We start from the raw sequence: 60,948 nt of genomic DNA on the forward strand, positions 1-60,948 counted from the left end.
TTGTTGGAGTGGGTGTGGCCTTGTTGGAGTGGGTGTGGCCTTATTGGAGTGGGTGTGGCCTTGTTGGAATAGGTGTGGGCCCTGTTAGAGTAGGTGTGTTACTGTGGGTGTGAGCTTTAAGACCCTCATCCTAGCTGCCTAGAAGCCAGTCTTCTCCTAGTGGCCCTCAGCTCTTCCTGTACCATGCCTGCCTGGATGCTGCCATGCTCCTGCCTTGATGATAATGGGCTGAACCTCTGAGCCTGTAAGCCAGCCCCAATGAAATGTTGTCCTTTGTAAGAATTGCCTTGGTCATGGTGTCTGTTCACAGCAGTAAAATCCTAACAAGACACCAATTCACAGTAGGGTTTAAAAATGAAGGCCATCAATGGCTTTAGCGTCAATGTGCCTCAGTGACCTCATCTGTGAAACAGAAACAAATACTCACCCCAAGGATGGAAGAGAGGGTTGTAACTCGGGGTTACAACTAAGGTGGCCAATGCACCCCGAGCAATGCCCATTCCTTCTTCTCAGGGGAATCAAGTCTGGGAGGAATCTCCCTTGCTTTCCCCATCATTGTTACCACTGTAGACATCTAGATCGTCACCGAGCCTTGGCTGTACGAGCTTGGCTGTCCTCCAGGACTTCTAGCAGACCCCAATCTCCATGCACAGGGCAGAGGTTATAGGACGCCATCCTACCAAATTCTCCCATTGCCCTAAAAACTTGCAGCCTGCTGTCTACCACACTCTGAAACACAGAGAACAGTCACATCTGTTTAATCAAAATTGAACAGCTCTTTGATCCTGTAGTGAAACCACTGCCTCTAAAGCGTTTCTCTGAAAGGCTCTGCTGGCCAGAGAAGTGATGGTTTGGGGTAAGTACAGACAGATTGAATTTTCTCTAGTTAAAACTCTTCAGGCCAAAGCTTTAGAGTTCTTGTGTTTATGTTCTCTAAGAGAATGTCATTAATAAATCAATTTGTCTGTGGAAAGAAACTGTCCCATACTCCTTTGACAGAGGCAGATGCAATAAAATTGGGTAGTACTAACAGCTAGAAAAAGAATTTTCCTGAGAATGGAAAAATAGACTAAAAGTAGCAACCCTTAGGACACGTAAAAATTAGATTATAACAGAACGTATCATGAGGTTGGACTGATTTTGAGTCTAGCTGAATTAACTCCCAGAAACTGGCTTGTGGGAAGGAAGAAACTGGGATTGTTTTAAAGCAACTAGTAAGGAGCCGCTGCAGCAGAAACTCGGAGATCCCAAACTTTCCTTCCAGCCCAATTTTGCTGCATTCAACATTCTTGGCTACTGTACCAGTGAACCAGTTGTCAACTGAGCTATGCAGGCTGGAAGGGCGGAATGATCTAAAGTATCAATGGTATCCTGCTTAGATTTATTTACCTATTATTTTATTTCCAGGGTCACCTGGGAAAAGGAAACCTGAACTGAGAAAAATGCCCCGCTAGCCAGCACATCATCAAGTCTATAAGGGATTCTCTGTGAGAGGGCCCAGCTCTCTTCCGGCAGTGTTATCCCTGGCTGGGCAGGTGGCCCCCTGTTGCATAAGAAAGCAGGCTGAGTTCACCACAGGAACAAGCTGGTAAGCCGCATCTCTCCGTGGCTTGTGTTTCAATTTCTGCCCTGAGTGGACTGTGACCTGGGATGTGTCACCTAAAATAAACCCTTTCCTCGCCAACCTGCTTTTAGTTACAGCGTTTACCACAGCAACGGAAAACAAACTAGGACAGACTGTCTTTAGGAATTTCATATTCTTGCAATGTTATACATAGAGCAAACGAGAAATTCTACAAATTCTTCTTTCTTCCTAAAACAAATGTCAATGTTTTGTTTAGAACAATAACAACAAACCAACCCCTTCCCCAACACACCCCAAACTCAACTCCCAACTAAGTCAGAGGTTTTTTTTTCTCAATGAGGTGTGAAGGTATTCTCCTCAACTTGGAAGATGTCCTCTGTGAACAAAAATAACATTAACCCAGGAAGCAGAAACGTGTTTGAAACTTTTTATTAAACAGGCAATGCATTTTGCAATGGTTCGGGACACAGGTGCCTAGTGGAAAAGTTTAAAAATTATTTTTGGAAACAGTCTATGAATTGACAAACCCTGCCACGTCCCTTCCTCTCCTTCTCGGGGTGGGTTTCTTCAGGAAACTGGATGGTTAGGTAGCTGCTCTTGTAAAAGGGCATCCCTGCTTTACCATAAACATCATGCTTATTAGTAAACACAAAACGGTGGTCCACGGCAAGACGGTGGCCAGAAGCACTGGCTGATGGCAAGAGGCAGCGTAGACCGGGGACTCGTAGGCTCAGGCTGACAACTCAGCTCAGGAATGGTGCCCCTGGACTTTGCAACATTCTTGCCATGGATGGCGCCCCTGGTCTTTGCAACATTCTTGCCACAGCCCCTCTGGCTCCGGCACTGAGGCTGTCTGCTGGTCTTCTTTGTTCCCCCTGGTTCCTCTCTCTTCTCCGAGCTGCTCGCAACCCGTTGACAAAAATCAATCGTAAGTTTCACAGTCTGCCTGCCATGATTTATTGGCAGTTTAAAACTAAGCGGCTCGTCGATACAGTGGACATCCTTCATCAGCAGGCTGCCAATCTATTTTATGATTTGGGGCATGTCGCTCCAGGCTTGAGATTTCTTTCTGGCGAGTTCCATCCAGGATGGCTGATCGGAACTAGCGTAGCTGGCTCTCTTCAGCTGATGAAGTTCCTTCTCTGTGGTGGCTGCAGCCTGAGCTGCTGGGAGACAAAACAAACACAAGCAAGAGACCCAGGGTGGGTTTTCAGTACATAAAGATGAGAAGACTGAAGTACGAGTGTGGAGTGTATATGATTGGAAGAGTTTCGGGGCAGGCTTAGACCGGTCTGGAGGCAAAGTGAATCTGGAAAGGCTCAGGGTCTAGCTGAGGAACACAGAGGTAGGCTGCAGGTGGGATCCAGCCTAACACCTTCACAGCCACCCACTTAAAGACAGCAAGGGAAGCAAAATCCTCCTGTCTTTTAACTACAATACAAAGTAAGTAAAAATGAAAAAATATTAGGTCCAAAATGTCATTCGATAGCAGAGTATATGATTACTGTGCAGGAGACCCCAGGTTCATTCCCAGGAAACCAGCAAATACCACCTCAGTGAGCTCAGAATTGCATTCAAAAACGGCAGAGATAGGGGCCCATGTTTTATGATTTCACGTTCCCAAAAAAAGGGAAATCTCACAGAGGCACAAAGTAGGTTAGTGGTTACCTACCCCTGGGGAAGGGAATGTGATAAACAGGTTTCATTCCAGCGTGAGGGGGATGTTCTATTCTTAGATCGACACCAGGGTGGCAGGACTCCACAAATATACATAATCTCACCGTTAGAATGAAATGCACACTGAATGTGGGTGGCTGTTATATCACGTGTAAATTCCTTCTCAAAAAGGGGGTGGGCTGCCTTTTAGAAACTCAGCTCAACGTGGCAAAATGATTCAATAATACAAACTCCAATCGGAGAAAGAACTCGGTTATGACGGTACCAAAGTATTCGGAAATACAAGCCAATCTCATACCCAAGTTCTGATGGGACAGCGAGATTCCTCTCTGCAGTCCCTCCTTGAGGCTCAGCTTTGACCCCTGCCTCTGGGTCACAGGGGGCTTTGCAGGGGTCATCAGGAAAGATTTGCTTCGGACGAAGTCACCCTGCTTCACAGACTCCTACGGAGACACAAAATGACACGTGCTGCCCAAGGACGAAGACTGAGAAGGGATAAATACTCCAAGTGACTTAGTTACAAAATGTCTCTGCCAAGATGCAGCCTGCTGCTGGCACTTTCTGGAAAGGGCTCTGTGCACCGGCACGCCCCATCGAAATGCTATGACTTGGGCCAGCTTCTCCTGGCCCACATGTGCACGGTGGCTCCTTCCTTGCCTCTACACAGCCTCAGCCCCAGAGGTATAGAGCAAGGATTCTATGTGAGAGCCACAGGAAACGGTTTCGTGACACATGCTATGGCAACAGCTGAAATGGCTAACATCTTGCTCTGTAATTTCCCTTCCTCTATGCCACATATAGGTCTTCAGCTGTGTAGATACAACTGAGGATTGCACTAGCAGGAAGGGAAGCAGGTCCTACCACAGTGCAGGCTCCCTTTCCCACACAGCAGAACCCCATTTATTGTGCTGGTTGGTGGAAGGCTACAGAAGCTGCATCGTGGCCTGCTTCTAAGCACAGTTGCTGGGGTTGGTGAGAGCTGTTTTCAGTTGAATACCACGTGCAACTCCAGGTTTTGGCTGTGCAGCCCCAGGTGAGAGAAAAGGGAAGCCAGCAGGCTGCAGCAAGAGCAGGATTCATTTATCACCGCACAATGAGCTGAGGTGCAGCTGGTGACAGTGTTGGCGTGTGTCTGAGGGGAGACATTGTTTTAACTGTCTTCAATTTTCCCAGAGGCTGAGCTGCGTTGCCTAGGAGGCCAGAGCAGACTCCGTCTTCACTGCATTTCTACAAGCCCACACAGGCAAAGAAGAGGCAGCTTGCCCCTGCCTTTGCAGCATGTCAGCAGTCATTGATGTTCATGCAGGGCCTCTGTGAGCACAGCGGTACCGGCCCCCACCACACCCTGCCAAGATTACCCCAATGCCACAGAAAGAGTGATTACCTGGACTCTCTCGGCCACCTTGGCTTGCTTTCCAGTTTCTGTCTTCTGGAGCCGTGACCCAGGCTTCTCTTCCTGGTTGACTGGCAGGTCTGGGGCTCCTCTCCGTTTCTGCCGGGCCATGGTGATCCAGGGTGGGGTGGGTTGCCCATCAGCCCCAGGACCTGTAGCCGCAGGAGGCTGACCCTTTTCTGTGATAAAGGCCAAAAGGGAGCAATCTTAGGCAGACAGTCCCACCTTCCCCTTCAGTCCTACCCACAGCGTCTCTTCCATGCAAGGTGTGTTATAATGCTTGGTTTTGGGAGCTTGAGGAGAAGTGGGATTGAAGAGTAGAGTCTCAGAAAGACCCCCAACCCCCAGCCAAAGCCTCTGTGATCATATTATTTCTCTTCCTCGGCAAACTTCAGTTTTTCTAAAGATGCCTCAAATAGAACAGCTCCTCCGGTCCGAGCCACCAAAACCACGAGACACAACTGTCACCCCAACGTGTGCATTTTGAAGCTAATTTCTACCAGGCATTCTCTCCGGGAGAGCTGGAGTGTACAGCACAGATAGGAGGGCTTTGATAACAGTCTACATGTGGGAGCAGTGGCTCGCCCCCATTCCTGATTTACCTGATGTGCTCAACACATTCCTTTTCTGGGACGGGATGCCATTTCTAAAACCATCTGTCTTCACCTGACACGGGAAGTGCTAGGGGCCTGCATGGTTAATGGACTGTAGGTCTCTTCGCCTGCTCCCCACAAAATCTTTAGAAGCTCTCCCTGTTTCGTTTGTTTGTTAAAGGGCCCTCTCATACCATTTCTTCTCCCTAGGGACCAGGAGTCCCTTCTGAACTCTTCCTGTGTGTCCTGTCCTCACCCCATCCCTATCCCAGTGAGCACTGGCCAGAGGCAGCTGCCTGCCTCACTTGGAAAGAGACGGAAATTTTTCTCTGGATTTGAACTTTATTCTCTCAGCCAATGACATATTCTGATAAGACTGAATTTACAAACCCAGGAACTTGCCTTTCCAGTTTTAAATCAGAGCAGAGAGGTAGCTTGTTGAGGGCCAGGCCAGCCTCAGCAGGTGTGGGATGTTCATGGTCTCGCACTGCCTCAACACCCAGTGTTGGGTAGCTCGCACGCTGCCACCTCTTAGCCCAAAGGCGCAAGACGTACGTAGTTCAGGTAAATTCTTGATACCCTGCACTCGGATAACTTCACCTGAGCTAAAAGATACATTTTCAAACTGAGCATAAGGAGGGCTGGGAGGATACGCAGGGAAGAGCACCGGCTGCTCTGTCTGAGGACCGGAGTTTGAGTCCCAGCACCCACATGTGGCCCACAACCATCTGTAACTCCAGCTCTGAGGGTTACGCTATCTTCTTTGGCCTCTGTAGGTACGCACACAGTGCACAGACATGTAAACAAAACACTTGTACATGTAGAGTTTAAAACCTTAAAAGAAACAAGCGGGAAGGTTATGTGGGACTGCCTGTAAGGGGGAGTTGGTGAGAAGGGGATGCGAGGGAGGGCGGGGCTTGGGGCTTGATGGAAAGAAGGGGCCACGAGGGAGGGCGGGGCTTGGGGCTTGATGGAAAGAGGGGGCCATGAAGGAAGGCGGGGCTTGGGGCTTGATGGAAAGAAGGGGCCACGAGGGAGGGCGGGGCTTGGGGCTTGATGGAAAGAAGGGGCCACGAGGGAGGGCGGGGCTTGGGGCTGGGTCACCTGGCATGTTTCCAACTGCACTGGTGTGTGTCCATGTATCAACATTCACACGCTGACCCACGGGAGTGGGTGAACCCTGCAGCTGCACTAGGCTGTGCCAGGATTTGATCTATAGGCAGCTCCACTCAGCACTGACTTGAGGGAGCGGAGGTCACTGAGCAAGGTCTCTCAGCAGCCATTTCCTTCCTGTTTGGTTCCTGTATTTCTCCAGACTTGGACACTTCCCACAAGACCAAGCCTTAGAGACGTCCCAAGTAAGTATGGGCAGGGCCAGGTGACAGCCATTTTGTCTGTGACACAGGCCTGAGTGGCCTCCATGACCTGCATTCACCTTACTTATCTTCTGTCACGTTGGAACCCAGGGCTCTGGGTCTGTGATCCACCTGGGTTGGGGAGGGCTAGAGAGAGAAATGAAGACAGGCAGTGGGCAGTCTATGGCAGCCTTCCAGGGCCAAAAAGCTTGTCAGTGACCCTTGAAAGCATTAACTCGCAGGGCTGAGGTTTGCAGCATAAAGTTTCTGTGATTAGATCTGCTCAAAAGGTCAGCTCCAGGACACTGCAGATGTGTCAGCTCAAATAAAGCCACAGGCAAACCCTCCTTTGTTTATCTTCCTGCCTCAACAGACAGACCTGAGTCTCCTGGGGATTTGGTTTAAAGAGGCTGACATCTCAGCTCCTCCTCCCCAAATAATAAGGGCTTCAGAGTTGTCAAGTGTGCCCAGGTCTGCAGCCAACACCTGCAGAGCCTAGCATTTCTCTCGGACAGCAGAAGCCACGTGCTGGAATGTACACGATCCCTTTGCGGAGGGTCTGAGAGAGGCTGACTCCCCACACAGCTGCCAGGGAAGGGGGCAATCTAATCTGCCTTAGAACAAACACAGACTAACACTTCCAGATGGCAAATGTCTCAGGTGAGGGGATCTGGAGAGCCACACGGTTTGGCCCAAACAACCCCACTGCACAAGCAGTCAGCTTCAGATCAGCGGAAAACTATCACTTCGTTATTTAAGGAGAGGAGTCCATCAAAGGAACAGTTGGTAAAATTCCTCCCTTCTTAGTAACAGAGTCTCTTCCCTCGAGTTCTATTAGGGAAAATGCTGTAAAGCGCCAGTCTTCGACACAGTCTGTAAGGCCTCAGACTAGCAGTGTGCTCTTGGACGGACTGACGCCCTTAGAGCCGGTATAAGTGTAGGTGTAAAAAAATCCCGCAAGGTGACCTGCTATCTATGCCACTTTTTGTAAAGATTCAGTGACATCATCCTCCCCCTCCCCCAAGCCTTAGCACAGTGCCTGTCCGCTTTCCCGTTTACCGTGTGTGCAGGTGGCCACTGGCTGCTGCCTCAGCTGCCACCACTGCTACTCTGTTGTTTGCTGGTAAATGAAATAAGTGTAACACAACCATCTTGGGGATTCCCGTTTTCTAATCTCTTTCAAAAGATGGGGAAACTAAGGCAGTGGGCTTATGAAGTTAGCCTGTGGGCTTATGTGACTTAGCTATATATGTATTTAGAAGACAGACTGCACTCCCCACATCCTACCCCAAGTCCTAACCACTCACCCGGTCCTGGGATGCTCGACCTACAGGTGGCAAACACTTTCCATCGCTTGGCATTACCCCTTTTGTTTGGTTTTGCTGCCTATTAAAATTCAATCGTGAGGTACTGGCTTTTGTTTGCTTGCTTGCTTGTTTTGTTTTCCCAGAAAGAATCCTAGAAGTGACCAGCCTGACTCTGGGCACAAAGGTCAGCCAGAAGCTTTGAGCTGTCCCGTTGGGGGAGGGGGCGGTGAGCAGGAGGAGGTGAACTTCAGGAGCTGAGAGATTAAAGCAGGTGCTCTGGTCTGATAGCATGCTGCTGTGTTTTCTGTCCTTCCTGAAGAAGAAAGTGTGCACCAGTGCGTGTGTGTGTGTGTGTGTGTGTGTGTGTGTGTGTGTGTGTGTGTGTGTGTTTGTACACATGTGCATATTCGTGGGGGGGCCTGCACATGCTCATGGGTACATACATGAGTTTATGGGCATGTTTTGCATATGAAGACCAGAGGTTGACACCAAGCGTCTTCCCTAATCTCTATGAATCTTTATCTTTGAGACTGGGTCACTCACCTGACCTGGAGCTCACTGGTACTGCTAGACTGGCTGGCCAATAAGCCCCAGGGGGACTCCTTTCTGCCCCACCGCCACCCCCGCACCACCGTCCCCAGTGCTGGGGTGACAGGAAACTGGGTGCTGGGGAGTCAGCTTGAGTCCTCATGGTTGTGCCTCGAATGCTTTAACTGAACCCATCTTTGTAGCCCCTGAACCATCGTCGTAAAAATGCATATCCAGAGCTCATTTCCAGAAATTAAAGCCTTCTCCGGGGAAGGAGAGGCCCAAGTCTGCTCAATAAGATGTCTGATCTAAAGAGGATGTATTAACAACCGTGTCTCTCAAGTGGCTGAAGCCAGAATAGCGCTCTGTCCTGTCTGCTTGAACTTTAGGCCTCCGGCTACAGTCCTGACACCCATGGGCAAGGCAGACAGGCGTTAAGGGAGCCTCTAGGGCAGACACGGACCTTGTATCCTGGGAATACAGAGACTCGAGTTTGCTCCAGGGTTTACGTTGGGCTTTCAGTATATAAGACTTCAGCTCTGTTCCTAAAACATTCATTAATCTGTTATCTGCCCTGGCTCAAAGCCAGCTCCTGGTCAATATCACTTGTGGGTTCCAGTGGCTTTCCACTGGTTCTGTCCAGGAGCCATGGGGCAATCTTAGAACTGGGGCTTGCCGGAGGCTTTAGTTTGAAAGTGGGCAAGGGTTTTCCATTAACGCACCAAATATAGAGCTTGGCGCTGGCTCCAACCCCAAATGAACCCGCTACCCCTTCATTTCCTCATTCAGCAAATAATCAGTGCCCAGTCCTCACTGTTCCCCACTTGGAGGATGCTCTCCCTGCCAGGACGCATCTGCAATCCCTGGTCAGGTGCTTCTGTGGTTACCTGGATATATGTGGTTGGCAGATAGGAGGTGACAGGAGGACTTTCTGCCTTCTGGTTTCAATGCCTGCACTGTACATGTGTTCTCTTTGTGGTCTATTTAGTGGCACGTGTTTGGGCTTTTTTCTTGGTGTTTTCAGTGTTTTAATTTTTGCACAGAGCCTCTCTGTGTAGCCCTGGCTGGCCCAGAACTCACTCTGCAGACCAGACTGGCCTCAAACTCACAGAGATCCACTTGCTGCCTTCCGAGTGCTGGGATTAAAGGCGCACAGCACCACGCCCCGCTGTTCTGAGGGTTTAAGATCACACCAAGAGTAGTGTTGACATGTCATTTAGAGTCCCTCAGTGCAGCATGGTTATGAAATGCCCCACACAAACCATACGTTAGAAAAGTACTTGAGTCAGTCATGAGCCATGATGCCGTTAGCAGAGAGGTCTATGCTAATAGATCAAGGATACATGTTAAATGATATTTCTTTTTGGAAGGGAAACACATAGAGCACACGACAATATCATGGACTGACAAGTTGATTCTGAGACAGCATAGACACAGGGGCTTTGCCTTGTATTTCCCCTAACTTTGAAATTCACTGCTCTGGTCAAATATCACATATGGGTTTTTCCATACCTATATTCTTAAGAAGTACATACAAGTGAGGGGACTGGAGGGGCGACCCAGGAGGTAAGGAAGCTGCCCACTGAGTTCAAACCCCCATTGCCCAAAGCCAGACATGGTGACATGAGCTTTTAACCCTAGTGCTGGACGGGCAGGGAGAGGATGATCCCTGGAGCGTGCTGAACAGCCAGACTTGGCCAACTGGTCAGTTTCAAGTTCAGCGACAGACGCGCGCTCAGAGCAACCGAGGAGACACCCAACATCTACCTCTGGCCTTCGCATGACATGCACACGCGTGCACATACACAGTGATGCAAACACATGCATATGACACAGGAGCACACACAAGGAAATACAAACTAGAACACACGGCTGGATTCAATAGCTGCTGGACACTGGTCAGGAAGAGATGTCTAATGCCCCTGCCCACTCAGGCGCAAAGGCAGGCCTTCAGCTGGGAGCTGTTTCCACAATTCAAGAAGGGCATCACAGGACTCTGGAGGAAGTCTTGGCCTTCACGGGCAGCTCCTTCCCGTTCTCTTTACCCCTCAGCCTCCAAGGTCCCTTGTGGTCTCCTTCCACTTGCCTTTCTGATGGTGCCTCTCCCCACTCCCTAGCTCCCAGGAACACATCCACCACTCCCCAAATTTCTTTCCCAGCCGCATGCAAGGCCAAAAGGACTTCACCCCATGACTTCCTTTCAGGTCAAGCACAGCCAGGGTACGCTCAGCTCAACTCTACTTCTGCCTCAGGCTTCTTGTGGTTTTAATTTCCACCCTCAACCCAGAAACTCACCTCTGCCTGACCTACAGTCTGACCTCTCCCTGACCTCTGCCAAACCCACAAGAAGGGAAGAAGAAAAGATTGTCAAGCCAGCGAGACTGCTCAGTAGGTGAAGGATTGCTGCCAATCTTGAAGACCTTACTTGGGACGTCCCCACCCCCTCCCCCACCCCCAGGACCTAGATCCTGGAAAGGGAGATCTTCCAAAAGTTGTCCTCTGACCCGTACACACGCAGCGGGAGACATCTGCCTGTAAGTGCACACGTCAAACAACTAAAAGGTGATTATCTCTAAAGGGACTGCCACTCCTGTTTAAATTCAGGGATGGTGAGAGCTGTGGGGATCCAGCTGGTTCTCCACGGTTTGCGTCCCGTTGGCAGCTGTAAAGTACTTCGGTACCTCGCGCTTCCTTGTTTGCACAGGGGCACACACCGGTCAGTCAAGCTGCGGGACACTGAAGGACTTTCTGTCTTCAGAGTGGAAGGTCTAAGTTTATGGCTCATTCCTGCCCAGAAGTGGTTACAAAATAAGACATGACTCACATCTGGGTAAGATAGGCGGAGTCAGGCTGGTCACCGGTGTGTAAGCACATCTACTGGGGGCATCCTAAGGGACAGATGTCGCCTCGGGCTCTCTTCCTCAAGCAAGCAGAGCTCGATGCTAAATGCTTGGGCAGGCAAGGTGGGCAGACCCCCCAGACTGGCCTGGCCCAACATCTGTACCTCACGGTGGGAGCCTGGGAGCTAAAGTGTGTGGTCAGTGGGGGGTGCTAGACCCAAAGGACATTACTTTTTTTCTTTATTTTTCATTATTTTTGCCACCGACTATGCAATTAAAACTAGTCTCTCTTGGCAGACAGCAGTGACCCAAGTCTAGCCCTCAGCCTGGAGGCGGCGAGACTATCACCTGCTCAGATGGGACAGTGATCCTGCAGGAACACAGGCTGTGGGGACAGCTATTTGAAAATAATTTCGAGCTGTAGCAGAATAACAGTAAGAAAACTGTCGGGTTGTATGACACCCACTCCACACAACCCACAAGACCCACAAACACCCCTCCACAAAAGTCCTTACATCTGCCCTCAGAGAAGAGCCAGTTAAAGCTGGAAGCCCATGAGAACCGCCTCCAGTGACCGAGGAGTAAGTAGCCACCTGCAGAGATGGATGGCCCTTTTCTGCAGAGTGAAGATCTCCCTTCTATTACACAGCTGGGGCCTCCCTCACCCCGCCTTAGCACGTGGGTAAAGCCTCTCCGCCAGATGTAAGAACCGAATTCCACTCGGTGTTGCTTCTCAGTGCGGCACTCCTAGCCCTGTCACTACAGCAAAGCCCTAGACAGAACCAACTTAAACAGAGGGGGTACTAACTTTGGCTTAAAGTGGCAGGGAGGGTCTCAAAGGCCACGTGGCCCTGTTTCTTTGGGCCAGCAATGGCGAAAGACATGCTAGCAGAAGCAGGTGACAGCCTGTTCACTTCACGGGATCCAGGAAGCAACACGAGGACAGGAAGACTGTGGTCTCAATATTCAGTTCAGAGGCTTACCTAATCTCTTTCCTGGATGCCTGCCTACCACAGGCTCCTTGGTCCCTCTAGGACCAAGTCTTCAACACATGACACATGGGGCTTTGAGGGACATTCAATACCCAAAACTCTAGAAGACATGGCATTCACAAGGACCTTCATTACTCTCCTCAGAGTTTACATTTCAGACCCTCACCAGAGGTTCACAGATCAAAGTCACTTGCCCAGGACAGATGGCTTTAAATGTCAACATGGCATGAGTTAGAATCATCTGAGGGGCCATCCTCAGTTGAGTGATTGTCTATTATCAGGTTGGCCTGTGGGCGAGTTGGTGTGGGATTGTCTTACCGGCCTAAATGGATGTGGGAAGGCCCACCCCAAGTATGGATGGTACCTTCTGGTAGCAGCCCAGACCAGAAGGACACAGAAGTAGGATTATTCCATATACTCCCTGGCCTTACTACCAGGCCCTTCAGATAGGCAGTGCTGAGGTACCTAACCTTGTAGATGGACCAACTGCTGGGTTCATGGCCTCTCTGCGGCGAGACAGCCATGGCTGGGCTACTTTCACTGTGGATGCACCCAGCCTCAGGCGTAAGCAATCCCTAGGTTCCTAGCCTTCCAAGTGTGCTATTCGGACTGGATTGTGTTCACCAACTTAGTATACCCTTGATTCCTTTAGAAAGTCTTAATACCCATGGCCACAGTGAAACGAGGCTAAGCTATGAACGCACCCATTCTCACTGCTGATCTTCACTTATGGAGTAATGAGCACCCCATATTATGGGGTATGTTCCCATGAGTTTCTGATACGCCCACTTCCTCCCCACTGAACTTTCCCTCTGAGTGGCCAAGATAGAGTTACTCAACCTGGGCTTTGTACTGTCTTTGGTGCTGGTAATTCTATACCACGGAGGGACTGACTGTCCTGTGCATTGGAGAACGCTTGCCACCTTCCTCCTCTCACTCTACTTGCTCTGTGACAATCATATTTGTGTCTAGAGAACGGGCAAATGTCCATGGGAAGACAAAGCCACCTTAGGTGGGAACCAGAACACACGGTCCCTGGCTAAGTCAGGCTGAGTCTCCTGTTTCCCTGAAGGTAAGAGTCAGGTTTCCTTCTCCTCAAATGGCTGTGGGTCCAGAAGGAAGGGTGGGTGGTAGAAAAAGAGGGTTCTTCTTTGATTGACACCTGCCACTCTCTTACTGGGCCTGCCCTATGATTGGCAGATGTCCAGAAGGACTCTGGAAAATTCCAGTTAACTTTTAGGTTTCCTGGGTTCCAGTTGCTCCCCGGAGGTTCTCTTGTCCTCTTGGTAGCATTGGGACCACAGGAGGTCTCAGAGAAGCCTTATCTCCAATATCCATAAGTGGCTGGAATTAACCACCAATCCTCCAAGATGCTCAACTGCAGAGAACACACACCCAGCCTGCCAAGAAGTTTCACAGTATCTTCTAGAGACTCAAGAGTATGGGAGCTGTGCATTCCTGGCCTGGTCCCTGCACTGGGGGATTGCGAGCTGTGGCTCTGCTTGTCACAGAAATCCCACAGAGTTAGGCCATCCCTAATTCAAGGTAGGCTGGTAAATGGGCCCTGAACTGCTAACACAGTCTGTGGACTGGCACCTCTGTCTGAGCTAGGAAGAAGTATCCTAGCCACAGTGTGCTCTTTGCCACTGAGACGAAGAAACTGGTACTTCCTTGAGAAAATAGTTCTGTGCTATGAAATGGTGTCATGTGTCCCAGGTAAAATGCGTTTGCTGTTCTGTGTTCCCATAACTCATATTGGCAACAACCTCATTTTACACGCAAAGAAATAACACTCAGAGTGTGAGAAACTCAAGTGACTCTGGTGAGCAAACCCTTCCAATCCATGCTGCTCAGGTCAGGGTAGTGTGTCCTTTCCACAGCAGAGGGGGGTGAGGCTGCGGATGAGGTGGGACCTGGGGAGGCAGAGAGATTGAGAATGCAGCATTGACGACTCTGGCCCTAGTCTAAAAAGCCTTGAGCGCCTCGCCCAGGAACTACAACTCCCCTACGTGTGTTGGGAGGCATGGGGAATTTCTAAAGAGGACTGCTCCATGGTTAGATATGAGACGAGAACTGGAGGAAAGACAGGTTAAAGACAGGGAGTTCTGTGCTAGAAGGCGGTACGAATACCTGCCTACTATTCACTAAGCCCTAAGTTCAGTTCCCTGTGCTAAAAGAACAAGGTATTGGCAGGGGGACAAGGGAAAGTAACACCCTTGCTGCTGAGATGGCAGAAACTCACTGACCAAGTTGTACAATGTGACTGACATTTTTCCTTCCTTCATACCAGGCTGGGGTGGGGCACAGCCTCACCAGCCTCACCTAATACCCAGGAGGTGTGGGGTATGGGGAACGGTTTCCACTGTGCTGGAAGGCCATCAGCGTGATCTCTGTGGGGGACAATCTAGAGTCAACCCAGTGAACAGTGCACAGGAGTCCACTTTTGGGAATCTGCCCCAGAGAGCCCACGGTGTCAGTCAGAAGTGAAATTGGCCAGATTGGTGACCGTGCTAAAGTGACTGTCTTAGGGTTTCTACTGCTGTGCTAAAACACGACTCAAACCATCTTGGGAAGGAAAGCATTCATTTCTTTCCCTTTTCTTTTTTTTCCGGAGCTGGGGACCGAACCCAGGGCCTTGTGCTTGCTAGGCAAGCGCTCTACCACTGAGCCAAATCCCCAACCCCGGAAAGCATTCATTTCTGCTTACACTTCCATATCACAGCCCATCATCAAAGGAAGCCAGGGCAGAAACTCAAGACAGGACCCTGGAGGCAGGGGCCGATGCAGAGGAATGCTTCGTCATATCTTGCTCCTTGTGATTTGCTCAGCCTGCTCGATTAAATCACCCAGGACCGCCAGCCCAGGGCTGGCACCAGCTACAGTCAGTTAGGCCGCACCAATCATTAATCAAGAAAACACACCTCGGGCTTCTTCATAGGCCAGTCTGGTGGGAGTTATTTTTTCACTTGAGGCTCCTTCTTCTACAATGACTTTATCTTGTGTCAAGATGACATCAAAAGTAGCCAGGACAGTGACTGAGAGGGGGAAAAGGATCAAAACAAGCACAATGTCCTTCGTCAGGAGGTACACATAGTAGACAGCACTTAAAATGATGGGTCGAGCCACTCAAGCTGAACGTGAAAGACGTCCCTGCTTTACAGTAGGCTCCATATGTCAGATGGCAGGCCGGTATGGATAGCAAGTTGTGATGGAATAAATCATCCATGTGAGTGTCCTCATACGTCAGAGCCATGACTGCAACGTGCATGGGGAGGAATTGGGTCTCTTTATATAGGGCGGGATTAGACAACATTCAGATGGGATACGGGCATTCAGTAGGAGAGGAGGCTTCGGTGTCTAAATGTTTAAATATTTTAACATTTACACACAGTAAGAGTCTTCCTTTTTGTTGTGAAGCTCTGATCTTTGACTCGTGCTCAGATTCTTAGAATGGTCACAGGACAGACTCGAGTTAACGTTCTAAAGAATTCACTTGTTTTCTGTGTCAGGAAAGTCCCTCAGGCTCCCTTGGGGAACTCCTCCTCAGTCTTCCCCTAGATATCATGGTGCAATGAGCTCTCCAAAAGGAACTTAGGATACTGTGTTGGGCGGTTTTCATGGATAAGGAGATTGGGGAGCCTCTGATCTGAACTCTTCCTCCACAGTGAAAGGTCTCCATTTCTGAGAGTGTTACAGACATTGAAGAGCACAGGGAAGCCTGGGGGTCAGAGGCCTGAAGGCTAACAAGGCTCTCTAAAGGAAGGATTGAGAAGGGAAGAGTAAGGCTGAAAGAAAATGTAAAATGTAAGCAGAGATGGGTTTCCAAAAACAAAGCAAAACAAAATAAAAAAAAAACGTAAAAACTGCTCAAGGTACATGTTGGTATACCTCCAAAAGATTCAAAGTAGGCCCAGGAGATTGAAGCCAGTTTTGTGTGTGCGAGGTGAGGTGTGTGGTTAGTTTTTGGTTAACCTGACAGAGAAGCTAGAATCATCCGGGAAGGGAGAGCCTTCAGTTGGGAAAATGCCTCCATCAGATTGGCCTGTAGGCATGTCTGGGGCACTGATAGGAGGGTCCAGCTCACTCTAGGGAGTGCCACCCCTGGGTAGGTGGTCCTAGGAGCCACAAGAAAGGTAGCTTAATATGCCTTGAAGTGAGCCATGAACAGCTTTTCTGCCATGGTCTCTGCTTCAGTTCCTACTCCCAGTTGCTGCCCTGCTTGAGTTCCTATCTTGTTATCCTTAATGATGTGCTATGACTCGGACGTGTAAACCTAATAAGCCCTTTCCTCTCCAGGTTGTCCTCGGTCATGGTGTTTTATCACAGTGAGACGAAGCAAATCGAACCATGAGATAACCTCTCTACCCCTTACAAACATTACTTTGAGACAGAATATTGCCAGGTTGCAGTGGCTGGCCTCAGACCTGCCATTGGCCTGCCTGGCTCCCAAGTAGCTAGAACTACAGGCGTGCACCAATCCACCTGGCTCACAGCAAACTTTTCCTGTGTGTGTGTGTGTGTGTGTGTGTGTGTGTGTGTTAGATGTTTTTAAAACATGCACTATATCCTTCTAAATAAGGCCTAATAATGTGTGTGGAAAGTTGTTTCCGACCTGTACTTTAGACTCTGAGATGCACTGGACCAACAGGAGGAAGGATAGTGTCTTGGAAATTGAACAAGCTGGCTAACCACAGGCCATTTCCCTCTCATGGCAGATCAGCAAATGGTGGCCCAGGTCTACAAATAGGCCTATTTTGTGCTGAAAAGCACACAGACACACACACACACACACACACACACACATATACACACACATACATACAGAGACACAGACACATACATACACACACATACATACACATATACACACATACATATACACATATACACACATATACACACATACACATATACATACATACACACAGAGACAGACACACACAGACACACACACATATACACACATACATACACACATACACACACATATACATATACATACATACACACATATACACATACTTACATATACACAGACACACACACACACACACACACACACACAGTACTGGGCTTGTGTAACCACTTTATTGTAGCCCCATGGGCAAACTGGGCTCCTGTGTATGCTACAATAATCCCTACATCTCCTGCCCTCATCACTGAGGGAAGGTTCCTCCTTTCCTTCAAAGGGAACATAGGGTGTGGAAGGACAAGAAAAACATCAGTGCAGGGGACGATGCAGCTGGAGTCACTGGGGCAGAGTTTAGAGCTGGGCACCCCCAGGGACAACTGATGCTCTTACTTTATGATCTGTGACCCTGGGTAAAGTCTCTGCCACCACGAGGTAACACACAGCAGAAATTAATTATCTGTAGGAAACAGATGAACACGGTCATGAAATCTTTCATTGTCTATATGTTTGGTATGAATTATGTGGCCTCCAGCTGCCACACTTTGGGAGTAGCGAGGATGAAGGCAGAAGCCACATCAGTGACCTGAGTGTGGGGACTGTTGCCCAGGCTCGGCTCGGCCACACAGACCTGGTCCTGCTCCGGTCTGTCTGAGGCAGCCTGCAGACTCCTTGGGAGAATGGAGGAGGCAGGGACAGGCAGCACTCACTGTCCTGGAGCTCGGCTCTCATAGTACAGCCTCTGAGAGGATGGGTTCCTAACAGATGGAGGGCAGCTCCTCCTCTTTTCCCTTCTCAGGAAAATCTAAACCAATGCCTGTGCCCAGCAGAGGAGCCCAGATGCATTCGCTTTGGAGATCAGTTGTTATTTCTGTGGACTAGAAAATATCAATGCAGAGAGATGGACAAGATAACTCTCTACTGCTTAAGCAAGATCTGTCTGTCTGTCTGTCATCTATCTATCTATCTATCATCTATCTATTTACTATCTATCTGTCAGTCTATCTACCATCTATCTATCATCTAACAATCATCTATCTATCATCCATCCATCCATTGATCTGTCTGTCTGTCTGTCATCTATCTATCCTCTATCTATTTACTATCTATCTGTCGATCTATCTACCATCTAACAATCATCTATCTATCATCCATCCATCCATTGATCATCTATCTGTCTGTCTGTCTATCAATCAATCATCTATCTATTATCTATCTGTTTATGAGCCAGGGTCTCATTACTTAGGGCAACCTTGCCTCCAACTCATAATCCTCCTTCCTCTGCCAATCCTGAACATTTTTTTAATTGGATAGTTTATTTATTTACATTTCAAATATTACTATCCTGGACATTTAATAGTGTCAAAGAGGCCATACATAAATAAGAGGCCAAACACCATGCCCAAGGTTTCTTCCTTTCTAGCTCTAACTATGACCCTGAGTTCTGCTCAGTAGGCCTCTGAGAGACATTTCCAGTCCTGGACCATGAGGGCAGATGGAACTGACATCAAACTTTCACCTACAAAGCAATTCTCCTTGCTGTTAAAACAGCTTTCTAAATCACTCTACAGCTGCCTCTGGAACACTGAAACTGTACAGAGCAGATCATCATCTCGGACTTGACCCTCTCCTCAGACTCCCTTGTTGATGTAGTGGCTATCTAGGTACCAAAAATTCCTGACTGAGCCAAGGGCCCAGGGACCAGGAAAGCCACCCTCCAAAGTGCTGGAAGCCTTCTGCATGCGTCCCTTAGGGACTTGAAAGGCTGCATCCACACCACGCTTTTTCTTATGTGGACGCAGAGAACATCCGCTTATCTCTGAACCTGTGTTGGCGATGTTGCCTTGAGCACATTTTTCCTTTGTCCGAAGCTGCCTTTCAGGGTTCCGGGTTTCTCAAGTGAGCCACCAAGCTTGGATTCTTCTCTGTCCCCACAGTGCAGTGCTTAAGTGGACTCCTGGTCTTACAAGAGCTACTTAAAAATAGCCTGGAACATTTTAAAATAAATTCTGCCGTGGAAAAACTATTGCTAAGGCCCCGATCTCTCTGTTACAGGCACAAACGCGTGTGTTGTGTGCATATGTACATGTGGGTGCACACATACACAGCACCCAACAGTTGTATAGTCTTATTTCCCATTAATAACATAAGCTGGCAATAAGTGGCCTCTTTAACTGAGGTGCAGATACCCAGTTCCAACAGATTCCTTTCGATCTGGAACATCATAGAGGGATACAACTCACTTTATGTTGTTCCTGTTCATCTTAAAGATGGTTTCTTTTAAAGGTTATTAAGCGGTGTCCTGAACCTAACATCATCTCCGGAGGGGGACAGGAAGTAAAGGCTGACCTTCCTACGACTCCAGTCATACGATACCCAGTATGATTCCCACGTGAGGCCATGCAGAGGCCTGATTAGGGACAGAGGAAGACAGTTTTCCTTGTGGGAATAAGGTCAGACGAACTCTCACAACCCAGGGAAAGAATAGGCCCAGGGAAAACGCGCGTCAAAATTAACATACGAATTGTTGACTTTCTGAGACATAAAGTAGACGCATTTGTATCCCCCATTTAGAAACCCGGAATAGTCCACCAATTAGATTTTGGATTGCCCTAGTATGTCAACATAGACGATTTTCCTGCATTCACACAAAAGCCACTGTTTGCGTAACATTTCCTAATTCCTTTAAAATATTTTTATCTATGTGTATAGGTATATCTGCTTGTAGTGTGTGCCTGTGTGAGCCCGGGTGCTTGCAGAGGCCAGAGGCGATGCCAGGACCCCTGGAGCTGGAGTTCGGGGCAGTTAGCCCAGTGAGCTGGAAGCCAAATTCTAGTCCTCTTCAGGGGCAGGGAGAGCAGTTAATCAATCCATCGCCCCAACTCCTAAGTCTCTATCATTTTGTTTTCCTACGCTGGTGACTGAACCCCTGTTGCAAGAGCGGCAGCCTCAGCTCCCCAACTTTCAAAATGTCAGCAGTACTGAGAAATTTTGACCTTTCCCTCCAATTCTCTTTGTGCTAAGGTCTGAACCTGTTTTGGGACCATCCCGGCAACATGGTTTTCCCTGTGACCCATCTATTCCCAACCACAAACATCTTGGAAGGCTCTTACCAGCTCCCTGATGGGGCGACTTCTCCTTCCTGGGCTCGGGAGGCTGGTTGACCGGTATGAGTCTCTCGGACTCCCCAGGGCTGGTATCCGGGCCTGCGGCTGGGTACGGCAAAGTAAGGCTCTGCAGAAGCGGCTTCCTGGGCAGGGGTGGCTTGGTACCGGGCTGCTCAGGAGACCTGGTCTTTCCTTTCCCTTGCCCATTGGGGGACCTAGAGCCTCGCAGTGCAGGGGTAGCCCCGACATGGCTCTGTTCATCCTTGGGGAGCAGAGCCAGGCCACCTTTCTCCAACCTGACTTCGGCGCTGTACCTCTTGATGGCTTTGGCCTCATGGGCAGAGCTGTCTCTGTATTTGAGTGAGAGTGAGGTGGAGCGCAGCTTGACTGGGAAGGGGCTCTGGTCCTCCCCAGCGGCTGGCTCCTGCAAGGTAGCAGCACAAGGCTCAGCATCCTGGAGGCTCTTGCCCGGTCCTGCCTGGCCGGCCCCCACATCCCCTGAGTTTTGAGGGTCACCACCCGTTGTCTTCCGGTCCGGTGGTTTTGGCGGCACCTGGAGGTCATCAAGTGCTGCCTCACTCCTCCAGGCAAGGCCACTCCGCAGCAAGGGTGCCCGTCCCCCTGCAGGCACATGCGCAGAATATTCGGGAAGGCGGGAGCTGCTGGCACGGGCACGTGCCCTGCTCGAGGTCACAGAGAACCTCTTAACGCTGCTGCGCTGTGGCTCCGCACTGCGCTCGCTCTTTCTTCCCGGGGCTGCCCTCTCTGGACCTCCTGAGGTTGCAGCCTGTGTTGGCCTGTGGCGGGCCGGAGGCACAGCTGCTTTGTCCTGGACTGATAGGCTGGGCTCTTTCAGAGGAGACTCTGCGGCGGACCCACTGGGAACCAAGGTTTTGTGCTTTAGGCAGCTCTTGGGTACCGGAGGGCTTGGGGCAGGAATTGTGGAAGATTCTGTCCCTGTTGCTCTCTCAGGCCTGGGTACCACCAGGGTCAACTCCTCCTCCTTCTGGACACTTTGGTCTTGTCTCTCTGTATCTGAAGGCCTCTCCAAGTTGGTATCAGTGATCGTCTTAGCAGGTGGTGTGTCTCCCTTTGGAAGTAACATGTCCCTCTCAGGAGGCTCCATGATCCCTTTAGGTGGTGCCACATCTCCCTCAGAAGGTGACTTGTCTCTCTCTGGGGGTGCCATGATCCCTTTAGGTGGTGCCACATCTCCCTCAGAAGGTGACTTGTCTCTCTCTGGGGGTGCCATGATCCTCTTGGGAGGTGCCACATCTCCCTCAGAAGGTGCCACATCTTCCTCAGAAGGTGATGTGTCTCTCTCTGGGGGTGCCATGATCCTCTTGGGAGGTGCCACATCTCCCTCAGAAGGTGACTTGTCTCTCTCTGGGGGTGCCATGATCCTCTTGGGAGGTGCCACATCTCCCTCAGAAGGTGACTTGTCTCTCTCTGGGGGTGCCATGATCCTCTTGGGAGGTGCCACATCTCCCTCAGAAGGTGACTTGTCTCTCTCTGGGGGTGCCATGATCCTCTTGGGAGGTGTCACATCTCCCTCAGAAGGTGACTTGTCTATCTCTGGGGGTGTCATGATCCTCTTGGGAGGTGCCACATCTCCCTCAGAAGGTGACTTGTCTATCTCTGGGGGTGCCATGATCCTCTTGGGAGGTGCCACATCTCCCTCAGAAGGTGACTTGTCTCTCTCAGGAGGTGCCATGACACCCTTGGGAGGTGTTGTGTTTCCCTCAGGAGGTAGAGTATCCCCTCCTGGGAGTGTTGTGTCTCCTTCAGGAAATGCTTGGTCTCCCTCTGGAGGGGCACAGCCCTCCTTGGAAGGTACCACATCCCTCTCAGGGATATCAGTAGATAGTGGGGTTTCCGCATCTCCAGAACCACAAGGAGCCTCCTTTGATGTACTCTCCACTAGGGGACACAGGCCTCCAGTGGACAGCTCTTCCTTCTTGATTTCAACACGAGGAATATGGTATGGAGAACTTTCTAGGGACTCTAAGCCTGGAACTGAGACCGCCATGGGCTCGCTGACCTCTGGCGTAGCCGGGAGGCTTGAGGGTTCATTTCCAAGAGAGCCTCCCTCCTCCATGCTGGCACTGACTGCCGTGCTGTGCTGTAGGCGAGCACGCCTGGCACAGGCCCCTCCAGGTGACAGCAGGGTCGCAGGTCCTCCAAACTCGGGCCTTCTGCCTGGCATCAAATCCCGCTGTCTAGCATCTGGGCTCTCTTCCATGCTGACATGGAACAATGACTTCTCTTCATAGTCTTCCTCCTCTAAGGTCCATGACAGATCACTCAGGCATTCAGACTGTGCCCTCTAGGAGAAACAGAGGTGAGAAGATGTCGTCACAGTAGCTAATATTTATCAGACAGCCTATCTCACCCTCGCCTCCTTCAGGACTAATATGATTTAGGCAACACGGTGGCTCTCAGAGGCTGGTGCTGAAGTAGAGGTCCGCACGCTCTTCAGCTGCCCTTATGGGTTCACATGGAACCTTGTTCCTAAGTTCAGCTGATCCGTGGCAGTTAACCCCTCAATCTAAATGCAGCTCATGCAGCCAGTTACGTGACTGCACACTTAATCCCAGCCCTAAGCAGGAAGACAGAAGACAGATGGACAGATCTCTATGAGTCTGAGGTCAGAAAGCATGATATAATATATTATATATATTTAATTAATATATATAAATAATATATATCATGTACTTTATATATATAAATAATATATATATATAAAATATATATGATATATTATATTTTTTTCAAGTTCTAGGCCAGCTAGAACTATATGTATTGAGATTCTGTCAAAAGAAAAAAACAAAAACCCCAGTAGTTCATGTGTCCAAATGGGTACCTGTCTAGAGCCAAACAGAAGGACAAGGACCCAAAAGAAGTAACTATCTGTCCTGTGTTATGGTCTCCGTTAATTTTGTTTCACCCTAGACATATCTGGTTGAGGGAAGACTTGTCATTATCTCCTTGTACTTAGAGAGCCTGGAAATTTTGGTCAAGGCTGAGCTAACTTATGGTAACAGGTATTCCAAGGTGAACAGGTACTCTCTGGTCTTGGGCTCAGTACCAAGACACATGACACCCCTTCTCCAGAGGTCTGCCCTTGTTGAGAAAAAAGATACAGTTTCCTTAAAAACTTTTTTGTATCAGCTCAAGCAGCGTGAATTGGGAACCACAGAAGAAAATCCAAACATTTCAGTCTTAAGTTCTCTGGTCTTAGACTCATGTGACGCCAGGGCTCTACCACTGTGCCAGAGGCTGCCTCTGGATCTGCATCTCCAGGGCGGTCTGCCAGCAGCTGCGGAGCCCTCCAGCCTTATCTCCTGTAGAGATATCTCCTGTCCAGGCTCACGATGCTTCCTGCTCTGGCCTCTAGCACACCCGGCACCCTACACTGCTTTGTGCCATTCTTTCTTCTGAGAGATCGCTGGAGTCTGGACCTGGGTTCCTTTTGGTTACCATGCACTCAATCCGTCCTCTCGGGAAGAAAATGAAAATCAAGACAGACTCCGGGCCCACAAAGGCAGTAAGTATGTAAAAACGATTCCAGGTCAACGGTCCTTCGGTTGACGATTTTAAACTGCTCAGGACCTCGAACCTCGGGAATCGCTCGCGGTGTTGCACTAAAGACTGCAATTCTGTGTTTGAAGGCAGGAGAGGGAACCTCGGGTTTGTTAGACTTGGTTCTTGTGGCCGGTGTTTTATTTTTACCTTTGTGATGCTGGGGACGAATCCAGGGCCTTGGACAGTGAGGCAAGAACTCGAACTCAGAGCAACTCCCCGGCTGTTTAATACTTTGCAGCTGCCTAAAGTCTATTCCTAAGCTAAGTTTTGCCAAAATTCACAATTCCCGTCTCTTTCAAAAGAAGTTGAAGGAAGAAAACTATACAAGGTTTCATTTTGTTTCCCTGAAAGTTCTAGGTTCTTGTTGCTGTTCTTTTGCTACTGTAGGAAATCACTGATGTGGAAGGCGTGGGGTCATGATTTGAAAGCATCAGTCACAGAACCCAGACAGCTGGCAGTCTGGTATGGGGAGAGCACCTTCCTGCTGGGATACCAGCAGCCGCAGGAGGTGATAAAGCAGGGTGACGGCTGGCATGGGGGTGTGCTCTCCAGAGGAAGTAATCGGATGCTGAGTTGAATCCAAAGGATAGAAAAGCAGCTTCTGCATGGTCTAAGGCCTCTGGCTCGCTGCAGCAGGAAGGGGTTCAACCTTTCCACCGCTGCCAGGGTACACCGTGTCCACTTCATCTAGGTAATCCCCTTGGCATTTCCTCCTGGGGGTATCAAAGTGGTTTGGCATCTGGAACCTGAAATGCTCAGCCTGTACCAAGATGTAGACTCAGTGGAGGCTCTAACATTATACCTGCGTCACCAGGGAGCACACAGCACACCATACAGTAATCCCCTGGAAGATGATACTGCCGTCCTACGAACAGTACAGCAGGGCTGAGAGGAGGCAGTCTCTATCCGAGCTCTGGGTTATAACCTCTGGCAGCTCTTCCAGTCAGCAGACCAGGGCTAGTCATTCAACATCAATGCCTCTTTTAAAATGGATTGACGATATTCCCTACTCTGAGAATGGCATGGCTGGGCCTGAGAACCAAGTGATGTAAGAAACTGAAGGTGTGAGCCTTTACACGCATTCTGTTCCAACTCTGTGCTGTGCTGGGGGCTGAGAGGCTCAGCCAGATGCACTCAAGTGTGTTTCAACTTTGTAATAAAGACCAGTCTTGGGCTGGAGAGATGGCTCAGTGGTTAAGAGCACTGACTGCTCTTCCAGAGGTCCTGAGTTCAAATCCCAGCAACTGCATGGTGGCTCACGACCAACTGTAATGAGATCTGATGCCCTCTTCTGGTGTGTCTGAAGACAGCTATAGGGTACTTATATAATAAGTAAATAAATCTTTTTTTAAACAAAAATCATTCTTGCAATCCAGCATTTTGCTGTGTAAGACAAAAGCTTCTTCCTCTAATAAGAATACCTTTTATTCCTTTTTTCCCCCTTGTCTTCTTTTTCTGTCTCTGTGTGTGAGAGAGAGCTTGCTCGTGTGCAAGCTTGTGTGTGGGTGTCCGTGTGAATGTACGTACGCTTCTGCATACACTGTGTGGCTGCATACGTACATAGGTGCCTGTGTATGTGGTGTCTGCAATCATCCTCAACCCATCTTCCATCTCATTTATTGAGGCAGGGCTTCTCAATCAAACCTAGAGCTCACTGATGTGGTTAGTTTCATAAGTCAGCTTGCTCTGGGGACCGTTGAGGTTAAACTTACAGGGGGACTGCCACGTACACACATCTACTTAAGTTCTGGGGCTCTGAACTCTTGCATGGCAACTACTGAGCCATCCCTCCACCCTTATTCTCCCCCCGACCGTAGCGTTTTGCTCTAGCCCAGTGGTTCTCAACCTTCCTAAGGCTGTGATCCTTTAGTACAGTTCTTCGTGTGGTGACCCCTAACTTTGCTACTTCATAACTGTAATTTTGCTAGTTATGAATTGCAATATAAGTCTCTGACCTGCAGGATATCTGATAATGTGACCCCTGTAAAAGGGTCATTTGACTCCCCTCACAGAGAATGGAGTGGAGAGTTTACACCCTGGCGACACAGCTGAGACGTACCCTAGCAAGGAAAGCAGCATTCCTGTGGGATCTCTAAGCAAGCCTGTTTGTCTGGGTTTGGGGGAGATAGAGAAAGAGGTGCCATGTGCTATGGGGGAATCAAAAGAGAGAGGAAAGTAGGACCTCCCTGTCCACTGGAGCCCAAAGAATCGGGTCTCTGTGGAAGTGCCCTGTGGTTGCATGGCAACTGAAGGGACAGTGTGGGGCTCTTTCCCATCACTGCAGTCAATAAGGGAGCATATGAAAGCCAGTCAGGGCATGAGAGGCCTCTGTGGAAGAGGAATTTCAGGACCCCAGCAGAGGTGGCTGTGTGTACTGATGGGCACACGCCTCCAGCATGACTCCAGAAGCAAACAGGGACGGCGGCAGCCACTAGGAAAATACCTCTGAGAACCTGAGTCACGCCTGCTCTCTGTCAACCATTGAAGAGGAAAAGGGAGGGAGAGAAGGAGTTCAAATGAAGGACCAACTGTGCTTCCGTGTTTTCCAAGGCTGACTTACAACCGAGTTTTGTAGTTTTTTTTTTTTGTTTTACAAGCCAGGATTTCAGGATGAAATCAAGTTCAAAGCTAAAATAGAGTCTCAGCAATGTTGGGGGTGGGGAGCAAGAAGGGACGATACTTAGCTCCATTCGATATGAGTTCGGGCATGTCTGGAGTTCATCAGGTTCCCATAGCATGTGGTCTCCCCACACACTGGACACACAGAATGGATACAAGTGCCCTGGTTTGTAGGTGACACATAATCTGAAGTTATGCCCGCCCCTCCCGTATCTCCCTCCTGCACTGATTCTTGAGAAGTTAACCCTGTCAGCTTGAGTTTGTAAAGTACCTCCCATTCGCCAAACAGAAAACTCACTCTCTTCAGGAAGTCCCTGAAACCCATGTTGGCCCTGCCCAGCTTGTCATGAAATCATCAACACTTGCAGTTGTGTCTTGAGGAGAGGACAGGTAAGGTTGTTACTCTGTAAGTCCTTCTCAGTGTGAGTCATTGTCCTTGACCATGCTTGTCCTGACCCCTACCCCTCCCCTTCTCTAGAGCTGAGGCATCTAAGCCCTGTCAGGGTAAGAGGAATCCAAGAATGGAAGGTGTCAGGCTTGGCACATGACACATGGATTCTTGGGTTTGTGGAGTGAACATATCCATGTAAGTATTAATGTCGCAGAAGGGTATTTCTGCAAGGGAGACTGCAGTGTGATCTTACCCACCATGGGGAGCTCAGAAGAGCTATGAGGCTGGGCAGAGGGTAGGACTGTCATGTCTGCCCACCCTATCCCTACACAGAGGAGGAAGGCCAATTACCGAAGACAGCCGCCTCAATTTACTTGATCGCTGGTTGCGGGGCTTCACCAGCAGCTTGTGTTTAGCTGCAGAGTTGTCCAGGCAGGAGGAGAATTCAGGAGGGTGGCTGAAGTCAACCACAGGTGCCAGGCTGCCATCCAAGGTCCGAGACGAGACGGAGGCATCGCTCATGTGGTCAGGAGACTGCGGCCGGGATGAGGACACCAGGATCTTCATGGTACAAGGAACAAACACACCAAGTATTAATTTAGCAACGAGGGGGTGGAGCCTGCTCCCCTTTGGTGTGCACTTCTACCTTCTTTAGACTGTACCCGAGACAGAGTATTTTCAATTGGCTCTCCACCGGGAATGTTTTAGAATGTCCCTTTAAAGCAAATGACGGGAGTTCAAAGGGTGGGGACAGCCCTAAGGCCATCCACAGGAAGACTTTTCCATAGCCACTTTCACTAACAAAACTGCCTAGCCCAGTGTCTCCAGGGGTGGAGGAACCTGCTGTTTTTGTCTAGCTGGACATGTGGCCCATCAGGGGTGACATCACGGTGAAGGTCACAGGAAGCATAGAGCCCCCTGTCAGCCTTGCATCTGGCAAGCTTTCTTTGTTCATTCAAAAGGGTCTTTACCACCTCACAGGGAGTCTGGCTCTCTGGCTACCATATGGTGAGCTACAGACATGTTACTAGTTTACACCTCAGCGGGGAGGAACTAGCAGTCAGCAATGAGTAAATGTGTTGCCAGGGGACAAGAGGCCCTAGAATGAGAGACTACCCTAAGACGCCTGCCCCACTGAATACAGCAAGCCTCCACTTGGAGTGAGTATCAGCAGGTCCCCTTGCAAAGTTGGGCTTCACAACAAATCACAGATGCTGGCGTGCATGCAGCTCGGATGTGTGATGACTTTGTCAGGGTTTCTATGGTGGCAATGAAACGCCACGACCAAAAGCAAGTTGGGAAGGAAAGGGTTTATTTGGCTTATACTTCCATAGCTAATCATCCCAGGAAGTCAGGACAGGCACTCAAATGGGGCAGCAACCTGGCGGCAGGAGCTGATGCAGAGGCCATGGAGGGGTGCCGCTCACTGGCTTGCTCCTCACAGCTTGGTCATCTTGCTTTCTTACAGAACACAGGACCACCAGCCCAGGGGTGGCACCACCCACAATGGGCTGGCCCCTCTACCACTGATCACTAATTGAGAAAATGCCTTACTGCTGTATCTCATGGAGGCATCTCCTCAACGGACGCTCCTTCCTCTCTGACGACTCTAGCTTGTGACAAGTTGACACAAAACCAGCCAGTACAAGGGGCAAGACAGAGAATCTGGGATCCAGCCTCTAGGTTCCAAGAATAACCCCACAATAATAATAATAATAATAATAATAATAATAATAATAATAATAATAACAACAACAACAACAACAACTTGCATGTTTCTATTGGCGCACAGACAATATTACTGTCAGGTTAACATTTGTTTGTTTTTTTGAGATAAAGTCTCTCTATGTAGCCGTGGTTGTCCTAGAACTCAGTCTAGAGTATAGACCAGGCTGGCCTTGAACTCACAGAGCTCCATCTGCCTTTGCCTGGAATTAAACTGTGCAATCACTGCTCCCAAACTTTGGTTTCCTATGGTGAAATCGGGCTGGGTGTACTACCTAATAACTGGTAAAACCTCAAGAGTTTACTTTAAAATAAAAAGTCAGAACCATAGGAATAAAAAAAAAATTAGGGGAGTGCGGACCCAGCACAACTGACCCCCATTTGGCTAATTAAAATTTGTGCACTGCAGTGGCAATCAGGTGTGGAGCTGAGCTGTCTTCAACTAATGAAGCTTTTCCCTGCAACCCCACCACTCCACCGGATGCAGCCAATTGCAGATTAAACCGGCCACTGTGAGTCACAGACTCAAGTCAGAGACTGAGGAGATAGAGGAAGGAGGGTGAAGTCAGAAAAGAGTCAGCAGGTAGCTCCCCACAACAGAGCCTGACACACAACACAACCATATCTAATTCTGAAAAGGGACGATGCAAACTGTTCGCAGGAATGGTTCACACTGCTAACAGGTGCAGTTTTACTCCACTGGGTAAGGCAACCTTTCCCATCATCCAGCCCTTCTTGAAGTCGGAAAGCAGGTGTGGGTCGGTAAGCCACTGGCCCCAGACCCCATTCTGACTGTGAGCAGGGAAAGGCTCTCCCTGAAGCCAAATTCTGGGACTAATACTCTAGGCGGCTCCCTGGGAGTTCCCAACGCCTAGAGCTGACTTAAAGTCAGCCACACTATAGTCCGGACTTTTCCTTACTAATATTCTGGGGACTCACAACTACAAAAAAAAAAAAAAAAAAAAAAAAAAAAAAAAAAAGAACTAGCTTGTGTCGGGGAAGAGGGAACTCTGTGTACCAAAGTTGAGTGGTTACTGAATACAATTCCAAACAACCTAGAAGTGGTAACGCCATAGTTACATTGTAAGCAATGCCCTGTGAATGCTAGGGGTGAATGTGGTCCAAGGAAGCCCAAGTCAGGTATGCTGCACAGCCATCAAACACAGGCTCTGTTCTAGTTTGGTTTTCAAGGTTAAATATAATATGGGTCATTCCCATTACGTTTGCCCTCAGCAGGGCTTACTGATATGGAGAAAACGGCCGTCCGTTTTACCTTCTATGTTTGTATACATTAAGTGGCTATTAATGTTCTTGCCACAGACAGAAATGGCCTCGTGAGCATGCTGGGGTGTTTATTCACGAGATGGACTCTATGGGCATACAACAGTTAGGATCACTTCCTGCTGTGGCTGAGGTCAGACCCTGCTGGTCAAACTCCCTGGGCTGCCTTTTCCTCAGAGGGCTTCATGTGACTCGCCCAAACCAGCTCAGGAACAGAGCTGAATGCTATTTATTCAGTGTTTACTGTTCTCTTTGTCCTCTGGCCAGTGTCATGGGAGGGGACAGGCAGAGACGAGGTGGCCACTTTCCTTCTTTTCTGGGTCTGGACATCGGCTCAGACAAGAAAGACAAGGCAAAGGGCAGAAGGTATCAGACTGACCACACAGCCACACAGAACAGCAGCGCAGTCCCCCTTACTCACGGAGACCTTGCCGGGAGACATGGTGGGCCTCTAGAGTTCTAGCAAGGCTTAGCAGCAGGTGTGGATGGAAACATTCAAGAGCACAGACTGCACTCGCCTTTATAGCTGGGCCTGGACCCACGTCGTGCAGCAGAGACATCTCTGGTGGACTCCGGGGCAGTCCGTCGTCCTCAGAACTCATGCCGGTTTCCTCTGCCCGCTTGATAGGAAGGCCTCCTGGAGGCGGTGGCCCCAACTTCACATTACATTGTATCTTTAACTAGATCAAGGGAATCGTAACCCATTCTTAGTATTTTCATCAATAGTCCCTAGCAACAAATCTCTTCCTGCTCTGATTCACTCTTTCAGGAAGTAACTTCAGCACCCTTACACAGTGCCCTGACCTGAATGTCTGTCCCCAGCTCCCTCACCACTGTCCTTAATTCATTAGGCAGTCACCAACAGTGAGTCAGAACGTGACTAACTTGCATGCCTGAGACCTGTAAAGAACCTGTGACCCTACTTTCAACTGTATAAAATGCTAAACTGAGATCACGTAGAAACTTCTGGATTAACACTGGACAGACACCCGGTGAGAGTGCCAAGCAAGCCCTTACCTGCAAAGCCTTGATCCTGTCACACACATTTTCTTGGGAGAACACCCGCACAGGCCGAGCAGGGTCCTGTCCCGATTCAGGAAAGAAAATACTGTCGTGGGAGAGGGCTCGGCTGCCCATAGTGCCCCTGGACTCCCTAGGATAAAGAGAGTCACTGTGAGCTTCCGACACCTCCATCTGTCCCTGATCCTAGGGACTCAGAGTGAGAAAGAGAATGAATAAACACATATTACCCCCCCAAAGTCCTCTGTCACATATAGTTAGCAGTTGCTCCTTTGTCTCTGTCCCTGTCAAACACCAGTCAGAACCTACAGAAGGGCATTTTCCTAAGAGGTTTGAAGGTTGTAGATTTTTTTGATGAGTGGAAAAATGAAAGTTTGGAGGCGTGGGGTCCAAGTCTCAGGCCTGTAGAGAGAGAAGTCTGGCGCTGCCTGGGTCCTCTGGGAATCTGTCTCAGGTGCCCAGGGAATGTGGGGCTGTGGACTGTGGGCTAAGTTAACGTGCTGTCCACAAGCTGGAGGCTGTCAGCACAGCAGCATCTCCCCAAGATGCTCCAGACCCCAGAAACAAGAACCGCAAGTCTGAAGAGGTGCTCCCTGCACTGGTGATCTGGCATGGTTTGTAAATCCTACCACTGTGCTTGTGACCCGAAGCGTGGAAGTCCGGCTCCAAGGCCAAGGACGGACTCAAAACAACTCCCAGGACATTCATAAAACACTCTCAGAGGATGTGGGAATTAGCTGTCAGACTTTCCTAGCCTGCTGAATAATAGGTGGAAGGAGGTGTCCGAGACCGTCAGTTAAGGAAGGAAAGTGGCCTCTGTAGGCATGGGACATCTTGTGCGCACCAGCCCCATCCTGTCCTCCTTGGGCATCCTGTCTTCTATGGGGCACTGGGGACTTGGAGGTGTGGCCCGTCCTACTGCATATCCAACTGTGTTAGTAATGCTGTGTGTGTGTATGTGTGTGTGTGTGTGTGTACAGTGGAAATCCAGAATGCTCAGAAGGGTGTATCTTCACAGGCACTCAGGACAGCCCAGAGAGCACACTCTCTAAACGCCAAGGTCATGCATACGCCTAGATTTTCCTTCTATGGTCAACAGCCTGGGTCTTCCCTCTAGAAACTCTAACTACTGGCTAAACATCTCCAGTCCAGGTGTGACTTGGAGTAGAGGTAGCAGGAAGAGGCCTCAGAAAAGCCAGGGAGAAACTCCATGAGGGGCCATGGGTTAGGTCATTCATCATTGTATCTATACAATGGCAGTCAGTATCCCTCAGCGGCTGACAAATCAAATGAGTTTCAGGTGTCCCATGGAGGGCAGGGCAGGTGATGGAGGGGGTGGGGACTCAGCACTGGCCTGAGCTTACCAAAGAACACCAAGAAAAACCAGAACACCCAGGACAGGAGAGTGCGGCAGTCAGCTGCATTTGAGCAGAGAGGTGGCTATACATGCAACGGTGCTGAGCATGGGCAAGTCCCTGCTAATGGCTTTAAAAATAAAAATGGATACAGTGGCAGATACACAAGTGTGGCTTCTTTAAATGGGAAGGAAGGAACTGGATGAGGAGGCAGGGTCAAAGGTAACAACAGTTACAATTTCGTCTTTGGAAATATACAATGTTTTACACAAGACACAAAGTCAATCCAAAAGAAAAATCTTTAAGATGGGGTAGGGGTGGGGGTGGGGTAATTTTATGGCAAACACGGTGGTACGTCGTGGCACAGTACTGGGGAGTCAGAGGCAGGAGGATCACTATAGAAACAGGGAAAGAGAAGTCACCACTATAGGAGGAAAACGGAAAGCAATTTCATCACAAGCCAAGCTTTTCAGAGTAACAGAAAATGGATACAGAGACATAAAGCAAGAAGCTTCATCTTTCCTGGAACTGCAAGTGTCAGTGAATGAAGTGCTCAGAATTCTCCCAGAAATAAACCTATTTCCTAGTTCGACCCCGTAGCGGTCCAGAAGAGACAACAGCTGAGTAGTTGTCGTGGCCACCACACCCACGCTGTGATCTCTAAGACAACTTCTCTCTGACAGGAAGGAAACATGACTTGTGAAAAAGATCCAAGCCAGGAAGCACAGAGCACTGAACGAGGACTTCTCCCGTGCAGGAAAGCAAGGGGCCTCTCAGAGATGGCTGAGCTCATGACCAAAGACCAACATCGAATCGAGTCTTCACAGTGCAAGATGAGACAATGAGTAAAGACTGTTATGGATTAAGGGACAACAAACGTATTCGGAATCAGTGTTTTTGTGGTTGATATGTATGTAGCTCCGTTGGTAGCATGCCTGCCTAGCGTGCACAAAGCCCTGGGCTCATTCTGGAATACCACGGAAGATCATGTGTGGCGGCTTACACCTGTAATCCCAGCAGCACTCTGAAGTGAATTTAAAGCCAGTCTAGATTACACAGAATTCTGTGTAAAGAAAATAAAAATTTAAAATGTTTAAAAATACAATGTTCACAATGATATTTTAGGGGAAAAAAGAAAACTAATTTTTTGGTCACAGTTAAGGGACTCCTCTAGGAATGGACACCAATTAAACACTAACTGAGCATTTTGCTTTTTTCCTGAACAGATTGTACTTTAGAAGGAAAGCTTTTAAACATTTTTTTAGATTTATTTAATTTACACACATGTGAAGGTTTGCCTACATATATGTATAGTACATATATGTATAGTGCCTATGGAGATCAGAGGAAGTCAGATCTGGACCTGAAGTTACAGATAGTCATGAAACACCATGAACTTGCTGGGAACTGAACCCAGATCTTCTCCAAGAGTAACAAGTGCTCTTAGCTGCTGAGCCATCTCTCCTGCTCCTGATAAAGGAAAGTTCTTCATTGAGGAAACTCGGCAATGTGTAAAATGAACGAGAGAATCAGAAACCCACAGTTATGCACTGAAGAAATGGACCATTTAAGAGCATCAGGTACAAACGGTGGGGTATTGACAGCGACCACTCAGGATTAAGACTGGTGGAGTAGGGCTGGAGAGATGGCTCAGAGGTTAAGAGGACTGTCTGCTCTTCCAGGGATCCTGAATTCAATTCCCAGCAACCACATGGTGGCTCACAACCTCTGTAATGAGATCTGGTGCCCTCTTCTGGAGTGCGGGCATACATGCAGGCAGAACACTGTGTACAGAATAAGTAAATAAACCTTAAAAAAAAAAAAAAAAAAAAAAAAAGATTGGCGGAGTATTTGACACTGACCTCTCAAGATTCAGGGCTGAGCTGTAGCATCAGTGGAGCTGAGGTACCCAGGGAGTGCAGGCCTCTTGGTACAGGGGCAGGCCACACATCTCTCCAAGCCTCTAGGGCAGAGTTCTCAACCTTCCTAACCCCAAGACACCTCATGTTGTGGTGATTCCCCAATCATAAAATTATTTTTGTTGCTACTTCATAACTAATTTTGCTACTGTTATGAGGCACAACGTGAATATCTGCTACACAGGATGTCTGATATGTGGCCCCCAAAGGGGTGGTGACGCACAGGCTGAGAGCCTATGACCCAGCTCACTACGAGACAATACAGAATGGGGAGAACAAAGGCTGTAGCTCAGGTGTGCTGAGGGAGGACTCAGAGAGGCAAAGGGACCCCGGGGGCTGTCACCGATGAAGCCAGCACCAGGCCACCCCAGCACAGGTCATCTTGTCTGCCTGTGAGTTTGTCTGCAGAGTTTGATGGCAGATTCTCATAGAGACTAAAGAAAGGGTCACTTATTCATTGTTGATCTTGAAAAATGTCACCGTTCCTTCTAGGACCTCACCTTAAAGGTGATCTCAAATATCTTTAAATTTTCCTTTTTCTTTTCGTTTTTATCCTGAATTTTACACACACACACACACACACACACACACACACACACACACACACACACACACACACGGGGGGGGGGGAGTGTTGCATGAGCGCAGGTTCCTGTAATTACAAACAAGTGCCCATGGAAGCCCGGGGGTCTGATCTCCTGGAGCTGGAGTTAGGCAGATTTGAGTCACCTCATGTAGGTGCTGAGAACCAAACTCAGGTCCCTGTAGAAGGGTATGTAATCTTAACTGCTGCGCTGCCTCTCCACTGGCACCCCACCATGTTCCTCTCATGAACTAATGCCAATCATGTTCCTACTGTGTGTAGTCGTGGGCCGATATCAAGGGCTCTCTGCCCCCCTTTCCCTGGGTTCCTGTGAAAGGAACATGACCCACGTGCGGGTGGTTTTCCCAGAGCCTGGCCCTCTAGCTACGCTCCCCTTTGTGGCTGGATAGATCCCTCACAGGCTTGTTTTTTAAACACCGGGAGATAGGGTGGGATTAGAGTTTTCCGGGGCTAGCCAGGACGACCCTTTCCCCAACGACTTTGCAGTCTTACAAGGTACCCACATGCCCACTCTGCTAGCTCTGGCACAGAGCAGGGGCAGGGGCGGGGGTGGGGTTTCTGGTTCTCCATCTTCAGTCTTACAGCGCCACCAAGTGGCCAGTGTAACTTCTCTGCCTCCAGACACAGACTGCCCTGTTCCTGTCTCTGGAGCCATAGCCTTCTGACTGGCATTTAACCCGAAAAGAGAGTTGATGTTGAAAAGGTATTACAAGCTTACTCCTCTCCTCTTCGGTCCAGAATACGACCGTGGGGGGTTGGGGGCTAACTGGGGGAGACACAGGACTGTATTGTTATGAGTTACAAGTTACGCGTTTGTCCCCAGTGTGTCTAATTTGTTAGGTCCAAACAAGAAGCCATGGCCTCTCTATCTGCAGACCTTGCTCTAGCGAAAGAGCCCTTCCTCCATCAGCGTTCAAGTTCAGACATGTGTGTTCCTGGTACTGTGTTCCAGGTCCTTGAGCATTTTTTGGTTAATTAAACCAAGGTCTGGACCCCAATCCTTCCCTTCCTGCTGTGCGATTCAGGGCAGGCTCCCAGGTCACTAATTTCTGTTATGGTTTTAGTATAATCTTTTGCAGCTACCATGCTCTTAAAAAAACATATCTCTGGGTATGTGTGCGGGTGGGGACAGGTATGCATGAGAGGCAAACTCAAATGGCAGACTTTGCCTTCCAACCTGTTTGGGATGGACCTTTGTTATTTACCACGGCCCCTAGCCCAGCTCACCCATGAGCTTCTGGAGCGAGTCCTGTCTCTGCCTCCTATGTTGCTACAGGAGCTCTGGAATTACATAGACCCATGTGGAACCATCTTCCCAGGCCTTACTGAGAACTTATTTTTTAAAAAGGGTTTATAAAACTTTATTTTATGCTCTTGAGTGATTCACCTTGCATGTGCATACGTGCATCACACAGGTACATTCTCAGAGGCATTAGAGCTCAGATTTGGGAGTTACAGACAGTTGTGAGCCATCGTGTGTGGGCTGGGAACCAAATCCAGTTCTCTGCAAGAGCAACAAGTGCTCTTAACCACTGAGCCATCTCTCCAGCCCCAGGTACTGCGACCTTTTAAAATACAACACCCAGCAGGTAGCACCTACACAATCAGGTTTCCCCCACCCTTCTCCATCGCTGTGTCTGAAAAAGTTAATAGACACACCATGCACTGAGGAACTCCTAAGGGTGTCCCATCACCCAGGACAGGAAGAGGCTCAGGAAGCTGACAAGATACTAAGGCGCTGAAGTAAGAGTTCTGGACACTCCTGTGCCCGATGTCCCCTCCTCTCGAGGCTCACAAGCCAGATGCACATGAAAGCAACTTACTCCAGTTCATCTTCAGAGTCATACACGGGGCCCGACTCCTCGATAGTGATAACCTCGCTCTTGGCCGGATTTTGCTTCCAGGTGCTGTTTCCTGTGGGCGCTGTTTCCTTTCTCTTCTTCTTCCCAAACAGCTTCTTAAATGTTTTAAATTTGGACTTTTTCTTTCCTATTCAGATGAAAAGAAAAAAGGTGTGTGAGGAGAACAGGTGTCCAGCAGTACAGGTGTGTGAGGGACACAGCCAGCAGTTTAGGGGCACAGGTGACCAGTCATACAGGTGTGTGAGGGACACAGGTGATCAGCAGTGCAGGTGTGTGAGGGGCACAGGTGACTAGCAGTACAGGTGTGTGAGGGGCACATGTGACCAGCAGTACAGGTGTGTGAGGGGCATAGGTGACCAGCAGTGTAGGTGTGTGAAGGGCACAGGTGACCAGCAGTGCAGGTGTGTGAGGGGCACAGGTGACCAGTCATACAGGTGTCTGAGGGGCACAGGTGGCCAGCAGTACAGGTGTGTGAGGGGCACAGGTGACCAGCAGTAAGGTGTGTGAGGGGCACAGGTGACGCAGCAGTACAGGTGACCAGCAGTGTGAGGGGCACAGGTGGCCAACAGTACAGGTGTCTGAGGGGCACAGGTGGCCAGCAGTACAGGTGTGTGAGGATCAAGTGACCAGCAGTACAGGTGTGTGAGGGGCACAGGTGGCCAACAGTACAGGTGTGTGAGGGGCACAAGTGACCAGAAACCAGGGACTCAGCATACTACAGACAGATATGACATATAAGGCCTGCACCCCTGAAACAGATATTGGTTTCTATGTGTATAGATGTGTGTACTTTGTGCATGCACAGCCCAAATAGATGCAAAGAGAGCCTCAGATCTTAGGAATTGGAGTTACAAGATGGATGTGAGCTGCCATGTGGGTGCTTGGAATCCAGTGTGGGTCCTTTGGAAGAGTGGTCAGTGCTCTGAGCCGTCTCTCCTTCCTCTCACCAGATACTGTGTTCTTTAAACCTCTGGAATACGCACAATAACTATTTCATACCTAATGCATACATAACGTCAGATGAGGTAAAGGCTGTGCGATAATCCAGGTTGGTTTTTTAATATAATATTTTTAAGAATTTATTTTATTTTTAAAATTGTGTGCTGGGGTGGGCTTGTAAGAAAAGTGAGCAGATTGTGGCTATTGTGTGCTCCTCGGACGTCACCTTCATTCCTTCCCACAGGGCCTCTCAGACCCAGAAACCCACCCAGGGCAGCTCAGCCACGTCCCATCCTTCTCTGAGTGTCTGTAAGAGGGAACAAAATCAGAGCATACAAACAGGCTGTGTGAGCCCGCGGAAATTTGCTACCAGCATCTAAGACAGCTTTGCTAAGTAAATTCCAAACAGAACAGATTTAAAATGTAAGAGAGGGTCTTTCTAATCATCTTTGTGTTAAAGTCCCCATGGGAACTTCAAATGACCACACCTTCATCTGAGGGGGATAACCTGAGATTCTGCCAGCAAACGTCGGGCAAACATCGTTGCTCCAGAGGGGACAAGCATTCTAGGGCCATTTTCTCAACACCCGATGGAAACTTCCTTTTGCATCACGGAATGTTTATCTTGCGTGCAGATGGTTCTCCATCCAGAGCTTGTGCTGAAAGTCTCTCAGGAGCTCTTAGCATTTGACAGGGACACCACCTGGCCTTCAAGTAGTCAACAGATTATTAGGTGTCCCTGGAGACCCTCACAAGTAAACAGGCTTCCTGTCTTGACACCCAGGTGCTGCTCAGGGCGTGAAGAGTCAGGGTGGGAGCGTGGCTACGCAGAGCAGAATGTGACAGCTGTGCACTTTATGCCGATGAAACCCAGTTTCAGGCGCCCCGGTGCCCTCTTCTGGCCTCTGCAGGTACTGCATGGATATAGACACCTAACTCCGTGTATTCATAAATGCCTCAAGCATCTCCTTTGTTTTAATTTCTTCCTCTCCTAGGTTTTGTGATCCAGCTTCTTAGACAGCTACAGGACCAATCCACGTTCCTAATTCTTCGGTCTGTTCTGTTGTCTCACATAAGTATGGATTTATCTTCATCTTAACATTTCAAATTTACTGCAAAAGTTACCACTGAGACACACTTGTTTCTTAAAGATTTATTCATTTATTATAGATGAGTACACTGTAGCTATCTTCAGACACACCAGAAGAGGGCATCAGATTCCATTACAGATGGCTGTGAGCCACCATGTGGTTGCTGGGATTTGAACTCAGGACCTCTGGAAGAGCAGTCAGTGCTCTTAACTTTTGCTGAGCCATCTCTCCAGCCCCCGACGCTCTTGTTTCTTGAGCGTCCACAGCACCTTGTGCTTGCCCGGTGTTAATGATTTGTGCCTCCTTCTTTTCCCTTGGTCAACTATGCCAACGGCTTGTGAAGAGTTAGATTCTTCTGGGGCTCCGGAAGCTAGGTGCGAGCTCTACCCCTGAGCCACACCCCCAGGCCCAGATTTGAGATTTTTTTTAAAGTGGTTCTTTTGAGAAAAACATACAATGTTTAAACCTTCTCTGATTTGCTAATAAATACATTTCAGGATAGGCAGTTCCTTCTAGATCCCTTAAGTTCTACACATCATAAAAGTTTGTGTTTTCATTATTATTCGGTTCGAAGTAGTTTCTGACTTCCACGATCACACCTTTTTAGTTAGATCCGCATGTTGTACAGAAAGGCCTGTCGTCATTTCCAAACACTTGGCAAACTTCTATCTCTTCGTTATTAATTTAATTGGAGTGCGATAATGCGCTCTGAATTTTGTTCTATTCAAATCCGCTGAGACTTACTTTATGGTCTCACACATTGACAGTTTCCACTAACGTCCCACAATGCTCTGGAAACACCGTATTTTCTTCTCTGAGAGATGGCAATTTGGGCTCTGCCATTTTTTACTTTCAATTTATATTTTATATCTGTACTGATTTTTAAAATAAACCTGTCCTGACAATTTGAGAGAGAGAGAGAGAGAGAGAGAGAGAGAGAGAGAGAGAGAGAGAGAGAGAGAGAGACCAAGGTTTTATCTACCTTTCTTTAATTGTCAATTTCTACTTCACACTTCTTAAGGAGCCAACCAGTGACAGCGTGGGCCTTTAAGCACCTCTGTTTCCCTTTCGGGCCTGACAGACGTCCTCCTCAGGCTTGGCCTTCCAGGTTGGTAGTTATTTTTCTAATGGCTCGCAGCTTTGCAGGTCCTACCACACTGTTGAGAATCAGCCGAGACTCTGGCTCATCTCCTTGGACCTAAGACTCTTAATCTTTGGCTTTCTATGGCTTTCCCACCATGTTTCCTTAGCCTTTTACTTACTCCTCTTAGGAGTCATTGGATTTATTTATTTATTCCTTTTTATCGGTTTATTTCTCCCTTTATTCCTCTGAGGAACCCTTGGATTTCTTTCTTTAATAGATTTTTATTTAGGTATGTATGTCCGTACACATGAGGATCCTGCAGAGGCCAGAAGAGGGTGCCAGCCAGCCTGAAGCTGGAGTTCCAGGTGGCTTTTCTGGGACCTGAACGCAGGTCCCACGCTAGAGTAGCAAGCGCTCCTAAACACTGAGCCATCTCTCCAGCCCTCACTGGGCATCTTAAATCTTCGGACTGGGCTGTTGTTTGTTTTTATTTCTTAACAATTCTAGAATTTTCCAGGGATCCTCTCCTCCCCAGCCCATGTGAGTGCATGGTACAGGCTGTTTCTCAGCTCTCTGTCTTCTTTGACGTTTCCCGTTTTCTCCACATTCCTCTCTGCCTTCTGTACAGTCCCCTGTGATCTTGAGCTTGTGTAGTCTGCTCTTAAACACAACGCTGAAGTTTCACTAATTATATTTATTCTTAACAAATCCACTTGTTTTCAAAATTGGCACTATCATTTAAAATATTTAAATCATGGTAAACATCTCTCTGGTATTTAAAGATCAGCACAATGACTTCCTCAACCAAGATGCAGGACAAGTCTGTCCCATCTCCTCACGCTTCCCCACCCTTACCAAGCAGCCGTCCGTGGATCTGCTCTTTCTACGTCAAGTCATGGTGTGCAGATCGGGTCACATTTTCTCACTTTAAAAAGCAATAATTTAGTTTCCCATGAGATGATACAGATGAATGACCATTTTCCCCACTCAGGGTTAATCTTAAAATACCCCCGCTTCATACTTGAATTTACTGGGCAGCTACTGAAGTACAACAGGAAACTGGTCCTAATGTAACCTGAATGATCCATCTTCATACAAAATAGAATGTCCACTCAGATACCTGTCTGAAGGCAGCAACTGGTCATGGGAAGTTATCCTTCATGGATTCATCATCATGGGAAGTTATCCTTCATGGGTTCAACGTCATGAGAAGTTATCCTTCATGGTTCATGGTCATGGGAAGTTATCCTTCATGGGTTCATTTGTCATGGGAGTTATCCTTTATAGTTCATTCTCATGGGAGTTATCCTTCATGGTTCACTGTGATGGGAAGTTATCCTTTATGGGTTCATTTGTCATGGGAAGTTATCCTTCATGGGTTCATTTGTCATGGGAGTTATGCTTCATAGTTCATTTTCATGGGAGTTATCCTTCATGGTTCATGGTCATGGGAAGTTATCCTTCATGGTTCACTGTTATGGGAAGTTATCCTTCATGGGTTCATGGTCATGGGAAGTTATCCTTCATGGTTCACTGTGATGGGAAGTTATTCTTCATGGGTTCATCGTCATGGGAAGTTATCCTTCATGGTTCATGGTTTCCTAACTAAAAGAAAACTACTCCTGGGACTTTGAATTTGAACGAGAGGGTTGGAGACCTTTGTTAACAGATCAAGGTGAGTGAAAGGGCTGGGACCAATGAGGACCGGCATGGAGGGAGACCAGTGTCTTTCCATATCAACTTCACAACTGTATCGAGGCATAAACACCAGTCCTATGACGAGGCGTTCTCAGAATGTGTTCTGAAGTAACCACTCAGGAGCCTGGAAGCTGGCTCAGTAGAGGCTGAGATAAAGGCCTTGGAAAAGTTGTAGGAGAAGGGTCAAAGGCTCTTTTTGATGGAATTGTTTTCTCTGGAGGATCAGCTCATCCTGTACTTGACAAAACCTCCTGTGCATACCTTTGGGTGATAAATGGAGCTATTTAGCCTCTATGTGTAGCCCAACCTGGCCTTGAATGTGTCCCCCTCACCCCAAGAAGTACAGGTGCTCCAGCTTCACCCCCTGCTTTTTCTCTCAAGTCAAATACAGGACCATATGTGCCTCCATGAGGAGGGAAAAGACTAGTCAAAGACCCCACTCTTTGACAGAGCAGCAAGAGAGCAATGCTGCCAGATGGCATGAAATGGTGAGGCCGCTGTCTCCCCAGAGACAGCATGGAGATGTGGATATCTGAGCAGACCAAGTATGGAGGCTGGACATTCCCCTCCAGGAAGAAAGCCACACAGCACAGCTCCCTGCAACCAAAGCCCTCCCCCCAAAGCGGGGCAAGCTGGACTCTCACCTGTGCTGTCTTCCCCAAGGCCTTCAGCAGCCTCCCGAAGTTTAATGTCCATCACCCTTGTGGAAATCATGTCCAGGTCACTAAAAGCAGACGGAAACCCATGTTAGAGGAACATGTCAAACAGAGCAACCAATGTGTGCCCATGTCATGGTGGTGGGGACCGCTGCCTGTCACCTCACCTGCATGCACCTCTGAGAAGCCAGAGTCCAGGCCAGAGAGGACAGCAAAGACCACGTCCACAGCCACATGGGCAGCAACCACAGAAGTGGCTTTCTAATGGCCGACGTCAGCAATGTCGCAGAAAACGTAATGGCATCATTGAACACAATGGTGGGTCAGAGATTTCCAAAGTTCCCCTCAAATTAAAACAACGAAACAAAAACACCCGTAATTCTGCCGACCAGGGACACTCATGTTTTAGTCTCTCGAGCCACCTTTAAACTTTAAATTTGTTATTTGTTAGCCAGAACACACATTAGGAAGCTTGGCTTCGGATTTTGTGGCATACTGCTGCGTTAAAGTTCTTCCCTCAGTGTCACCCGAACTGCGGGGCGATATTTTAACGTTATTATTTACATGGAATCTTCTGGTTTTGAACTTGGGAAAAATTCCGAGCAAATACAGAAGTAAGGCGGACGTCTGGTGAAACCCACTATAAAATTACCCTCCTTCACCGTACCCCACGCGCATTCTCGTCAGGTTGTTTCCAAGTAAACCAGCCCGGGTATTACAACCATTTCGTCCATTTTGGATTTACCTTCTTCCTAAACAAAAGTGCACGACTGACTCATCTATAATCCTGCTACAGAAACAGGCCCGACTTGTGTTCCTGCCTCTCACACCCAACTGGAGACTCTGGGTACAGCAGAGTCTATCTGGAAAGCTGTTTTTTCCTGGGAGTGACTGAATCCTCATTCCGAAAGAGAATGCTTTGAATGTTTGATTAGCCGGTTCACAGTTTGGCTTTTACAGAAGGTAAAAATGGTTTTATTTTTAAATCTTTTAATCACTATCACATCCCCATCATCCTTATCACCAGTATCATCATCATCCCCATCTCCCCATCATCCCCATCACCACTATCATTCCCATCCCCATCATCAACATCACCATTACTTGAGAGAGGGTCTCACTGCATAGCCCTGGCTGGCCTGGAGGTTGCTTTCTAGACCAGGCTGGCTTCCAACTCACAGAGATCTGCCTGCTTCCTCCTCCCTGTCTTGATTCGAGTTTCTATTGCTGCGATAAAGCACTGTGGCCAAAAGCACCTTGGGGAGGGAAGCCTTCATTTCAGTTTACACTTCTACATCACAGCCCATCACTGACAGAAGTCAGGACAGGAACCCAAGTGGGGCAGGAACCTGGAGGCAGGAGCTGATGCAGAGGCCATGGAGGAGTGCTGCTTACTGGCTTGTTCCTCATGGCTTGCTCAGCCTGTTCTCTTATAGCACGCAGGACCACCAGCCCAGGGTAGCCCAGGGTAGCCTAGGGTAGCCCAGGGTAGCCCAGGGTAACATAACTGAGTTGAGCCCTCCCACACCAATCATCAAGCAAGAAAATGCCACAGGCTTGCCCACAGGCCTATCTGGTAGACTTGTTTTCTCACCTGAGGTTCCCTCTTCTAGAATGACTAGTCTGTGTCAAGTTTACATAAAACAAGCCAGCACACTCCTGATTAAAGGCACGTAGCCCCACACCTATCCTTAGTTATGTTTTTTTTTTAAGGATTTTATTTATATGAGTACACTGTAGCTGCCTTCAGACACCAGAAGAGGACATCAGATCCCATTACAGATGGTTGTGAGCCACCATGTGGTTGCTGGGAATTGAACTCAGGACCTCTGGAAGAGCAGTCAGTGACTTAACCACTGAGTCATCTCTCCAGCTCAGTTATGTTTTTTAAGTGTGTGTGTGTGTGTGTGTGTGTGTGTGAGAGAGAGAGAGAGAGAGAGAGAGAGAGAGAGAGAGAGAGAGAGAGAGGAGGGGAGGGAGGTGTGTGTGCAGGTGCCTGCAGAGGCCGGGAGAGAGTGCTGGAACAGAGCCTGGGTCCTTTGCAAGAACGGTATGAACTCTTAGTTAATTTCATCACTCTGGCTCCTGGATGATTTCTTAAAGGCTGAAAGAAAGTGCCCCTCCCTCACCCCCACACAATTTGGCTTCACGGACACGTCTGGCCTCACATCAGTTCAGGCAAAATCCTCTGACAGAACACATGCTCCTGCCCCCATCGGACCTAAAGCGAAGGTGGGGTAGAAGCGGCCCTTGTTCACTGCTGACCCCTCTACTTGTCCCTCTTTGGCCAATGTAACAGATGACACAATCAAGGAAGTGAAAGCCTGTGGCTCACCTCCTGCCACCCAAAGGCCTTCAAGACATTGGTTGGCACCATTGTCCACCTCTGCTGCCTGTGTGACTTGCTCAGTGACAGTACTGGAGGCTGAGGAGCCACCAGAGGCCTTGGGATAAGAGGCTATGGAGCAAGGACAAAGGCAGGGAGAATGAGCCTGGTGAGGGTGGATGGAGCGTCACCAACTGTTAATTAACCTGGTAATTACCTGCCCGGCTGTCGCTGGAGTAGAGAGGTGGAGTGCAGGGGTTTTCCATCCCTTGGACTTGGCATTAGTCACAGTGACTGCACATGACCCACGGAGAGCAGCATGGCACCAACTGTCTCACGGAACCCTGGAGAGCTCCGTCTTACCAGACTGGAGGTGAGAGTGCATATCATGGGAGCTGCCTTACTGGTTTCCCTGAGGTAGGGAAGCAGAGCTCATTCTGAATGCTCACACTGCCTCCACTTGGGAACCCAGGTGCTTCTGAGCCACTGGGATACAGCAACAGACAAGATCTACACGGTCCCTGCCTCTTTCAGGTGTTGCCCTGGTGAAGGGGCCCTGGGGAGCTCCATTTGTGTCCTCAATGGAGCTGAGGGAAGCCAGGGAGTTCAAAGCACAGAGTCTCCCACTTAAATGGCTCTGCCCACCTAGCAACCCTGCCTTAGACCAGGCCAGGATTCCAGTACTGAGGCTGACGGGATTCTCGGGCCGAGGGAAAGAGTTTGAGGTGGACGGCATATGTAGCTGAGAAGGCAGACTCTACAGAAACAGTGAGGTCATTTCCGGCACAAGGAAAAGTGTCGAGGACAGGAAGTGCTGGTGTGTGTGTGTGTGAGCCCCCGTGGGCAGCTGTGTAGTGGGGGTGGGGTTCTCTCTATCCTATGATCTTGGAGCAGCTCGAAGGCTTAGACCTGCTTCTCCCAGGCTGAACAATGTCTCTGCGATAAAGCTACAAAGGGCAGAGGGTTCGGGAGCGAGAAGGGACCTGGTCACACCTGTGTGACTGCTTCTATCCTCTCTAAAGGTCGACATGGAGTACCATGAGATGCCACAACATCCGTCGGACTTAAGAACACAAGCTGTTCTCCCTGAGGAAGGAGTCACACGCAGCAGCACTCTGCTCATGTCTCATGTTCCAACTGCCTTGCTACAGATGCATGCGTGTGCAATGCAGTGAAACGGGAAAGGCTTAGACACTGGGATGTCTCTGGCTTGCACCTTAACTCTGAAACCCACCAGCACTGGGCTCATAAACAGGCTCCCCCTTTATAAAAGACAGACAGTAATACTTTTAACCCAATAAGACCCGAGCTAATTACCCCTTTTCACCACTGTGATCAGATACCTGGCAAAGGCAACTTAAGGAAGGGCTAGGTTTAGTTCATGATTTGAGAGTACAGTCCGGGGGTTGGGGATTTAGCTCAGTGGTTGAGCGCTTGCCTAGGAAGCGCAAGGCCCTGGGTTCGGTTCCCAGCTCCGGAAAAAAAAAAAAAAAAGGACCAAAAAAAAGAGAGTACAGTCCGCCATGGTGGAGGATCCACGGTAACCAGAAGTGCGAGGGAGTAGGTCACTGCTGGGCTCACCGTCCGGAGGGAGACGAAGATGAATGCCGGTACTTAGTCCACTTTCTTCTTTCTGTTAGCCTGGGACCCCAGGAATTGTCAGCCATGGGATTGAAGACCCTCACATTCAGGGTAGACCTTCCCCGTTCTGTTAAAACCTCCTTTGAAAACACACTCACAGACACACTCAGAGGTGTGTTTCCACCATGACTCAAAACCCCATCAGGATGACCGTGGGTGATCCTGTGACCGTGATCAGCAGACATCACAGGGCCAGAGCCAGCGTGTAGCAAGAGCTTGCTGAGCACTGCTGTGGGGTACCTGGTGCTTCACCAGGTACTCCGTGCTGTCTGTGTCCCATCATGCCCCCAGCACACGGTTGCTGTCCTCAGTGCAGGTGTCAGATTTATCTCCTGAAAACCAAGCAAATGGCTCTCTTGGGAGTCACCTCTATTTGTCTCGGGACAGCGGCAGGCTAACTGATGACCCACACCCACCGTCCCAGAGGAGTGGCTGCCTGAGAGTCCACCACAGACTACGCAAATGGAGAGAAGTGGCTCTACCACGTGGGCATCCTACAGGGGAAACCTCACGGCTCTAACAACTGACCGCCTCGTTGGGCCCTTGTGAGGATTGTGCCTCTGCCTCTGTGTAGCAGTGGGATGCCACAGTAAGTAAGCACCTCCTAGTTTCTCACAGGAAGACACACTTGCTCCGGAACTCACAGTTCAAGTCTATGCAGGCACCTGTGCTCCCCACAGATTTTCTGACAGCTGTTAAGTCCTTATTGAGGAAAACCTATTCTTAGGCTAAATTTGGACTTCGAGGGCCTCGTCGGGGTCTGCTTAACTCACAAGGGTGCTGCACTCCCCCAGCCCCTCTGCAGTGTGCAGTACTTAGTGTGTTTGTGGGTACCTACAGAGTCCAGGGGAGTCCTGTTTCCAAAAGAAGCTTCAGTGTGTGTGTGTGTGTGTGTGTGTGTGTGTGTGTGTGTGTGTGTGTGTGTGTGTGTGTGTGTGTGTGAGCTGGTCAACTCCTCCTCCATTCTAACTGCACCACAGGCTCCTTCTTAGCACACAGCTCAGCTCTACCAGTAGCTGCAACCTCTACCAACGCCCCCTTAAATGTGTGCACAGGAAGCACGGGTTTTAAGAGGTCATCTTATGTGTTCCAGTCGACTCCATCTACCTACACAATGCACTCAGTACATACATCTAAGCCTGCGATTACAGACGAAAGTCCTGGTGTTCTCCCTGCAGATCAGCTCTGACCCCGTGGACTCTTTCAGTCCCCTGGACCTCTTACAAATGCACCCTGAGGCTGGCAACACCTGAGGAGAGCCTAGGTTAAAACAAAGCCGTAAAACAGCTTCACATGCTCTCCTTCCACTCCATTTCCGACATGTCCTCTCTTTCCTCCTCTCGCACCATGGCAGGTTTCCGTGTTTACCAGGGTCTCTGCACCCACCAAGCTTCACCCCATTATCCGAAAAGGTATTATTCTCTGAGAAGCAACAGCGTTATAGGCAGAGAGCTTCCTGGGCCAAAGGTAACCACCAACATAGATCTTAACTGTGAAAAAAAATGTCCGTCATCCTTAAAGGTGGTGAGGCCTGTGCTAAGTCAGCCTGGCACAGATGATAAAAACTGACTGAGTGTGTACGTGTGTGTGTGTGTGTGTGTGTGTGTTGAATATCTCGAAGGCAGTATTGAGCAACCTAAAGTAGGCAGATGCTAGGCAAGCACTGATCTTGAATGAAGGAAATGGTCATAAAGGATTAGGATGCATAAAGGATTAGGACCCTCAGATCTGTGTGGCAAGGTGGCTAACGAACTGCCTGACTCAGAGAACAGAAGTTAGGGCTGTCTGAGCAGGGGGCGATATGGAGCTGTCTTGGGAAGGCTAGAACTCAGAAAGAAGAAAGGACATCTAAGTACAATCTTCCATAGTCCTTGGTGCCTGTGAATCACACATAAATTGAGGCTATGTCGAGAAACCTGGCAGAAGACATCTGCTGAGGAAAGAGAGTGGTGATTTTTTTTTCTTCTTCTGCCCATTTAGAGAAGAGACGGGGCTCATGGACTGGGTGTAGCCAAGATAACAGCCAGCAAAGCCAACAGTCTTTAGAGAACACAGCTGGTTCCTGAGTTCCCACAACATTTCTCTCAGTGTCTACCACAGAATCCAAATGTGCTGACCATGCATGGAAGATGTGAACAGCAGTCAGACGAAGACTACTACTCACAGAGAGTGAGCCCAAGTGACCAATTGCTTAGGGAATAGACAAAGATTTGAAAGAAGTTGCTTTGAGGACTGTGGGGAAGCTCGTGGTTGCAAGGAGTAAATAGATGTTTGAACTGAAAGAAAAACATGAGAATATAAGAAACGCAGACCTTAAGGTTGAAAGTGCCATTTCCTAAGTAAAACATTCACCAAGTGGTCTCGACAGGCATCAGATAAACCAACAGACACTACCTTCCTAAAAACGAGAGGAAGGTCGTAAGCACGGACCGAGCAGGTGATCTAATCCAGAAAAACAATCTGTCAGCAATGAAGCGTTTATAAATAAATATATGCGTAGATGTAAATATTTAGGTAAGTGGACGCTTAGGAATATGTTCACTGGGGATATGTGAGAGAAGGTCAAAGAAGTTCTTAGCACAGAGGAGGAAAAGCAGTACAAGATACAGTGGGCACGATACCTCCGTGAGAAAACCCAGAGTCCAATTTCTTTCTTTAAATTGATTTAAAGGAACGCAACAATCTAAGAAAGTAAGCGCTGCTGAGTGAACAGTGTGTGTGGATAAGAGACTGACACTCACGTGCGGCCATGGGCAAGGCTAAACTGTCAAGAGGCTCTCGAAGTTCACACGAAGGGGCTCAGTCTTAACTCTCTATAGACAATGATCTATTAACAACCCCATAGGAAGAACAACAATATCAACCAACCAGACCCCCAGAGCTCCCAGGGACTAAACCACCAACCAAAGAGTACACATGGAGGGACCCATGGCTCCAGCCACACATGTAGCAGAGGATGGACCTTATCTAGCATCAATGGGAGGAAAGGCACTTGGTCCTTTGAAATCTCCACGTCCCAGTGTAGGGGAATGCCAGGGTGGGGAGGTGGGAGGAAGTGGGTGGGTGGGTGGTTGGGTAGGTGAGGGAGCATCCTCATAGAAGCAGGGGGATGGGGGATGGGATAGGAGGTTTCCAGAGGGGAAACAGGAAAAGGGGATGACATTTGAAATGTAAATAAATAAAATATCCAATAAAAAATATCCAAAAAATATTAGCAAAGGGGCTGGAGGGATGGCTCACTGGTTAAGAGCACAGGGTGCCCTTCCAGGGGACCAGGGCTGGCCCCTTATGATCCACATGCCAGCTCACTGTGGTCTGTAACTGCAGTTCTAGGAGATATGACGTCCGCCTCTGGCCTCTGTGAGCATTGCATGCACTTGGTGCAACGATCTGAATAAAAATCTGAAAAGGTTAATCTTAAAAATCAAAATAAAGGCATTCAAGTAAAACCCTGATTACTTCTTGCTAGTGTTCCTCCCTTACAGTCGCTACTCAGTGCTTCAAGCTTAAAGAAACACCAGACAGTAACATGAATCCATACACACAGAACCACAGAACATAAATAACAACAGGAATTCTGTGGGGAATTCCAACAGTAGACAAATGCCTGGATACATCTTCTCCCTCTTCCTTCCAACTGATTTAAACAGCAGCTGTGCAGAATGATATTTCAAATGTTATTATCAGGGATACCCCCATTGAAATGTGACACATTTGACAATTACAGAATAAAGGAGGAATATAAGGTAAAATGTAAACTTTTAAAACTTCAGAGGTTGGAAAGACTGTTTAACGGCTAAGAGCACATACAACTCTTAGAGAGGATCTGAGTTTGGTTCTCATGGCAGTAGGCTCACAACTGCCTGTAACTCCAGCTCCATGAGTTGTGACACCCTGCTCTGGACTGTGTGGGCATATGTGAGCTTACACACACACACACACACACACACACACACACACACACACACACCACACAGGCACTCACACACACAGCACACATAACACACATATAACACACAACCACAGACACACAGACACACAGACACACACAGACTGACACAGACAGACACACACACATACACACACAGACACACACACATACACACACACACACACACACACACACACACACACACACACACACACACACACACACACACACACACACACACACACAAACACACACACAAACACACACAACACACACAAACACAGAACACACATACACACACAGACACACACACACACACACACACACATACACACACAGACACACACACAAACACACACAGACACACACACACACACAAACACAGACACACACACAGACACACACACACAAACAGACACACAGACACACACACACACACAGACACACACACACACATACACACACACACACAGACACACACACAGACACACACACAAACACACAGACACACACAGACACACAGACACACACACAGACATACAGACACACACAGACACACATACACACAGACACACACACACCTTGAAAACATTATAAAAACAAATCTTTGAAAACCATCATTTCCCTGACCCCTCACTGGCAAATGATCTGCAAACACTAAGCCTGAGACTGGTGTGGACCTGCGTGATAAGGCTGGGTCCTGTGATATACTCCCCTTCTTGGCACCCCCTGACCTAGTGAGACCCCAGTGGACGAGTCAAGTTCCCTCATGCCTCTGTGTGAAGCCTGACCCCTCCGATGCAGGTCCACACGCACTCACTTCCTCACCTGCAGTGGGCTGGCCTAATGCTATTTCTATTTTAATGTTAATTTGGGGGCCCTTCCGGCTGGTTGTTCTAAAGACAAGAGAGTCCGTTTGTAAGACACTGAGTGACCCTGTCCCCAGTTGATTGTGATTGGTACATAAAGATGTCACTAGCCAATAGCTGAGTAGAAGAGACGTAGGTCGAGTTGAGTTTTGGTGGGCTGAGAAGAAGGAGAGGAGAGGGAGGAAGAGGTGCCATGGGATAGAAGAATGCATAGGAGTGGAGAAAGGCGAGGCGCTATAGGTTAGTAGAGCCATAAAAGTATGGTTGCCATATAGGTTGTCCAGTTAGTGCTAAGAGCAGCCTCGATAAAACATAATGAATAATAACTTGGGTTAACGATAGATTTTAATAGCATGGAGGGTAGGCAGCTGTCCAGTTATTGTGTTGCCTCAGGCATATTAAACACAAAGGCTGTGGGTGTGTCTTTCACCTGAGACCGCATGCTGGGATGTTTAGTATATATATTATTTTAAAAAATATATAATATATATTTTTTTAACTACACTTGCCTATTTGGCTGAGCCTGTTTCCCATAAGCTGCCCCCGTATGACCACACATGGAGCATGCCATACCCTGAGATATGATAAATCTTTCTGCATTTCCATAGCAATGTTTGAACAATCCTTAGTCTGCCCTCAGCAAGGGAGGCGACCTACTCCACCCGCCATATGGTTGTGAGCGGGGAGACAGAATCTTGACTCACAGGACAACAGGAAACCGAAACTGGTAAGAGACAGTAGATAGCTCTTTTTTCTTTTTCTCCATAGATTAGTTTTATTCTTTCCCCCCTTAGCTCCTTTAAGAGACACAGGATTCGCTACCATGTTGCAATTGCTAGGCTTGCGGTAAACACAGACGCAATATACACAGCAGAAATAGAAGAGTGGGGGTGGGGGGCTGAACTGTAAAGAATGAAACTGGGGGAGGGGGGCTGCAGAGACGGCTCGATGAAGAGATCAATCTACCCGTGAGAGCCCATGTAAACACTCAATGTGCACGGAGACTGTCTGTAACCCAGTGCTCTGAAGGCAGAGGCAGAGAATCTCTGGAACAAACTATCTGGGTAGACTAGAGGTATACAGGAACTCAGGGTTTAACTAGGACCCTGTGTAAATGAGTAAGGTCAAGAGTGACAGAGGAAGACTTCCGGTGACACTTGTGGGCCTTTATATGCACATTGTACATATGTGCTGTCCCCTCACCCACCCACCCACACCCACACACATGAGTGCACACATCACACACAGACAGATGTGAAATATAAGAATGAAGCTGGTTTTGTGTGTCAACTTGACACAAGCTGATGATATCACAGAGAAAGCAGCCTCCCTTGAGGAAATGCCTCCATGAGATCCAGCTGTAAGGCATTTTTCTCAATTAATGATCAAGCGGGGAAGAACCCAGTCCATTGTGGGTGGTGCCATCCCTGGGCTGGTAGTCTTGGGTTCTATAAAGCAAGCTGAGCAAGCCAGGAAAGCAAGCCAATAAGAAACATCCTCCATGGCCTCTGCATCAGCTTCTGATTCCTGACCTGCTTGAGTTCCAGTCCTGACTTCCTTTGGTGATGAACAGCAACATGGAAGTGTAAGCTGAATAAACCCTTTCCTCCTCAACTTGCTTCTTGGTCATGATGTTTGGTGCAGGAATAGGAACCCTGACTAAGACGATATGTTAGGATATGCGTTTTTAAGGCCTAGATCAACCACTATAAATAATGGAAGAAAATGTAGGTAGAAATCAATACAGTAGTCAGAGGCGAGCTAGACCTCAGAGAGAAGGGGAAGTGAAGTATCACAGAGGGACAAAGCACTCACTAAAGAAACGAGGAAAGGAGAGGTGAATGGTGTGGCTAACCATGTCAGTGAGGCAAGTGGATTTAGTCACTTGAAGGGGAGAAACTGTAGACTTCATAAGACAAATGAACAACCAACCAACCATGTTTAGGGGCTGGAGAGATGGCTCAGTGGTTAAGAGCACTGGCTGCTCTTCCAGAGGTCCTGAGTTCAATCCCCGGCAACCACATGGTGGCTCACAACCATTTGTATAGAACTCCAGTTCCAGAAGATCTGATGCCTTTTTCAGGCTTCCATAGTGACCAGATACCTACCTAAGTGCTACACAGACATCGATGCAGACAAGATACTGGTACACATAGAATAAAAATTACATCAAAATGAAAAACAAATTTAGTCTCACAAGTATAGAGGGGTTGAAAATAAAATGTCATATCCTACAATCTGCGGAGTGGCTCTACTAAAAAGAGACAAAATAAATCCGAAAGCAAGAACATTTTTTTTTCCCCTGGAGCTGGGGACTGAACCCAGGGCCTTGTGCTTGCTAGGCAGGTGCTCTACCATTGAGCTAAATCCCCAACCCTGAGCAAGAACATTCTTAAAGAGAGACAATTTATAAGAATGGAATTGTTATACTATCAGGAAAACATAGTAAATACATGGTGATCTCTTTGATCACTTTCATTAGTATATATTCACTGTAGAAACTACCGGGTTTCATTAGGACACTTCATGTGTGGACATAAGATACTGTGATCAACATTCCCTGCCACCAGCCATGGGTTCTTACTCTAACCATCCACGGAACCTCGTTCCAGTCTCATGCTTTGTGTAGTCCTGGCTGTCCTGGAACTCCCTCTGTAGACCAGCCTGGCCTTGAACTCACACTGAGATTAAAGGTGTGCACTACCACACCTGTCTAGTCTTATGTCTTTTAAAAAGATCTATACATAAGAGAAAACATATATTTGTGCATTTGTGCACCGTGTGAGTGTGTGCATGCATGTGTGGGTGTGTTGGGAGTAAGGGTGGGGTCTCTAGTAGCCTAAGCTATCGTCAAATCTGTCCATAACTTAAGTTGGCCTTGAATGCCTGGTCTTTCTGTCTCCACTGACCAAGTGTTGGGAATACAGACATGCATCACCATGCTTTCATGTTATTTCATGCAGCACAAGTCAACATGACTTTGTTCTTCTAAGGGTGTGTTACACACATCACTAAAATATAAATACATGTCACACATACGCACATACATGCAAACATATGCACATATACATGCACATATGAACACATGTGCACACGTGCACACAGTCATGCACACACACATACACGCACACACTCAAGCACACTCACACATGAACAGACAAGCAAACACATACACACACATGAACACATTTATACACACATAAACACACATGTATACACGTGAACATTTATACACACATGCACACACCCCTCAATGCAGCTGTTGATTGGCACCTACATTGACTCAGTGACTTATAAATGTGGATGTGCAGGCCAGCACCTGATTTTTAATAACTGTTAGAACAAACGGGCGGTCTGTCAACAGGATATAAAAGACTTGAAGAACAACATGAACTAGACTGAACAGGAATCAATAGATCACCCCACCTGGTAACAAAAAACATAGCAACAGAATACAGAGCCTCCTGGAGATCACAGAAAGACTCTAGGACTCACCACACTTTGACCTAACAAGGCTACACACACTTAAAAGGGTTAAAGTGGAATGAATTATGTTTTCTAACAAAAATTAAGGAAGTCAGATATAAAAATACAATCACATGTGAATTAAATAATATTCTAAACTGGCCAAGATAATGTCTCTATCACTCTATCAAGAAAATACATCTATCATAAACATGAAGGCTAAGTCATATAGAAAGAGAACCCATATGTTCTTGAAGCAAAAACTGATAAAATGGAGAGATGATTCAATTATGACAGTAACCAGTAGTCTCTATAATTGGTAGAAAGTTTGAAAATTCACTATATACAACCATTATTTTTCAATGATCTTACTCAATTAAAAATGTTTCAAGCCTAGAATATTAAAAACTATCTTGAAAAATAAGAATAAAACACCCTCTGCTCTCAATCTTATCAAAGGGGTTGTAAAGATGGCCAGAGACTGACAGCCCTTGCAGCACAATCATAAAGACCAGTGTTCAAATCCCAGCTCCCACCACAAATGCCTGTAACTCCAGCTCTGGTCTCCACGTGCAAAGGCATGGGCAGCATAAACACCGTACACATGTGTACACAGACTCACAGACATGCACTCAAGTCTTAAAAAAAAACCACTTGCAAAGCTACTGTAATGAGGTTGCACTGAACTGACAGACATAGACGCAGAGATTAGACACTGGAGTCAGATGCAAATGCATGCTATGAGAGTCAACTATTTTTAACAAGGATGCAAGGTGAATCAATGTGGAAAGGACAATCTTTCAACAACTTGCACTGGGACATCTGCATGCAAACTCTGACCTCACAGCATACGTGTTACATAGAGGGGCTCATAGATCTGCATCTAAATGCCAAAGGTGCATCTGATAAGGGAATACACAGGATATAAAGGCAATTCTTACGCCAGTGCATTCAAACCACTACATTTAAAAACCAAGGGTTTGAATGGGAACTTGGAGAGGAGGTTCATGGAAGTATCCTTAACGACGGTATTCACTGGTCACAGCACAAGTCAGGACCACAGCGAGCCACCACCTTCTCACTGGAACAGCTGCCATCAAAGACAAGGACAATACATGTGTGGACACAGGTGAAGAAACAAAAGCACGCAGTCGCCGCTTTCGGAAAAGTTTGTCAGACAAAAATCACCATATGGTGGCAACACCAATCCCAGGCACCAAGGAAAAGGGAAAGGAACCATTATAGCCATAGAGGGTTCTGGGAATATGGAGGAGGAGGAAGGGAGCGATTACAAAAGGCAGGATCTGTTGGGTGAAACTATTTGGGCTTTGTACTCTAATAAAGGCTTATGGATTCCAAGAGGAAATAGTTAATTTCAATCACGGTCTGCTCTTAGCAATGGAGCAACCACTCGTGTGCCAGGTCCCCAGGCCCACGGCAAGCATGGATTACCTGGTCTATCCTTTCCCACTCATTTACTTTGAAAACTCTTGGTCCCGAGTGCGAGATCAACATTAAAGACTAGGTCCTTCAAAACTATGCACACGTCACAGACGTTCATCACTGTGCGTGCCCAGGGGGAGATGCGGACACATGCCACACAATGCTCATCAATACAGACGGCCTCCGGAAACCAATCAAACGACAAGAGTAGCCAACAGACAAAAGAAAACAAACAAAAAAGACAGAAACCCAGCAACAGAACAGACCTCTAAGTTCTAGAATTACTTACTATACCGTGGGACCAAAATGTCTGATGGTCAGTATTAGCAACAAGATTACACAGGATGCAAAGGAACAGAAAACACGGCTCAGAGAATAAAAACAAGCCAACCGAAAGGCCTCTGAAGAGGACCTGGTGTTGGCTACGCCAGACAAAGGTTTTACACAACCATCTGGATGGGGTTCGAAAGCTAACGAGAGGCGTGGAGCACGAGAACACCACAAGAGTAGCACCAAAATAACAACTAAAAAGGATGATGAAGAGAAATTCTGGAAATGAAGCATAAGGAGGCCGAAGGAAAGACTGACTAGAAGGCTTGAAATGCAGAATGGAGCGGGCAGAAGAATCAATGAGATCAAAATCAGGACGATGCAAAACTAAAGAAAAAAAAAAAGAAAAATGATGGAATAACAGGGCTATTAAGACACTGTTACATTCTGTCCGAGTTCATCGTAAGCCTTTATCACAAGCGTTCTTTTGAGTGTTGTAAAAGATCACACAGACACAAAATAGATAAAGGGTTGGGGAGAGGAGCACTGTGGGAAGACGGGGCAATGACAGATCACTGTCAATGGATACAAAGTGTTTTCTGGGGAGCTTAAAATGTTCTAAGATGGCATTGTGTTCACACAAGCTCGACTGTTCAAACCCATTTACCGTACTGTGTTGAAAGGCTAGTGCTGCAGTGTATCAATTATGTCCACGAAGTTGTTGTCAGGGGGGCAGAAGGATGTGGGAAAGGCATTTTTAGGAAAGAGAACCTGAGGGGCTGGAGAGACGGCTCAGTGGTTAAGAGCACTGACTACTCTTTCAGAGATCCTGAGTTCACCTGAGTTCAATTCCCAGCAACCACATGGTGGCTGGCAACCATCTGTAATGGGATCTGATGCCCTCTTCTGGTGAGTCTGAAGACAGTGACAGTCAGTGTACTCACATAAAATAAAGAAAGGAATCTTTAGAATGTCTCCAACAAGCTCATGTCAAAACAAGGACTAGATGGGGCTGGAGGCATGGCTCAGCGGTTAAGAACACTCCCAGCTCTGTAAGTTAGGTCCCCTGTACCCAATATCAGGCAGCTTAGAACTGCCTGTAACTCCAGCCCAGGAATTTAACACATCTGTCCAGCCGGAATCTTTGCAGATGTTACTCCTCCTGGGTACCAGGTTCCCTGCTTCCAGCGCCAGGGTGGTCTCCTGGCCCTCCTCATCCTTCTGCCTTCAGCTTAGTCCCTCGGAAGGTTGGCAGGCTCCTCGGGTGAGCCAGCATCTCCCCTGACAGACTGCAAGCACCCCTGCTTTGCATCACAAAGAAGACCTGTTGGTTGCGTGTGTGCTTGTGTGATTATCTGACCCGCTGCCTGCTTGCAGAAGTGCACCTGATCCCTAGCCAGAACCCTTAATCAATCTCTCCTTCTCTTGGGGGAAGAAAAGGACAAAAATAAATTATGACTTAAACTATTGTTCTCTAGTGAGTCATGCGCGAGGATCTGCCTGCTCCTTTTTATAGAAAAATAAGTTTCACATTATCGAGGCAAGTGGAATGTGCAAACCTCACAGAGTTCTTGTGAGAAGTCTCTGCCGAGAAACAGTGCCAGCTTGCTGCTTAATGATATTATTATCCTCGGGGATAGAGAGACTGGATGGCTGTACCCACGGCACAGAGGCGATGACATTGACAATGGGTATCACCCCAGCCTACCTCTCTCTAACAAGAGGCCTGCCTGTTCTGAAGCGGACACCTGGCTGTTTGCAACCCTTCCCTACCTGTCTGTCAGGAAGAGGAAGAGGCCATGATAGACCTACACCAACGGGGGGTCCTAAGCAAGGGTCTGAAGTGACAGGACACCCAGCCTGCTGCTGCTGCTGAGGCTTGCAGAGAAGGAAAAGGAACTGGGTTGCCAGTCAGTGTTGGGGTTTCTTAGTATCTTTTAATTCATGCTTGTCTCAAAAAATAGTAACAATAAAGCTTGCCCTGGAGATACAAGCCAAACCTCTCTTGCTAAGTATGTACACTTGAAGGTAGGTCTATGGGGGAAAAGGGATTAGATTAGGTACTAGAAGGGTACTGCCACAATGCAGGGGCTCTAGGAACACAGCTGAATGAATGAATGAATGAATGAATGAATGAACGAACAAATGAGCCACTTCTTAGCAACATCCACTAGAGGAAAGACACTTTCCTATTAAAAATGAGATGGCATACACAGTTCTACCGCCGAGGCCACTTAGCATCCCTGGGTGTGAGGGCAGACTTTAAAATCTGTGCCTCTGTGCTTGCCCATGTCATGCCACAGTTAGTTCATTAGCCTGAGAGGTACGCCTGCTTTCCCTCACACCCTGATGGGCTCTGACGGCCTGCTGCGTGAGAGTGAAGGAATGTGGGGGCACAGGAGAGCCTGGTCTAGAGGCTTTGGCTGTCCCTAGACTTCCCTTCAGCTATGGGCAGGGTGGGGATGGCAAAGGCACAGAGGGAAAATGAGGCATCGAACCACCACTCCTGGGAGTGTTTCTGTGCAAAGAAAACACAGGACAGCTCAGCCATCCACAAGATAAATAGCATCGTTTATGAGCACACAAATAGGACCTTATGTAAGACAGACTACTGTGTTCTGAAAATTGCGTAACCACTGACTTGGTGGTGTTCGGAGACCCTATAAATGGGTGAATTAAGTTCAGTGGTGGAATACGCATGACAATGGATCCGGTCCAGCACACGGTCATAGACACAGGGATCGTGTTTACTAGCGACCTTTACCATACAAACACACCTGAGAGAAATTCAGTTCTCAGATGACATTGCATGGCAGCTTCCACAAGGCCAGGGGTAGAAACATTAGACACTTTCAGGTTATTAGCATAGAACACACACACATACACACATTCACACACACATATAATAAATATTATATATAGCATAGGATATATATATAATATTATATATATTCATAGTTACCTTAAAATTTACAAGAAATTTGTACACAGACACATACCAACAGACAAACACACAGACACAGACACACACACAGACACACACACAGACACACACACGATTTATGACCAAACCATTACTTCCAAAATAGCTAAGCACAGGAGCTCCAAACTTTACAATTCTATTTGCATAATTCTTGGGGAAATACAATATAAACCATGCTAACACTGGGGTGTGCCCTGCAAAGATGCCTTTGACATGAGAACTTCTACTCTCTAGTTGAGCCTTACCACTGCAGATGTGGGCCTAGAGCGGTCACGGGCTGACTGCTGAACACCTGTTCGATGGACAGGACCCTGGAATCCAGGCACAAGGGACGTCTTGACAAGTCAGCTAAGTTTTAACTTTCTGTACACTGAGGCAATACAACCCTTACGATACATTCACACTTGCTGAAGTTAACACTTGAGATTTCCAGAATATTACATATGTATGGCTGGCATTCCTGCAGTTTAGCAGACGTGTGAGGAGAATTATAAATAGGAAGGCATGACCCAACGCCTGTTCACAAGACAGGCCACCACGCTGTCCCTGACTACTTAAAATTGGCAGAATCTGACATAAAGGTCAAGCAACTACCAGTAAACTCCTTCTAAAGCAGGGGCAAAGGTGAAGGCCCACGTGCACGCGGCTTTCTGCGGCAGAAGACGGTATTCACAGGGATGGGGGCTGACACACCAGGAATTTTCCAACTGGGGTACGAGACATGCAGTGTATTTACTTATGCTGAGCAAATGAATTTAAATCAGCCACGGCCACACTTCCCTCTGCACACAATTACAACGCCCTGAGAGCCAAACGCCCTTCGGGGATAAGGTCAGTGGGCTGGGGGAGTTGCTATTTGCACAGGAGTTCAGGGCTTCCATAGCCGTGGCTGTCAGCCGGGAGCCAGCCCGTTAACGCTGAGCTTCAAGAGGTAACCACAGTGTCTTTTCATCTCGACCTCTGGTTTCCCATCTCTCCACTCCAAGGGTTTATCAATTATGCCTTGTAGATCCAAGGCACAAGCAAGAGGCGCTAAGAACGAGCGCTCTGTTTACCTAGCCGCCCGTGTCTCCCTCTCTCCTTCCCCTATCTCTGGTGTCTGAGTGTGTGTTAAAAGGAAACGCAGAAAATTATTATTTTGGTCCAGAATCCACACAACTGGAGAAGACAGGATAAAAGCCTTAAGACAGGAGGTCACCCGAATTCTAGAACATAAGACACTAGGTGCTGAAGGGCTGGCGTCAGTACCCAGACCCTGGCAAGGACCAAGTGGCCTGCCTCCCTGGACTCCCCCCACCTCACCACCTTGCTCTCAGGGGCCCACCTGGGATCGGGCCTGACGCACTGGTAGAAGGCAGACATCTTCCTGAGCGTACAGCAAGCCTCGGCTTCTCTCATCCTTCTGGGGACTAGCAGCAGGAAGAAGAGTGGGCCACCCTGTCCACTCTTGAGGGGCAAGGGGCTCTTGGGACACCACTAGGCACTGGGCACGAGTTCTTGCCCCTGTTCCCCCAGCAACTCTTCTGAGCCATGAGGAAGTGGGGTTTCTGCCAACCACGGAGCCCCGGGGCTTCTTGGGCAGGTGTGCAGGCACCGGGCAGTTACTGCTCTCTGAGAGGCACACGCACTTCCTTCTCCTGTGGGCAAGGAGTGGGGGTGGCCTGACTCCTTGGGGAGTTGGTCTGGAGTGGTTGTCACCTGCCTCACGGTGACTGGAATCGCTGCTACACCACAGAGAACAAAACACAACAAACTCCAGCTCACCGTCCTCACCGGGGAGGTGGCAAAGGCTGAGGGGCAGGACTGTGTCCTCTTACAGGAAGAACAGGACCTAAACAGACATGCAGCCCCTCCCTTTGGCTATCGGACTATTGGAATAATACTCCCCAGAACACCAGAATTCCT

General features: G+C 48.2%; 1 protein-coding gene across 2 annotated transcripts; it reads right to left on the minus strand.

Annotated features, from left to right (window-relative positions):
* Positions 1–1,998: 1,998 nt before the first annotated feature.
* On the minus strand, positions 1,999–60,730 carry Cracdl (CRACD like). Of its 2 annotated transcripts, none has more exons than XM_032900957.1 (10): positions 60,368–60,730; positions 42,104–42,183; positions 36,609–36,774; positions 30,905–31,040; positions 30,406–30,567; positions 27,233–27,442; positions 20,293–22,612; positions 4,647–4,834; positions 3,561–3,705; positions 1,999–2,751 (listed from the first exon to the last, which is right to left on the minus strand). In XM_032900957.1, exons 1-10 carry the CDS (start codon positions 60,439–60,441, stop codon positions 2,609–2,611), a joined length of 3,624 nt encoding a protein of 1,207 aa, XP_032756848.1. In that variant the 5' UTR covers positions 60,442–60,730; the 3' UTR covers positions 1,999–2,608. The 2 variants fall into 2 exon arrangements, with proteins under 2 accessions (XP_032756848.1, XP_032756849.1); XM_032900958.1 differs by having other exon boundaries at positions 1,999–2,748; positions 60,368–60,729.
* Positions 60,731–60,948: the final 218 nt, after the last annotated feature.

Source organism: Rattus rattus, chromosome 4, assembly GCF_011064425.1.
Source record: "Rattus rattus isolate New Zealand chromosome 4, Rrattus_CSIRO_v1, whole genome shotgun sequence".
In the NCBI taxonomy this organism is placed as follows: Eukaryota; Metazoa; Chordata; class Mammalia; order Rodentia; family Muridae; genus Rattus; species Rattus rattus.

Coding starts and splice junctions, on each gene's coding strand:
- Cracdl (XM_032900957.1), bottom strand. CDS start 60,441: ATGAGAGAAGCCGAGGCTTGCTGTACGCTCAGGAAGATGTCTGCCTTC. Junction 36,775..42,103: donor CCTTGGGGAAGACAGCACAG/GTGAGAGTCCAG, acceptor TCATCTGAATAG/GAAAGAAAAAGTCCAAATTT. Junction 30,568..30,904: donor ACAGGATCAAGGCTTTGCAG/GTAAGGGCTTGC, acceptor CCCTTGATCTAG/TTAAAGATACAATGTAATGT.